Source organism: Cavia porcellus, unplaced genomic scaffold, assembly GCF_034190915.1.
Source record: "Cavia porcellus strain 051 isolate PalLab524CR breed Dunkin Hartley unplaced genomic scaffold, mCavPor4.1 scaffold_7, whole genome shotgun sequence".
NCBI lineage: Eukaryota > Metazoa > Chordata > Mammalia > Rodentia > Caviidae > Cavia > Cavia porcellus.
Window position 1 is genome coordinate 20,751,640 of NW_026947490.1, and position 72,089 is coordinate 20,823,728.

Consider the following 72,089-nt stretch of genomic DNA (forward strand, 5'->3'; position numbering starts at 1 on the left):
AGAGAGACAGAGAGAAATTCATCAAAGTGGAAACTGTTGGATGGAAAGATGGAGCCCTGAGTCCTGAGATGTTTTCATTGCTTAGTTTGACTGTTGCAGGCATGCGTGTCTCTTACTAAGCTATGGTCAGCAGTGGGACTTCGCTCCTTCCTTGCCCTTGAACTTGTCATTCCCTCTGTGTGGAACACTCTCCCCCAGGGGTCTGCATGGCTCACTGATCACTTCCCTCAGACCCTGCTCCCATTGAGGGCAGCTTGGAGACGCCTGTCCTGATCCCTCATACGGAGATCTGGTTCTTCGATTTCTCACCTTTTCCTGCTTTCTTTACTCAGTGGCTCTTGTCAACACCTGATTTCCCCTTCTAGATATCTCTATTTGATCAGTTTTCTTCCCTCTGGGACAAACGCTCAGTGAGCACAGGGCGCTGTCTGATTGTTTTGGATCCAAGGGTCTGGAACAACCTCAGATACCATAGAAGAATAGCGATGGCTCTGAGAGCCCTGTGTGCCCAGGGGTTTGTTTGCAGTTTCTGGGGGGATGCGTGAGCATAATGCTTCATACCCCAGGTGTGATTTTATTGGAGTCACTCTGACTCTGTTGTTGACATCAATAATCAAAATATAGTGGCCTGACAGGTTTTGTTGCTGATGTCCTAAATCCTGAGCAGGGCAGGCTGAGCAGGGATCACTGGGAGATCAATTCCAGCTTGGGCTACATGGATAGTTCAAAGGTAGCCTGAACTGCATAGTGAGCCCATGTGTCGATGAAAAAAAGAAATGTGGCCAGTGATTATTAACTTGTAACAGAGAAAAATGGAGCTTTTCTTCCTCCTTATTTAATACCCATGCACTGCAAGTTTCCTGTTCCTCAGGCTTCTGATCCTCTTTTGTGTTCTCTCCCCTCCTGCTCCAAACAGAAACCTCTGTCATCTCAGACTCCCAGTTTATCAGCAGACCCAGTGAGTATTTAGGGGTCCACCCTCTGGTATATCCTCCCAGGGACTGTCCCCTCTCACCTGTAAGCAGGAGCCCCTGCCAAGGAACAAACCCTCTGTGGAACGTGGCTGTGTGGGACTCCATGGTCTCTGCTGCCTGCTTTGTCCTCCGTCTGTGGAGAAGAGCTTTGGCTCAAACATAGACTCCCAAGCAGGCTGCTCAGGAGGGTCATCTCTACTGTGCTGTCTCCCTCTGAGCTGAGCCTCCTCCCAGGGAAAGGGCAGGCTTCAGAGTCATGTGATGTGGGGGTGGACTCCATGTCTAGAAAGCCTGGATCCCTCTTTCCCATTGGGTCCATCCTTCCCTGTATATTCCCCATTTTCTGTATGAAATTACATTACCACAGACCACACTTTGGGTCCAAGACTCTTGGGGACTCTGTCACCCTAGACAAGAACTGGTTCAACTCCTTAATGGCCTCTGCACTGTCCTGACTTTGAGGATATCTACAGCCTCGAAATTCCCTGGTGTTCCCAAATCCAGAGCTCTGTTTCCCTGTGATACACAGAAATCCAGTTGAGCATCAGTCCTCCCCTGGATTTTTGTGCATTCTGGGAAGGTAGAATGTACTGCCTGGAGAGAGATGACAGAGTTAATCTCTCAGGGATAGAAAGGGGCCAGCTGAGTGATGAATGGTGAGTGGTGAGGGGGACTTACCCTGTGTCTCTGGTGTCACCAGGCGGTCTCTGATCAATGTTTCAGGAGGAGCTGAAGTTCTGGGTGGGCAGGGATGGAAATGACCTGCATGTCCTGTGAAGGAAGAAGTGTGGTGGGATAAGTGGCTGTGGGCAACACGGTGTCAGTGGCAGATTTCTGGGACAGTGCCCCTCTCAACAAATCTGTGCTGCAGTGTGATCTGTATCCTCCCTGAGTGAGTTGCTAGCTCTCTGTCCTCTGGCCTGCTCAGTCACCTGTGCTCACACCTTCTCTGACCCCAAGGGTGCTGCCAGGAATGAGGGGACATGCTGAGACTCTTGACATAAATGGATCCTCAGAGTTCCAGAAAGGAATGGTTGGAACAAACCAGATATGTTGGAGGGACCCAGAAGTGCCCTTGGGGCTATGGATGGCAATCAGCCTGCATCTGCTCCCAAGCCTAAGCTAATTTCACTTTCCAAGAATGGTTTGCCTGAGTGTGAACTGTGTATGCTGATGTCTCCCCCTGGAGATCATGAGGGACTCGTTGCCAGTGTTAGGGACTGTGGCAGGGATGTTGACCATGCTCTAACTGGCTCTCACTGAATGTTAAATAACTCCTCCCTCTATTAAACTATTTTGATATACTTGTCAGAGATCATGTGAGCAATTGTCAGGGATTATTCTCACAATCTACCCAGATAATTTGTGAATCTTCATGCAAGTCCCATGTCATTTTATTACTGTAGCACTGCAGTGAGTTCTTATGTTGTTTTCTATGTAAGAGTCATAGATACCTCTGAGTCACATTTTTGTTGAAATCCATAGAAAGATCGATTCATTTCTAAAGTAGTGAGGTCACTGTATACGCCTGGTCTGGAACTCCTGGTGTCAGGTAATTGACCCCCCCACCCCCCCCACACACACTCCATTAGGCTTCAGGACATCAGTGAGTCTGAGCCAGGCTGGGTTTTGCCCTCCAGGGCCATTTGGCAGTGTCTGTTGACAGCTGTGATTGTCACACCTGAGGGAGGGAATGCTCCTTGTCTTACTGGGCAGAATCCCCTGATGTCGCTAAACACGCCACAAAGCACAGGTAACCCCACAAGTTTGAGAAGCCCCAAATGTCAGTGGAAACTGAAGAGTGCCCTGCACCCTTCCCTGCCTACCTAGAAGCTTCCCTCACCTGGCTTCTTCCCATTCTTCCCTTAGCCCAGCTACCTCATCCCCTCTCCCTCATTTGACTTGCATTCTCTGCACCTGCCCTTTGTCCAAGCCCAGCTTCACCTCTCCCCTCCCCTGGCCCTTTTGTACCTCTGGAAGGACGCGTCCACTAGAGGGCTCAATGCTGTGCCCTAAGCTCCTGTGACCCTGGCCTTCCCAGAGACAAAGGCAGCTGCCCCGCCCCATTCCTCACAAAGTCTCCAGGGTGAAGCCTTTGGGTCAGTTGCTAGGGAGCCAGGTTGGAAGCTCCCTGGAGGAGGCTGTGGCATGGACTGGTGGCACAGGACCAATGCCAGGGTGTGCATTGCTGTGGGAGTGTAGGCTCTTGATATATTGGGTTGACTGCTAAGGGCCAGAAGTCCTCTTGTGACCACCAGGGACAATGACTGGGCGTTTCTGTCTTGAAAGGCTTTCTCCTAGGATGTGTCTGTGTGCCCCGGCAGGGCTGTTGTGGATTCATCTAGACTGGACCTTCTGTGGATTCCTCCATGCATGGGGTCCTCTGTCACGTGGACAAATCAGGAGTAATGGGGCAGTCGCTGGGGCAGGTCTCCTTATGGCCTGTGGGGCAACTCTGCAACACATGGTCCACACTCAGAAAAGGACTTCCCTGAATGTGAGCTTCGCTTGCACTCAGGAGGTAGAGATGCAGCCTGATTACCATCCCTTACCCCAGAAACCCTCCCAGGGACCTCTCATGTCTTGCCTACTTCTTCCTGCATGTCTGAGGACCCTGGCTTGTCAGGGGTGCTTATGTAGCCTGCACACTTTTGCAATGACCCATAAATTAAGGGGATGGGGTGACCACAGTAGAGTGAGAAAGGAAGTGGGGAGAGTACATCCAGGGAGGACATAGACAGGCCCAACGTATAGTTCAGTCCATGCACATAGAGATTGAAGGTGTCCCTGAAACCTTACCCTACAGATGGCATTGCCCCCAGTCACATCGTCTACCACCTCAGTCCTTCCTGTCTCTAAATCCTTGGACCTGAAGGTTTATATTTTAAGTATAGATTAGTAGTTGAGTATTTAAGGAGGATGTGTTTTTATTTATTTTGTTTCTTGTTTGTCCTTTTGAGACAGCATTTCTCTATGCAGTTCAGGCTGGCCAGGGGCCTGCAGTGATCCTCCTACTTCAGCCTCCTAAATGGGGGATGATGGGATGCACCATCTCACCTTGCCACCTTGTATATGTTTCTGTACATCTTCCTCAAATATTTTTATTGGGTGGTAATGGAGATTGAACTCAGAGCTTTTGCACTGAGTTACATCCCCAGCCCATTCTCAATTTTGAGGTATCGTTGCCTCATGTTTCTTAGACTCAGCTCAAAGTTGAGGTCCTCCTGTCCTGGCCTTCTACATGGTTGAGATTACAGGTGTGTGTCACCTGGCATTGCAGAGACTGTAAAACATCACTGCAAATGATAGATGACCAACATGTGCTGTCTTAAACATTTTAAGAATATAAATAAATGCCCCTAATTATAGTCATTTTACAACAATTGCTGCAATACCCAGAATTTCTCATATCTGAACTGGAAGTCTAGCTATTAATGAGTAACTCCTCATTCCTTTTCATCCAGCACCTGGTAGCCTGTAGGCTACTGAATTTGCCTCTGGGAATTGTCCTATTCTAGGTATTTCATATAAATTAAACTATATAAACAGGTGCCATTGTCGTTCTTGCTTCTTTTCAGGTTTCCCCACGTTGGAGCTGGCATTGGAACTTTGTTTTTCATGGCTAACATTCAAGTGCATTTATGCACCGCACTTATTTAGGTTTTCATCCATTTGGCACACTTAGGGTGTTTCCCCAAGTTGCCTGTGGCAAAGGCTGCTGTGGACCGTGTTACCATGCAGGAAACTATTTGAATCCCTGTTGCATTCTCCCTGAACACCCTGGTGAGCTGCTGACCACATGACCTGACAGCTAGGCTCTGTTTTCTACAGTGGCTACTATTCCTTTAAGGAATGTGTGAGGCTTCCAGTTCCTGAGGTTTCTCTAACACTCTTTGTTTAACTTTGTGGTAAACCATTACAGTAGTGAATGGTAGATGTGGAGCTGTTTTCATTTGCATTCCCTTAACGAGTCATTATATTGAGCATCTTTTTTTAAATTTTTATTTTGAAAAGAAAAAAACCAAATGAGAAAAAAGGAAAATAGGGTCATTCAAGACAAAAGCATGGACATAGTACATGAATTAAAACCACTATACATGGTGATCTACAATGGTTACCATGATGTCTCTTGTTATCTTCAGTAGAACCGTATATATCATCAGGCACAATAAAATTGAGCATAGCAGTACAGAACAACGCCAGTAAAAAGCAAACATTCGAGACATTATAGGGCTTCAAAAGAGAGTAATACTCAAACCAAAATTGGTATCATAGTGAATCTCATTGTCTTCAGAGTAATTGCCTATACTGTCAGACTTGAAACTATCAAACATAACAGATTCGAATAAAATCAGTCAGGACAAGAGAGCGATCAAACAAAACAGATTCAAATAAAAACAGTCAAAACAGGACAGTGAAAGCAATGCAGGGCTTCAAATTAATAGGAAATAAAAATGGTTAACATAGTATATCTTGCTATCTTTGGAATAGCTGTCAATGCCATCAAATCTAGTACAAACAGATAAACTGGAACAGAATATAACCAAACTAAACAGAGTGATGAAAACAATGTGGGTTTCAAATCCTGACACAAGATTAACAATGGCCACTGCCTCATTTTTAGACAATTCCTCCCCTTTCACTTTCACAGGGTACCTTGTACATTTTGTATCCCACTAATTCCTTTAGTTTTTAAATTATGGATGCCTCCTGCTATTTCAGTGGTTTTCAACCTTTTTACCCCTGAGCTTGATCTCAAGTTGTATCCATTTACCTACAAAAGCCTCAAGGGTTTCCTTCCTTATAGCTGAGTAGCTTTCCATTGTATAAAAATGTTATGTCTTTCTAATCAATCTGCAGCTGAAGGGTGAGCTACCCCCACTTTTTTCTGGTGCCCTGTCACATAGAGCATTCTTTTCTCATCTTTGACTTTCAATCTATACACCCTCTTTCAGGTTAAATATATTTCTTATATAGAGCATCTTGATGGACCCTCACTCCTGATCCACTCTGCCCGTTTTTCTTTTTATTAGTGTATCGAGGCCATCTATGTTAGTGATTATGGCTAACGTTCTCTGCCTCATCTCAGTCATGCTATTGTTCTCTGTTGGTTGTCTACTTTTCCACTTCATTCCACTGTCTGCCCAGTTCAGTGAGCCCCCGTTACCACTGTTCCTGAAACCATGGTCTTTCTCTCTCTCTCTAGAAGGTCATTAAGTATTTTTTGTAGGATTGGATTGATGGTCATGAGCTCCCCTAATTCCTCTTTTTCATGGAAGCATCTTGTTTCTCCATTAACTTTGAGAGACAGTTTTTCAGGGTATGTCATTCTGGGTTGAAGGTTATTTTCTTTAAGGGCTTGGAATACTTCCCTCCAAGCTCTTCTTGATTTGATTGATTGTGTTTAGAAGTCTGTCATGATTCTGATGGGCTTTCCTTTATAGGTGATCTGGGTCTTTACCCTGAGAACTTTTAATATTGTGTTTTTGTGTTGAATTTCTGGGATCTTGATTATTATATGTCTGAGTGTAGAACTATTTTGGTTGTAGCTGGCTGGAGTTTGGAATGCCTCATATATCTGAAGATCATTTCCTTTAATGCTTGGAATGTTTTCTTTAACTATTTCTGTAAATAGCTTTCGTATTCCATTTGTGTAAACCCTGCTTCTTCATTCACATTTTTTATTCTTAAGTTATAGATCCTCTTGTAATTTGCTAGCTTTTGTATTGTTCCTTCCTGGTTCATTGTTATTTTTAAGAGACTTTTCCCTTTGAGATCACAAGTTGCAAATCTGTCGTCAAGGTTTGATAGTGAATCTTCAGTTTCTTTCAAGCAGTTTTGCCAGCTTTCAATGGAGTTTTTAATTTCCTAGTAGTCTCTGAATCTGTTTCATGAATTCCAGATTTTTAAAAATATTTTTCACCTAAGGTTTCCCTCCTTTTTCTTTGCTCCCCATTCTTCCATCTGTGTCTTCTTGAGAGATAGCTAGCATCTCTTTTATTACTTTTCTTATATATCTTCTTTTACTTGTATTAGTATTTCTGTTTTGAGTTGTTCTATAATGTCATGAACATATTTCTTTATGTCAGATGCTTCTTTTTCAGAAACTGCAGGTGTGCGGCTCCCGATCTCATCTGTGTTCACCTCTCCTGGGTCAGTACTGCTTGGGTTGGAGACCGGAGACTGCCATTTGTTTCTTCCTCTTGTCATGTTTCTGGTTTCTTCCAGGCAAGTGCATAGTGGGGTCTCCACCCTTCCTGTATTCGTTATAAACAGTCTGATGTGTGCTGGCTAGGGATTGCTGCTTTCCCTAATCTGCTGGTCACTACTGTAGTAGAAGCAGGGGCAGCGCAGGCTGGACCCTCCCTTCTGAACTGGTTAACCACAAAGAGTCTTCACCACCTTAGTTTGTGCCCCACGGGTGGGATTGTTTAAGGATAGCTTTAGGGAAACCTTGGCCTTCGCTATTGGATCATGCACGGGGCAAAATTCATTCCAAGCAATTTCCACCAATTTTCTCTGTGCTATGAGTGGCTGAATAAATCTGGCTACAGTTCTGGTCCCAGGATTTTCCTTCCATACTCCAAAATGGCATCTGGCCAATTTCCCACTCCCACAGGAGGACTGAGTCCTCCACCCTCGCTGTCAGCCAGTGTGGTTCTCAAGACTGCTGCTCCCCTCTTCGACTGTGTCTTCCCACTGAGGCCTCCAGGCTTGCCAACCTCCAGCTTCACTGTGACTGTGCATCTCTCGATTCCAGTGGCACTTTGCACATATGGGACCTCGTCTGGTGAAACTGCATCTGGCTACCATCTTCTGTTTAATTTTTTCTTGTCTTCTCTCTCTGGGCTTCAATTCTTACTTTAGTTTCTTCCCCTTTAGTCAAGGGGATGCATTTCTTTCCTTCTGATCTTCTCCAGAATGCTATATTCCAGCTTCTGTGATGTTTCTCTCAGAGAGGTTTTTTACTTTGCTGCTTACCATTCCACCATCTCTCCAAAATCCCAGCACAATGTTCTAAATTTTTCTGGGAAGGTACTCAGAAGATTAATAGGTGGGTTAAATGGACCCTCTGGTCCTAGATTTAGGAGGAATCTCCACACTGGTTTGCACAGTTATTGTACCAGCCTAAGATGTTACCAACAGTGGAAAAGGGTTCCTTTTTTCTCAATGTCCCCTGTGCATTTGTGATTGCTTAATTTCTTGATAACAGTCATTCTTTTGGGATGAGTTGGAATCTCAGTGATTCTTGAATTTGTATCTCCCCAATGAACAGTGAATACTTTTTTTCAGATATTTATTTGCTGTTTGTATTTCTTCATCTGAGAAGTACATATTTATGTGAAGTGCCCATTTGTAGTGGGTCTTCAAATCCTGGAGGACTGATTTTTTTTGAGTTCTTTATGTATTCTCAATAGTATTCCTTTGACTGAGGTAGAGCTGGAAACATTTTTGTCCAGTTTGTGGGTTTTCTTTTTCTTTTTTTGATGATGGTTTCTATTGATGTACAGAAGCTTTTGAATGGGGTAGCTCCGAGCTGTTGCTTCTTTGTGATAACTCCCTTATTGGGTTTTGTTCATAAAGTCTTTGCCTACACAAACATCATTGAGTTTTGCCCACTGTATCTTCCATCAGATTTCGAGCTTCTCTTTTTAATGTTAAAGTCTTTGATCCATTCTGATTTTAGCTTAGTACATGGTGAAAGATACAGATCCAGTTTGGCATATGTAGAGACCCTGATGTGTGTTGTCTAGGGATTGCTGCTTTCCCTAATCTGTATATGTAGAGACAGTTTGTCCAGCACCACTATCTGAAGAAGCTTTCTTCCAGTGAATGTGTTTGAAACCTTTGTAAAAGATAAGGTGGCTGGACCAGCTCGGAGGGTCCTGTACCACCCCGCACAGGTCTCGCCATTACCTGCAGGGCTTGGCAGACTCTGGAGTTCTGGGCCTGCCAGTGCCATCCATTCCAGAGGCTGGGCGCCCTGGGTGAGTGTCCCTGAACCATCCTGAGCCCAGCAATTTTGGGACCCTCACTTGGCCCCAGACAGGGAATTGCGCAGCTTCCTGTTGCAGTGGACCATCCCTGCCGTGGCAGGTCTCACCACTCCCTGCCAGGCTTGGCACACTGCGGAGTTCTAATCCTGTCAGCGCCATCCATTCCAGAGACTGGGTGGCCTGAAGTGAGTGTCCCCGCACCGTCCCTTGAGCCCAGCTAGTTTGGGATCCTCTCTCAGCCTGGACAGGGATCTTTGAGGCTTCTTGTTGCACTGGCCCAGTGTGGCGGGTCTTGAGCTGGCCTGCCTCACCACCAGTGACCCTCTCTCAATCCGGGGAACTGGGCAGCCAAAGTCCCAGGAGCTGAGGGTATAGAAGAGGATTCCCAACAGGCCCTCAGGAAGCCAAGTTTCAAGTGGAATAACACTTGAAACACAGAAATAAATGAAAATGACAAAAAGAAAGACCAAATGACAATCTCAGATCTCTAGCACATCCCAAGAAACCTTAGGAGCTATGTACATAGAAGAAAATATATGCCATATACCTGCAATATCGGAAATAATAGCAACTGAAATAAAGAAGCAACTCCGGGAAGCTTTAAATGAATTGAAACTAGAAATAATATCCCAGGTAAAAGAAGAAATGATAAAAGATATGAAGCAGATGCTGAACATATCTAAAGAAGGCACAGTTAACAACAAAACAAAAAGGTAGAATACCAACAGAAGCCCCTTCCTTTGTCTGGAGGAGGAGGGATCCCAGGTTCCTGAGGCACCTCGGCCTGTGCCCAGCCGCGCCTAGCCATCGGTGTGCAGAGCAGGAGCTGCGCGGATCCGGAGCGCCTGCAGAAGCCCCTTCCTTTGTCTGGAGGAGGAGGGATCCCAGGTTCCTGAGGCACCTCGGCCTGTGCCCAGCCGCGCCTAGCCATCGGTGTGCAGAGGAGGAGCTGCGCGGATCCGGAGTGCCAGCAGAAGCCCCTTCCTTTGTCTGGAGGAGGAGGGATCCCAGGTTTCTGAGGCACCTCGGCCTGTGCCCAGCCGCGCCTAGCCATTGGTGTGCAGAGGAGGAGCTGTGCGGATCCGGAGCACCTGCAGAAGCCCCTTCCTTTGTCTGAAGGAGGAGGGATCCCAGGTTCCTGAGGCACCTCAGCCTGTGCCCAGCCGCGCATAGCCATCGGCGTGCAGAGGAGGAGTTGGGCGGATCCAGAGTGTCTGCAGAAGCCCCTTCCTTTGTCTGGAGGAGTGAATATTTCTGCAAGCAGGGAGGGATCCCAGGTTTCTGAGACACTGTGGCCTGTGGTGAGTACCCTAACCTGGCTGTGATCCAAGAGCTGTGGATCTACCAAGGGGCAGGTGGGCGCACAGTGTCCCTGAGGCCCAGCTTGTCTGGAAACGCGGAGTTCTGAACAAGCAGAGGAGGGCCATTGGTTTTGCAGGCCCAATGGCCTGGGGTAGAGTGGTGCCAGACTCTCAGTAGCTGCAAACATAGAAGGGGATTTTCAACAGATCCTGAGGAGGCTTTCAAATAACACTTGAAACACAGAAATATAGGAAAATGACAAAACGAAAGACCAAATTACAACCTCAAACCTCCAGCCCATCTCAGGAAACCCTAGGAGGAATGTATTTAGAAGAAAATATATCCCATCCTCCTCATATATCAGACACAATAGCTACTGAAGTTGACAAGCAACTCCAGGAAGCTTTAAAGAAATTCAAACACGAAATAATATCCCAGATAAAAGAAGAAATGATAAAAGAAATGAAAGAGATTCTAAATATATCTAAAGAAAACACAGATAAAAAATTGGAGGAACTAAACAAAAAGATAGAATCCCTAGATGAGCAATATAAGAAACAAACAGAATACATAATGCAGATGCACAGAGATATACAGGAAATAAAAAACTCCACTGAAAGTTGTAAAAACTGCCTTAATGAAAGTGAAGATAGAATTTCAGACCTTGAAGACAGGATTGCAGCTAGTGAACAGGAAAGGAAAGATCTTTTAAAAATAACAAGGAATCAGGAAACAACAATTCAACAACTGCAAGATGATGCAAAGAAGAATAACATAAGAATGATAGGGATTAATGAAAAAGAAGGAGACAACATAAAGGATATCAAGAGGATATTTAGAAAAGCAATAGCTGAAAACTTCCCAAGCATGAGATCAGAAACTGACATCAGGATCAGTGAAGCATATAGAACTCCAAATAGTCATAACCAAAATAAAACTACACCCAGACATATAATAATCACCATCCCAGAAATCCAACACAAGAATAGATTATTAAAAGCTGTCAGAGAGAAAAGACAGATCACTTATAAAGGAAAACCTATCAGAATCACAGCAGACTTCTCATCACAAACAATAAAGTCAAGAAGAGCATGGAGTGAAGTATTCCAGATCCTAAAGCAAAATGATTTCCAACCTAGACTGATATATCCTGCAAAACTATCATTTAAAATAGATGGTGAAATATGATACTTCCATGACAAAGAACAGCTGAAGAACTTCATGAACACCAAACCAACCCTGCAAAAAATATTGAAAGACAGTTTAGATACACAAAGGAAAAAAACCACTAAGCAAAGCAAATAATTAAAGAGAACAGAAAGATAAAGATGCAACAGCAGAGAGATAAGATTCCTACAATTAACCAACATTTAACAGTAATAACCATTAATGTAAATGGTCTCAATGCACCAATCAAAAGAAACTGACTAGCAGAATGGATCAAGAAACAAAATCCAACCATATGCTGTTTACAGGAAACCCATCTAACCCAGAAGGATACTCACAGACTGAAAGTCAAAGGATGGAAAACAATTCTTCATGCAGCAGGAATCCAAAAAAAGGCAGGAGTAGCCATTCTGTTTGCAGACAACGTGAACTTTAAACCAACAATGACCATAAAGGATAAAGAAGGTCACTACATACTCGTAAGGGGAAAACTCCAAGAGGAAGAGATAACTATCTTAAATATATACGCACCAAACTCCAGAGCGCCCAGTTATATAAAACAATTATTAACAGAAATGAAAACTCAAATTATCAGTAACACATTTGTAACAGGAGTCCTTAATACGCCATTGACACCAAGGGACAGATCGACCAGACAGAAAATGAGTAAAGAAATAACAGAACTGAATCATACCTGTGAACAAATGGGTTTGATAGACATATACAGAATGTTCCACCCAACAACATCAGAATACACATTCTTCTCAGCAGTACATGGATCATTCTCTAAAATAGACCATATATTAGCTCACAGAACATATTTAAACAAGTGCAAAAGAGCTGAAATCATCCCTTGCATGTTATCGGATCACAGCACTCTGAAATTAGAAATTAACGATAAAAGATACTGCAAAAATCCCACAAACACCTGGAAACTGAATAACACACTCTTGAGTAATCAGTGGGCCACAGAAGAAATTAAAGAAGAAATCAAACAATACCTAAAAGAAAATGAAAATGCAGATACAACTTAACGGAATCTGTGGGATGCAATGAAAGCCGTCCTGAGAGGAAAATTTATTGCACTGAGTTCCCACATCAGGAAAACAGAACGAATACAAATAAATAACTTGATGCTACACCTCAAACAGCTAGAAAAAGAAGAGCAAGTCAAGCCCAAAGCCAAAAGAAGAGAGGAAATTATAAAAATCAGAGCAGAAATCAATGCAATAGAGACTAAGAAAACAATCCAAAGGATCAACAAATCAAAGAATTGGTTCTTTGAAAGAATAAATAAAATCGATAAGTCCCTAGCCAACCTTATTAAAAAAAGGGAAGAAAAAGCTCAAATTCATGCAATAAGAAATGAAAAAGGAGAAGTCACTACAGACCCAATAGAAATACAGAAGATCATCAACACCTATTTCGAAAACCTCTACTCTCAAAAGTTTGATAACACAGAAGAAATAGACAGATTCTTAGAAGCATATGAAGTGCCAAAGCTAGATCAAGAGGATGTAAAATTGTTGAATAACCCAATCTCGGTTACTGAAATTGAAAATGTCATTAAGTCCTTACCCACCAAGAAGAGCCCAGGTCCAGATGGATTCACTGCAGAATTCTACAAGAAATACAAAGAAGACCTAATGCCGACACTCCTCAAACTATTCAATGAAATTGAAAGGGAAGCAATCCCTCCTAAGTCATTCCTGGAAGCAAATATCACTCTAGTACCAAAACCTGAGAAAGACCCAACTAAAAAAGAGAACTATAGACCGATCTCCCTAATGAACACAGATGCAAAAATCCTCAATAAAATATTGGCAAATAGGATCCAGCAAATCATCAAGAAGATTATACACCATGACCAATTGGGATTCATCCCAGGAATGCAAGGATGGTTCAACATACGCAAATCAATAAATGTAATCCACCATATCAATAAAGCCAAAAATAAGAATCACATGATCATTTCTATAGATGCAGAAAAAGCCTTCGATAAGGTCCAACATTTATTCATGATAAAAACTCTACAGAAAATTGGAATAGATGGTCTTTACCTCAATATAATAAAGGCCATTTATGACAAACCAACAGCCAGCATCATACTAAATGGCCAAAAATTGAAAGCCTTTACTTTAAAATCAGGCACAAGACAAGGATGTCCTTTATCACCACTCCTATTTAATATAGTACTGGAAGTACTAGCCAGAGCAATTAGGCAAGAAAGAGAAATAAAAGGGGTAAAGATAGGAAAAGAAGAAGTTAAGTTGTCATTGTTTGCAGATGACATGATACTCTACATAGAAGACCCCTTAAGCTCCATTGACAGACTCTTAGATACAATAAATAAATTCAGTAATGTGGCTGGATACAAAATCAATACTCAGAAATCAATAGCATTCCTATACACAAACAACAAAACCACAGGGAGGGAAATAAGGGAAACTGGACTATTCACATTAGCAAGCAAAAAAATCAAATATTTAGGAATTACTCTTACGAAAGAAGTGAAAGACTTATACAGTGAAAACTATAATACACTGAAAAAGGAAATTGAAGATGATCTCAGAAAATGGAAAGACATCCCTTGCTTATGGATAGGAAGAACAAACATTGTGAAGATGGCCATTCTCCCAAAACTCGTATACAGATTCAATGCAATCCCAATAGAAATACCATCAACATACCTTATAGATCTAGAGAAATCACTCCTAAATTTCATCTGGAACCAGAAGAGACCTAGAATCGCAAAAGCAATTCTAAGCAGCAAAGACAAAGCAGGAGGCATCACAATCCCTGACTTGAAATTATATTACAAAGCAACAGTAGTAAAATCAACATGGTATTGGAATCAAAACAGAGCTGAAGATCAATGGAATAGATTAGAAGATACAACCACAACTACAAACACACTCAACCACCTTATCTTTGATAAAGGAGCCAAGCAGGTTCACTGGAAGTACGACAGTCTCTTTAATAAATGGTGGTGGAAAAACTGGCTCTCCATTTGCCGAAAACTAAACCTAGACCCATGTCTATCACCATGTACTAAATTAAAATCTAAATGGGTCAAAGATCTGAATATTAAAACAGAAACGCTAAATCTATTGGAAGACAAATTGGGTAGAAACCTTGGAGACATAGGAGTAGGTAGAGAATTCATGAACAGGACTCAAACTGCACGGGAAATACTTCCCAGAATCAATAACTGGGACCACTGCTTATTAAAAAGTTTTTGCATGTCAAAAGAAATCTCCAGCATAGTGAAAAGAAAACCCACAAACTGGGAAAAGATTTTAGTGAACTCTCTCTCAGACAAGGGACTCTTGTCTAAAACATATAAAGAATTAAAAAAACTCAGACCTCCAAAATTCAAAGATCCAATCCAAAAATGGGCATCTGAGATGAATACGCAATTCTCAGATGAAGAAATGCAAATGGAAAATAAATACATGAAAAAATGCTCATCATCATTGGTCATTAGAGAAATGCAAAGTAAAACCACACTGAGATACCATCTCACTCCTGAAAGAATTGCCAGGATCAAGAAAACCAACAACAACAAATGCTGGAGAGGCTGTGGGAAAAAAGGAACTCTCCTGCACTGTTGGTGGGAGTGTAGACTGGTACAGCCTTTGTGGAGATCTGTCTGGAGATTTCTCAAAAAGTTGGGATTGGAAATCCCATTTATTCCAGCTATTCCACTTCTAGGCATATTCCCAGAAGAACTGAAAGCATCATACCACAGGGATATATGTGCACCTATGTTTATAGCAGCACAATTTGTAATCGCCAGATCTTGGAAACAACCCAAGGGTCCATCAACTGAGGAATGGATAAAAAAGTTGTGGTATTTCTATACAATGGAGTATTATTCAGCTATAAAGAAGGATTGCATTGAGATATTTATCGATAAATGGGCGCAGCTTGAGACCATACTCATAAGTGAAATAAATCAATCTCGCATGTATGAATACCGAATAGTTTCCCTAATGTAAGTAATGATTGAAATATATAAAAATATGTGATAATCATGATTCCCCATTATGTGGCCTTGAAGCCTTATAAAATTTTCACTTATTAATTAGAAAGGCTTTATTCTGGGCTTTTTGATATGGAAATATTTGAAGCTATAGTATATGAAGTTTTATCCAAATATTTTAAGGAAAAAGACAGACACTATGGTAACTACTATTCTTTAAAAAAATTATTTAGCTATTTCTTATGTTTATTTTAATTAAGGGAAAAATTTAAAAAATTAAGATATATAATAGTAACTCTTTTCGATCTCCTATTAACTTGTTTTGAAGTCCTGTAATACTCCCAAGATCTTGTTTTGACTGATTAGACTCTGTTCCATTCTGTGCGATAGTAGCAAGTCTGAGGGTATAGGCAACTAATTTGAAGGCAATAAGATTCACAAAGATGCCCATTCTGGTTTGACTATTGTCTCCTTTGGAAGTCCTGTAATGTTCACAATGCCTAAGTTTTATTGGTCTTGTTCTCTACTGTTTTGTCCAACTTCATAATATCTAATGAGATAGACAATTCTTTTTAAGGAAACAAGAGACAACGTTGATAACCATTGTTGATAACCTTGTACTCTGTTCTACACCATGTGCTATGTCTATCCTTGGTTTTGACTTACAGCTTTGTGTTGCCATATTTGACTTTATTCTCTCCCCCCCCCCAAAAAAAGTAATAAGAACTAAGGAGTAATAAAATCCAAAATGTATAAATTTTGTTGTAAAAAAGAGAGGGAGGAAAAAAAAAGAGCTCTAACGGATATAACAGCAAGTGTGTTTAGGTGTGTTAAATAGCTGACTATATTAATGTTTTTGGATCATTGAACACAGCTGTTTGCAGTCTCTCTGTTTGAATGTCTACTTTGTATTCTTTGATGCTGTGATTTGCACAACTATTTCCAAGATGATAATATGTAATCTATTAACAGGTGATTTCTTACTGTTATGTTTTTTTTTGTAGTTCTGTATTATGTGTAACCTTACACTGCTTTGTTTTGTTTTGTGTTTTTCTCTTTTTCCTCTTAAATAAAAAAAAAGGTAGAATCCCTGGATGAACAATATAAGAAACAAACAATACATAAAGCAGATGCAAAGAGACATACAGGAAATCAAAAATTCCATTGAAAGCTGTAAAAACCACCGCAATAAAAGTGAAGATAGAATTTCAGACCTCAAAGATGAGATTGCAGCTAGTGAACAGGAAAGGAAAGATCTTTTAAAAATAAAAAGAATCAGGAAATAACAATTCAACATCTGCAGATAATGCAAAGAAATACAACCTAAGTTGATAGGGATAAATGAAAAAGAAGGGGACAACATAAAGAATGTCAAGAGGGTATTTAGAGAAGTAATGGCTGAAAATTTCCCAAACATGAGATCAGAAACCAACATCAGGATCAGTGAAGCATTTAGAACTCCAAATACTCATAACCAAAATAAAACTACACCCAGGTATATAATCATCACCAACTGAGAAATCCAACAAAAGAACAGAATATTAAAATCTTTTAGAGAGAAAAGACAGGTCACCTATAAAGAAAACCTATCAGAATCACAGCAGACTTCTCAGCAAAAAGAAGTCAAGAAGAGCACGGAGTAAAGTATTTCAGATCCTAAAGGAAAACGATTTTCAATCTAGACTGATGTACCCTGCAAAACTGTCCTCCAAAATGGATGGAAAAATAAGATACTTCCATTACAAAGAAAAGCTAAAGAACTTCATGATCACCAAGTCAACCCTGCAAAGAGTACTGAAGGATAGTTTAGATACACTTAGGAAAAACCACTAAGCAAAGCAGACAAACAGAATGGAATGATAGAGATGCAACAGCAGCAAGATAACATGTCAACAATAAACCAACATGTAACAGTTATAACCATTAATGTAAATGGACTCAATGCATCAATTAAAAGAAGCAGACTGGTAGAATGGATCCAGAAACAACATAATATGCTGTCTACAAGAAACACATCTAACCCAAGAGGATACTCACAGATTGAAAGTCAAAGGATGGAAAACAATACTTCATGCAACAGGAACCCAAAAAAAGCAGGTGTAGCCATTCTGTTTGCAGACACTGTGAACTTTAAACCGATAGTGATAAGAAGAGAAGGTCACTACATACTCATTAGGGGAAAACTTCAAGAGGAAGAGATAACTATCTTAAATATATATGCACCAAATTCCAGAGCATCCAGTTATTCAAGACAAGTATTAACAGAAATGAAAAATTATCAGTAACACAACTGTAATGGGAGACCTTAACACACCACTGACACCAAGGGACAGATCAACCAGACAGAAATGAGCAAAGAAAAAACAGAACTGAATCATACCTGTGAATAAATGGACTTGATAGACATATACAGAGTGTTCCATCCAACAACATCAGAATACACATTCTTCTCAGCAGTACTTGGGACATTCTCTAAAATAGACTATATATTAGCTCACAGAAAATATTTAAATAAATGCAAAAGAGTTGAAATTATCCCTTGCATGTTATTGGATCATAGCGCTTTGAAATTAGAAATTAATGATAAAAGATACTGCAAAAATCCCACAAACACATGCAAACTGAACAACACATTCTTGAGAAATCAGTGGGTAACAGCAAAAATTAAAGAAGAAATTAAACAATACCTACAAGAAAATGAAAATATAGGTACAACTTACCAGAATCTGTGGGATGCAATGAAAGCCATCCTGAGAGGAAAATTTATTGCACTGAGTTTCCATATCAGGAAAACAGAATGAATCCAAATAAATAACCTAATGCTACACCTGAAGCAGCTAGAGAAAGAAGAGCAAGTCAAGCCCAAAGCCAAAAGAAGAGAGGAAATTATGAAAAATCAGAGCAGAGATCAACACAATAGAGACTAGGAAAAAAATCCAAAAATCAATGAATCAAAAAGTGGGTTCTTTGAAAGAATAAATAAAATTGATAAGCTCCTAGCCAAGCTTATTAAAAAAGAGGAAGAAAAAGCTCAAATTCATGCAATAAGAAATGAAAAATGTGAAATCACTACAGACACTGTAGAAATACAGAAGATCATCAACACCTATTTTGAAAACCTCTACTCTCATAGGTTTAATAATACAGAAGAAATAGACAGATTCCTAGAAACATATGAAGTACCAAAGCTCGATCAAGAAGATGTAAACCTGCTGAATAACCCAATCTCTGTTAATGAAATTGAAAATGTAAGTCCTTACCTATAAAGAAGAGCCCAGACCTAGACAGATTCACTGCAGAATTCTATAAGAAATACAAAGCAGACCTAATGCCGACACTCCTCAGAACCTTCAATAAAATTGAAAGGGAAGCAGTCCTTCCTAAGTCATTGCAGGAAGCAAATATTACTCTAGTATCAAAACCTGAGGAAGACCCAACTAAAAAAAGGAACTATAGACCAATCTCCCTAATGAACACGGATGCAAAAATCCTTGATCCGGCCCACAGATCAAGGCCATGGTCCTCGCCTGGATAGGGGACGGGAATGGGGGGCTGGGCAAGAGAAAAGAGAGATGGAGACAAGGCAGGATTCCATTCAAGTCTCATTTATTCTTAAAATGGCTACAACTTATATAGGGTGGAGGCAGGCCAATGGGGCAGGAAGAGGGCACGGAGTGTTATCTGATCTGTCATTGTCACATCCGGATATATGACATAAGCAGCAGAGGATTATGGGTAATGTAGGCAGACATGAGGATCATGGGAAATGTAGGTGGACGCAGCAGAGGCCCATAGGATGGTGAGATAAGGTGGCAGCAGTGAGATATGCCACTCCCTATATCTCCTCCTTTTTTATTATATTTTTTAGGAGTATGGTAGGCCCTGTGAGGACAGCACCTGTCTTGGGTCAAGGACTCTTCATATGTACCCAATCGAGCCTTACCCGTCATGGGCCTGCAGGACAGCAGTTGGTCCTGTGCCTGTCTTAGGTGGTCGATGGCATAACATATGTGTCCTAGTTGCCCGTCTCTGGCTGCCTGTCCAGTGCCTCAGGGCATTGGGGCCACATCATTATGTGGACCAGCGGTGGATGTTCTTTCCTGATAAGTTTGTTGTTCTGCCATCTCCAATTGATGGTAGTGTACCTGAATGGGCTTTGCCATAAACGCGTCAATCCTGTTATTAAGGAGTGTCCCGATCCTCTGGAAAATACAAGGGCCTACAGTAAGGAGTAGCAGTAAAGCAGCCAGGGGTCCCAAGAGGGGGGCAATGTAAGGGAAGAGACCCCCCCACATGGAAGAGAAGGTCATTTCTCTGAGGTGCTCCTTTTCTCTCTCTTTGAGGTGCTCTATTAGTTTAGTCATGGACTCTCTGACAACTCCTGAGTGGTCGGCATAAAAACAGCATTCTTCTTTGAGAGCAGCACATAAGCCACCCTCCTTCATAAGTAGGAGGTCTAGTCCTCTTCTGTTTCGCAGGACTACCTCAGATAAAGACATCAGAGATGCTTGTAAAGCCATTACAGATGTTTCTATCTCTTTTAAATCTTGATCTACTGCTGCCTGTAATTGAGCTAGATGCTGATTTCCCAACACTAGAACTGTAGTCTCTCTTCCTATTCCCGTTGTGACTCCTAACCCTAGTAATACAGCTAAGGTGAGTGTTGCAGGTTCTCTCTTGTACATATAGCCAGTCTGCGATGCCTGGAGATAGTAGTCTCCTGGGTGGAATGTTATGCAAGGAAGAACCTGTACAAGAACACAAAAATCTTCAGACTTGTTAAAAACAGTGGTTGCTATACAGGGTGAGGGGCCGAAATTGCAGGCCCAAGATGTTCCTGGGAGTGGAATGAGATAATTATTTGGCTTGAGCTCTGAATGAAGCTGGGCACAGAGTCGTGCTGCCAGTGCTGGTAGATGGCTGGAGTCCCCAAGATGGTTCCCTCTACCTGAGACGTCAGGGAGAGTCAGCTTGTGGTTATTGCCCCAGTCACAGGCAGATGAGCTAGAAGAACTGTTAAAGGTTAAATTGGGGGCCTTTCCTTCATAATATGGGGGAGGAGCAGCCAAGCATAACCAACAGGATTGGGTGAGATCAGGTTGGGTATGATTTAAAGACATGTATGCCCCTTTAATCAAACTGAATAGGTTAGAATGTGAATATTGAGGGGCAGGTATGTGATCTACCTGATTGGGGGGTCGGGCCTTGAGAAACGCTTATGGTTGGGTAACTTACTGTGGTTGTTTGAACAGCAGTAACATGATCTGTATTAGACTGATTGAATTTTGGATTTGCATTGTATTTTGGATTTAGAGCAAGATTTGGGCCTCTGGGTGTGGATGAAACCTGTAGGGGAACCTTTTTTTAATGAGAATAAGATTTCCCCTATCTTTGCCTGACTCATATACTCGAAGTCCCCAGGTGCGTCCTGTCAGCCAGCCAGGGTCCTCAGGAGTGGTGACAGTGACATTTAGAGCCTGACAGGGTCTTTGATTGCCAGTGGGTAGTCATCTAGGCTGCACCCCGGCAGTCCCCATGTCAGGTTAAGGTGTTTATTGGGGAAGGCGGGTTGCCATCCTCTTGCAACTGTTTTGCAGCCCCAACGAGCACAAAAATATTCTCCCGGGGAATTACAATATGATCTTCCCCCTATTGCTGCAGGACAAAGGTAGAATTGACATTGGGACATTGGAGCCCTGGAACGAGCCAACAGGGTGTGGGCGCAAACCATGGACTTCCTGATCTTACCCAAGTCCAAACCGTCTCTTGGTCATTCTAGCGGCTAAGCTCCCATTTCCAGGGTTGATGGGGGTTGCTATCTGTTAGATGTAGTTGTGTCAAAAGTCCAGCGATGGTTTATAAGGTTTTGAGAGGTTGCACCATCTGGAAGAGAACACAGGGGATTGTACCTCAGGAGAGGATGTTATTCCTGGGTGTCACATAGGGTCCTCGATGAAGGGCTGTCTACCTGTTTTATAAGCCACTTGGGGAACCATCTAGCTCCTTTTTCCTGTTTGGAGTAAAAATGCACACAGAGCCTTGTCCCCAGATGAGGACTGGGTCAGGACCATTCCATGTGTTGGTTAGGGGATCTCTCCATAGCACAGATGCAAATTGTGTTGCTGTCTGTGTGTGCCAGAAATGAGATGCCGCTGAGCAGCCTGAGGCATCCAGGGATAGAAAATTTAAAATAAAAAGAGCATGTGAGAGAATATTTTTAGGAGACCCTCGGGTTGGGTATCAGGTTTCTCCTTTTATTTTATTATATTGGATTTGAGGGAGTGATGTGCACGTTCAACAATACGTTGTCCTTGAGGATTGTAAGGTATACCCATGGTGTGGAGAATATTAAGGCACTTACAAAATTTGGTGAAGGAGGTACTAGTATAGCCTGGGCTGTTGTCAGTCTTGAGCTGTTGGGGACATCCAAGAACCGAGAGAGCTGATAGCATATGGGCTGTAATATGTTTAGTAGCCTCTCCAGTCTGGAGTGTGGCAAAGATGAAACTGCTGTATGTATCAACAATTACATGTATATATTTTAAGTTGCCAAATTCATTAAAATGAGTGACATCCATCTGCCACAAGGCATTGGGGATTAAACCTCTTGGGTTGACTCCCAGGTGTTGAACAGGCAAATGAACAGCACAAGAGGGGCAATTTTTTACAATTTGTCTGGCTTGTTCCCGAGTAATGTTGTGCAGGAGGTAAAGGGTTTGAGCATTGAGGTGGTGTAACTGATGAGTCCATTGTGCCTCAGATATCTCAGAGTCCTCTGTGGGCTCAAAATGGGTCATGAATACGTGTGTCCATGTGGCAATATCAGCCAAATGATTTTCCTGAGCAAGGGGACCCGGGAGGCCAGAATGAGCTCTTAAATGACCAATGAAAAACTTATGACTGTGAAGCTGAATCATGTCCTGTAATTGCCTGAACAGGTTTGCATTTGGGGAGGCATGGATTATGGTTGAAACAGTTTCTAATAATGGAACAGACTGAGCGAGATAGGCACTATCAGTAAACAAATTGAAGGGTTGGTCAAGTTAAGTGGTAAAAACTGTAGTTCTGCCAACTGCGCGGATGATGTATCTGTCTGGAGGGTAAAAACACTGTTTTGTGCTACGTAAGTAGCCCTTCCGTAGGAGGAACCATCAGTGAATAACACTGGGGCATCGGGAAGAGGTTGTAAGGCTGTAATCTTGGGGAATACGAACAGGTGATGGTTAGCAAAATCAGTCAACTTATTTGGAAGGTAATAGTTATCAATGGTCCCTGAGAAGGAGGCTATAGCAATAGGCCATGCCTCAGTGGTCTGGGGTAGCCAGTCCACTTGATCTTTGGTGAAAGATTGAATGATGACATCTGGTTCCTTCCCAAAGTAACATTTTCCTAGCCTTCTGCCTTGAATTATCAGGTCAGAGACTGCTTGGTAGTAAGGCAATAATACTCTCTTTGGGGAGACTAGTAGATGAAGACACATAAGAGGAGCTTGTTGCCAAAATACTGCTGTGGGAGAGAGTTTTGTATTAAAAATGAGATATTGTAGTGGCCTATTATAATCTATGAAAGAGAAAGTTTGTTGAGCGATAGACTCTTCTACTGTATGGCGTGTTTTTCTAGCACTGGGTGTAAGCTCTTGGGGGGAAGTTGGGTCAATGTCTCCTCAGAGAACCTCATAAAGGGGTTGTAGATCATGTTTGGTCAATTTCAAATAGGGTAAAAGCCAATTAATATCACCTAGAAGCTTTTGAAAAATCATTAGTGTCTTAAGGCCATCAAGCCTTAGTTGAGGCTTTGGAGAAAACACCTGAGTGCCTTGCAACTGAAAACTCAAATATGTATATGGGTCAGTAAGCTGGACCTTGTCAGGGGCTATTTGAAGCCCAGCCTTTTGTAAGGCAACTTGTAGTGCCTGGTAACACTGTAAAGTCTGATCTTGACTCTCTCCCACCAAGAGGATATCATCCATATAATGGGATATATATATATATATATATATATATATATATATATATATATTGCCAATGATCTCTAACTGGCTGTATTGCGGCAGTGACAAAAGACTGACATAGCATGGGGGAGTTAGCCATCCCTTGTGGTAAGACTCTCCATTGAAATCTTTGCATAAGGGCTCTAAAATTAATTGCCGGGAGACTGAAGGCAAAATGCTTTTGGTCATTTGGATGTAAGGGAACAGAAAAAAAGCAACCTTTAAGATCTATGACAATTTTTAAAAATCCCAGGAGAATGGCACTGGGTGAAGGGAGGCCTGGCTGTAGGGGTCCCTTTAAGACCATGGTTTTATTTATTGCCCTAAGGTCTTCTTGCAGCCTCCATTTCCCCGACTTTTTTCAAATAAAAAACATAGGTGTGTTCCAAGGGGAATCACCAGGGACAATGTGGCCTGCATCTAACTGGTCCTGCACCAGCTGCTGTGCAGCTGTAAGCTTTTCAGATGTAAGGGGCCATTGATCGACCCAAACAGGTTTGTCTGACAACCAGGTAATCTCTTTTGCATGGGCCGCAGGAGTGTCAATGACCTCTATTGAAAATGGCATTGGCCTGTTTTAGAGGGGTTTGGGGCTGGGGAGATAGGAACTTTAATGCCTGAGCCCTGTTTATCTAAACCTTGATTAGGAAGGAATCCCTGAGTGAGCATTTGTTTGGTGACTATAGAATTAGGGCTGCCCATCATCATTCCCATTTGAGTTAGCAAATCTCTGCCCCACAAGTTAAGGGGTAGCCCTTCCACAATATAGGGCTGTATGTGTCCTTGATTGTCTTTTTATCTTTCCAGGTAAGTAGATTGGCACTACGTTGTGGATTTTTAGATTGTCCAATCCCTTGCAAATGCATCATAGTGGTTTCTAAGGGCTATGTGGGAGGCCAGTCCTTCTTTCTAATGACTGTTACATCAGCACCTATATCTATGAGTCCTCAGAAACTTTTCCCATTGAGCAACAAAGCCATAAGAGGTTTATCTTTGGAAATGAATTGAGCCCAATATATATCTGAAGACCCAAGGGAAGAATTTCCCCTACAGAAGCCACAGCTGCGTCAGGAGTTTGAACTAAAGGCAATAGCACCAATTGAGCAATACGTTGCCTTTGACTAATGGAAATCAGGCCAGAGACAGAGGATGCCATGACAACAATTTCTCCAGTATAGTTGTTATCTATGACTTCTGGAACAACTTGTAACCATTTCAATATTGTGCTGCCACGTCCAAGAACTAATCCACAAGTCCTTGGGAAGGGAGCCAAAAACTGCGGGAGGCAGATAATGCAGCCTCACCCTGAGCAAGCATCTCTGCAATCTGGGGATCTGCATGACGTTGTGTCAGGAGCTCAGAGATTAAAGTCCAATATGAAAAAGCAGTTACTGGAACCTTTTCTAGGCCAAAACCCCCATAGTAATCTTTGAGAGCATCTCCCACTCTTTTCCACCGATTTGAATCGATGGTGACCTCTAGAGGGAACCATGGACACACTGAAAGTATAAACTGAAAGTACTGTAGAAAGTCTTTAGTCTTAACCTTGATCCCTCTAATCTTGCCTTCCTGAGGCCACTGACGAACAATTCGTGTTCACTAAGTGCTTGCCCCATGCTGATAGAGAGATAAGATCCATTCACCTACCGTGATTCAGGTGAGACGTAAGGTGGCCGTCTGCATGAATCACAGGGACGAAGCCCTTGAATCAGTCACACTGGCCAGCGCTTTACTCCCGTGAATGGTCCTGCATCGTTACCCTTCATGCCAGGTCGAGCCCCCACGTGGGCGCCACTTCAGCCGGCCCGTGGATCAAGGCCGTGGTCCTCGCCTGGAGAGGGGATGGGGATGGAGGGCTGGGCAAGAAAAAGAGAGATGGAGACAAGGTGGGATTCCATTCCAATCTCATTTATTCTTAAAATGGCTATAACTTATATAGGGTGGAGGCGGGCCAATGGGGCAGGAAGAGGGCATGGAGTGTTATCTGATAGGTCATCGTTACATACAGATATATGACGCAAGCAGGAGAGGATTATGGGTAATGAAGGCAGACATGAGGATCATGGGAAATGTAGGTGGATGCGGCAGAGGCCCACAGGATGGTGACATAAGGTGGCAGCAGTGAGATATGCTGCTCCCTACAAATCCTCAATAAAATATTGGCAAATAGGATGCAGCAAATCATCAAGAAGATTATACACCAAGTGGGATTCATCCCAGGCTTCCAGGGTGGTTCAACATACATAAATCAATAAATGTAATCCACCATATCAATAAAGCCAAAAGTAAGAATCACATGATCATTTTTATAGATGGAGAAAAAACTTTTGATAAGTTTCAACATTCATTCATGATAAGAACTTTACAGAAAATTGGAATAGATGGTCTTTGCCTCAATATAATAAAGGCCATCTATAACAAACCAACGGCCAGCATCATACTAAATGGCCAAAAATTGAAAGGCCTTACTTTAAAATCAGGCACAAAACAAGTATGTCCTTTATCACCACTCCTATTTAATATAATACTGGAAATACTAACCAGAGCAATTAGGCAAGAGAGAGAAATAAAAGGGGTAAAGAGAGGAAAAGAAGAAGTTAAATTATCATTGTTTGCAGATGACATGATACTCTACATAAGACCCCCAAAACTCCTTTGAAAGATGTTTAGATATAATAAATAAATTCAGTAATGTAGCTGGATATAAATTAATACTAAAAAATAAATAGCATTTCTATACACTAACAACAAAATCACAGAGAGAGAAATAAGAGAAGCCATACCCTTCACACTAACAACCAAAAAGATGAAATATTTAGGAATTAGTCTTATGAAACAAGTGAAAGACCTATACAGGGAAAATTATAATACACTGAAAAAAGAAACTGATGATGCTCTCAGCAAATGGAAAGACATCCCTTGCTCGTGGATAGGAAGAAAAAGATTGTGAAAATAGACATTCTCCCAAAACTCTTATACAGATTCAATGCAATCCCAGCAAAAATACCATCAACATACCTCATAGATCTAGAGAAATCACTCCTAAAATTCATCTGGAGTGAGAAGAGTCCTAGAATAGCAACAACAGTTCTAAGCAACAAAGGCAAGGCAGGAGGCATCACAATCCCTGACTTGAAGTTATACTACAAAGCAACCGTAGTAAAGTCAACATGGTGCTGGAATCAGAACAGAGCTGAAGATCAATGGAATAGATTAGAAGATACAACCACAACTACAAACACACTCAACCACCTTATCTTTGATAAAGGGGCCAAACATGTTCAGTGGAAGAACGACAGTCTCTTTAATGAATGGTGCTGGAAAAACTGGCTCTCCACATGTCAAAACTAAAACTAGACTCATGCCTATCAATGTGTACTAAATTAAAATCTAAATGGATCAAAGATCTAAATATTAAAATAAAAACACTAAGTCTATTGGAAGACAAATTGGATAGAAACATTGAAGACATAGGTTTAGGTAAAGAATTCATGAACAGGACTCAAACCGCATGGGAAATACTTCCCAGTGTCAATAACTGGGATCGCCTCTTTTTAAAAAGTTTCTGCACGTTAAAAGAAATCTCCAGCACAACGAAAAGAAAACCCATAAACTGGGAAAAAAATCTTAGTGAACTGCCCCTCAGACAAAGGACTTCTGTCTAAAACATATAAAGAATTTTAAAAAATCAGACACCCAAAATTCAAAGACCCAATCCAAAAATGGGCATCTGAGATGAATAAACAATTTTCAGATGAAGAAATACAAATGGCAAATAAATACATGAAAAAATGTTCACCATCACTGGTCATTAGAGAAATTCAAATTAAAACTACACTGAGATTTCATCTCACTCCTGAAAGAATGGCCAAGATCAAAAAAACCAACAACAACAATTGCTGGAGAGGCTGTGGGGAAAAAGCAACTCTCCTGCACTGTTGGTGGGAGTGTAGACTGGTGCAACCACTGTCGAGGTCAGTCTGGAGATTTCTCAGAAAGCTGGGACTGGAAACACCATTTGACCCAGCTATTCCACATCTAGGCCTATTCCCAGAAGAACTGAAAGTATCATACCATAGTGATACATGTGCAAACATGTTTATAGCAGCACAATTTGTAATAGCCAGATCTTGGAAACAACCTAAGTGTCCATCAACTGAGGAATGGATAAAAAAGTTGTGGTATTTTTATACAATAGAGTACTACTCAGCTGTAAGGAATGATCACATTGAGATATTTATAAATAAATGGACACAACTTGAGACCATACTCATAAGTGAAATAAATCAAACTCACATGTATAAATACTGAATAGTTTCCCTAGTATAAGAAATGATAAGAATGCATAAAAGTGTGTGGTAATCATGATACTCAATCATATTGGTTTGAATCCATATAATGTTATCACTCATTAATTGCAATGGTTTTAACCTGGGTTGTTCGATTTTAGTATCGGTGATAGTACAAATAACTATTCTGAAGAAAACAACACATCATAAAAGCTAGTGCTGATTTAATATCATCTTGTTTTGAAGTCTCATCAAGCTGTTGTACATGTTTCCACTAGTTTTAACATGTGGTATCTTACTATATTTTACTATATGTGATAGTATAAACAAAATTTTTTATAGGCAAAGAGATAACATAGAAACCGTTGTTCGTTTTCTGTTAACTGGTTCTAAATACCCTGTAACTTCTTCATTCTCTTGAATAGCTTCAGACTGTCTTGATAAGCTTGATGCTATAGTATATGAAGTTATTCTCGAATAATACAAGGAAGAAGGCACTATGGTGACTATTATTATGTTAGATTATCTGGGGGTGAAACACAATGATGCTTAAATTGTTCAGTTCTGAACTGTGTTGTTCTAATACAATGTCCTCCACCCTTTTTAAAGTAATCTATTTTTCTCTTACATTTTTTTCAATTAAGGGAAAACTAAATTAAAAAATAGTGGGATATATTATAGTAACTTTTTTGTTTTCCTGTTAACCTGATACGAACCCCAGTATTGCTCTTCCTATCTTTTTCTGTCAGATTTTAGTATATTCTATTTTGCTTGATAGTATCAAATTTGAGGGTATAGGCAACAACTTTGAAGGCAATAAGATTCACTGTGATGCCCATTATGGTTTGACTATTATCTTCTTTTGAAATCCTGTAAGGTCTCCAGTGTAGGTTTTATTGGTCTTGTTCTGTACTGCTTTGATCAATTCTATTATACTTGATGATATAGGCAACTCATTTTAAAAATATCAAGAGGCACAACGGTAACCACTTTTGATCACCTGGTATTCTATTTTTGCATCATGTACTATGCCCATCCTTCTGTTCTAACTGACTCTGTTTTGTTTAGTCACGTTAGGTTTTATTCTTTTCAAAAAAAGTAGTAAGAACTGTGGGAGTAAAAAAACCCAAAAAGTGTAATTGTTATTAATAAGAGAGGAAAGGAAGGTGGTCTAAGGGATATAACTGCATGTATGTTTGAGTGTGTAGGATGCAAATCCATATTACTGAGCTTTTGTTGGATCATTGAACAGCACTGTCTGCAATCTCATTGTATGAATGTACACTTTATATGCTTTAATTTTATAATTTGGACAACTGTTTCTAAGATGACAATATGTAACCTATTAACTAGTGATATCTTACTTTATTTTTTTCTTGAAATTATGTATTATTTTTACCCTTTTACTGCTTTGTTTTTATATTTCCTTTCTTTTTTTCTCTTTAAATAAAAAAATTTTAAAAAAAGAAAATAGACTGAAACCAATCAAAGCCAAGAATAAAAGCATTACTGGGCTTCACGACAAGATGACAGGAAATCCACAATGGTTGTGATAATGCTTTGTTTTCTTCAGAGTAACTGTCCGTGACATCACATGTAACGAAATCAATTCTTGTAAACTTTGCAGGAGAAGTTCTAGGCATGTATAAGCCTATCCATGTAAATCTACCCATTCTGTATTAGAGGGAAAAACAAAACAAAACAAAACAAATTACAAGAAAGAGAAAAAACAAAAGCGAAAAATAAATAACAGTAACACAGCATCCAAAACAATAGTGATATTGGTTGTCAAAGCAAGGTGACAGGTACATAACTAAGGTTGATATTTTGCATAGTTTTCTTCAAAAGACTTACCCAGATTACCATGCAAAATTGACCTAATCCTATGACTGTTAACTGTTTTGTTCGAAGAGCTAATACCATTAGTAGTACAACCATCTTAAGAACTTTAAGTGTATATATACAAATTTATAGTTTTTCTTTTCCCTTCCTTTTTCTTTTTCCCTACCTCACTCAGTTTTTCCCTTTTTGTACCCTTTCACGATATTTACTGAAGATTTTGTGTTGTATTTACTAAACTTCCCTCTTAACACTGTGTTCATTGTGTCCCATAAATTCCGGTATGTTGTATTGTTGTCATCACTCAAATGTGAACACTAATTTCTTCTTTAATTCGATCTGAGACCTCTTGGTTGTTCAGTAGGGTGCTGTTTCCTTTACATGTGTTTATGAAGTTCTTGGAGTTTCCTGGGGCCACTATATTTTGAAAATCCGTGTAACCACAAGGTGAACCCAAAGAATATCACACCTTGGGTATAAAGGGTTATGCTCACCCATCCCCACCAGAAACTGCAACAAAACCCTGGGCGTGCAGGGCTCTCAGAGATCCCTTGGTCACAGGTACCTGAGGCTATCCTAGAGCCTGGGCTTGAGCAAATCAGAGGGAGTAAAACGGATCAAAATGGAAATCTTGAAGGGAATGTTAGGTGTAGACAGAGCCACTGTGGGGCGGGGGTTGGAGAAAGCAGGAAAAGGTGAGCAACTGAAGAACCAGATTTCTATGGGAAGGGTTAGGGAAGGCATCTCCTCAGGCTGCCCTGAACGTGCCCAGGGTATGAGGGCAGTGAGTGGTGAGCTATGCAGATCCCTGGGGGAGAGTGTTCCAAACACAGGGAATGACAAGTTCAGGGGCAAGGAAGGAGTGAAGTCCCACTGCTGACCTCAGCCTAGTAAGAGACACACACATGCTTGCAGCAGTCACACTAAGAAATGAAAACATCTCAGAACTCAGGACTTCATCTCTCCATTCCGTGTAGTTTCCAGTATTGATGAATTTCTTGGTCTGTCTCTTTCAGTCTCTCTTTTGATCTTCTGGAGCCCACCCCCAGCTGACCAACAGACTATTGAATCAGTGCCTTTTGATGCTGTTGCAGGGGCAGATGTTCTTCTACTTGTCCACAATTTGCCAGAGAACATTATAGATGGTACAAAGGGAAAATAACTACTCCTGGCAGTGTGATTGTAGCACATGGTATGCACATAGCAGTCGAAAGAAAATATGCCCAAATGGATCTGTGCTGATCCAGAACCTCACCCAACAGGACACAGGGTTCTCCACCCACAAGTCACAGAGGTAAACATGGAGACTGAAGATGTACCTGGACAGTTCCGTGTACACAGTGAGTTATTCTCCATGACCTCTGCATGTGGGATGGGGGGAATTCTACTCAATACACACAAAACTCTCAGTCCAGGATTGCGACCCACCCTGCCACATTACATCCCCATGTTCAGCTTTGAGCGTGAATGCAGTATGCATACAGTGGAGATGACCTACAATGCAGTGGAATTCTTTACTTGAATCCCTCTGGCACAAGGAAGGACTGTTGGATGGAGTAACTTGACCCAGGGAGAGCCTCTCAGTCCAGCTCCCAAGTAGCTTCCTATTTACATGACCCCGGGAGTGACTCTGAGGAACTCCTGGTCAGAACTCTGGTCCAAGCTCGTCACTCCAAGTGCTTCTGGGAAGCTTGTGCTCAGGGTGAGATTTTGACTCACTGTTTAGGGTTGAGGAGGAGCGATAGTTCACTTGTGGTCTGAATCTCATAGTTTCCCAGGGCTGGTCGGTAAAGCAGCCAGTGCACAACCCCAAGAGACACATCTCAGTAAGGGGACCTGGGCAGTTCTCTCTCCTGACATGTGGCTTAGATAGCACAGATGGACAGGTGCCTTAAGCCATAATTGACTCATGAGAACCCATAAGAAGTTCAGTGTGCCCAATGGGAAGTATAGTGGAGAATGAGACTCCTGGAAGGTCCCTGTTCACTGGGAACTGTTCCAATTTATTGCGTAGAGGCAAGTAATACATGCTGTTCATTGAGGCAACTACTCTATGCCAATGGTAGATAGTTGGGAGTATTGTAATTTACCAAAAACCTAATGAACAGTTACCATTTCCTGTGCATCCTATATCAGGGAGACAAAGACACAACAAAATGCAGTTGTTGTACCAGGGTCACACACGTCATGGATAGAAGCTCAGAGATATTACCCACCTGTCTCTAAACACAGCTGTGTCTTCTCTACCCTGGAAGATTTATTAGATGCTTGTGAACCATACTCCAGTTATTGAATCATGTTTTTAAATCTTAATTCTTACCAGCTCACAAAGAGAGTCTGCTTGGACCAATGAGATCAAATGTAGAATTAACAAATTTTTACTCTACAATTAAACCACTCACTTCAAAGCAATGTTTTAGGGCTCCACGTTCAGGAGACAAGCCCACAGCCTCCCTAACTAGACTTAAAGTTCTATCTTCTTGATAAATTGACGATCACTTCTCTGTGGTAAAAAAGACATAGCTTTATTCCCTCAGTCCCCAGAAGACCATGCACCGAACATGACCAGGAGGCATCGCCACGTCAATACATTTTTTGGCAAATGCGGGACAGAATAAGCAGTGAATAAATGAGCTAGACCCTTTCAGAAATGGAGACTTGCACACAGCACCCTGAAATGCTCTAGCCACAGTAATTGCCTGTTCTTGGAGACTGAGGTACCCTTTTACTCCTTCTTATCACCTGCTCCTAAGGCGACTCCAGGAGTCACCTCATACAATGATGCTGGAGCTGCTGGGCTGTGGAAGCCTTGCAGGAGTGCTCTGATTGGTTCTGAGACAGCCCACGGTCTCTTGGTCTCTGGTGTCTGTGAAGTCACTGAAACTGCACTGCTCCCTGCCATGGGCATTTCCAGGTCTCTCATCTCTTTCCCTATTATCTATTAAGAAATTCCAGTTCCTTGGTGCACAGTGGGGTGATCATAGCCAAAGATAAGGTTCTGCACATGTCGTGCTCCTGTCTCAGGGAGCCCCAGATACGGAGGGTCCTTTGCTAGGGGTGCAGAACTGGGGAACCACTTTGGACCAGGGTCTCAGACAGCTCACCCTGTGCGGGGCCAAACCACATCTCTGAGAGGCCGGAGGCAAGAGCTTGAAGTACAACTCGATGCTGTTCAAGCACCACAGAATCCACATGGGGGACAAACTCGATGAAAGTGACCACCACAGCCACGATTAAGCCACAGCACAGCCCGGACAGCAAGAGGCTCCTACAAGCCTGGTGATTATGGTGACTCCTTCACTCGGAGTTTCATCTTCATGGAGTACCTGTAATCCATACCAGGCAGAAGCTCCAGGAGTTCCAGGACTGTGGCCAGGCTTCCTGTGGCCGGTCGTGCCAGTACCCCTGTGGACCCACAATGGCCCAGAAGCCCTGCACCTGTGCAGCCAGGGGCAAGGCCTCTGCACTACCACGAGCAGCCATGGCTCCAAAGGGAACTCTGGATGGGAAAACAAGGACAGCAGCAGCAACAGCAACAAAAGCTGAGGAATTTGAAATGAGAAGTGTCTTTCCAGGGGTGGTGTCCATTGTCTGTAATCCCCCGTTCTCGAGGCTGAGCCAGGAGAATTGTAAATTCAAGCTTCCACTGCAGCTAAGCAGGATCCTGTCTCAAAATAGAAAATCATAAGGAGCCGGGGATGTAGTTTAGTGCAAACACCAGGAGTTCAATCTCTAGTACCAAAAGAACACCACCAAATAAAACAAATACAAAAAACAGTTTGAGGAAATGCATATGTACTCAAACTAACTTAAACATTAAAGAAAGTGGGTATTAATGCATCACATGGTGATCTATTAATGTGCACAGCTTTTACATATCAAATAAATCTAATTTAAGGTTTAAAAAAGAAAGAAAAAGAGAAAGAACCAAATTTGCTGAGACCTTATCTTGGACTTGCAGAAATGTGAAATACATATCCATCCATTTTGGGGCTGAGGAAGCTCAGTGGTAGAGTCCTTGCCTAGCATGTGTAAGAAAGATGCTGGGTTTGATCCTCAGCACTGGAAAATTAAGTCACACAGTCTGTAGTCCTTTATGATGTCTGCAGAGGACACTGGTAATAGTCTTTCTGTTACATTGCAATGAATTGGCATGTTTGGCTTCTTTGAGAGCAGAAACAGCTCCATGTGGTGCTGTGGGACGTGGGATTCTAAAAGGGCGCCTAAGCCCTGGAACCAAGTATGTGGTATCAGCTCATGTCTACCATTACGTTAGCTTGTGCTGCAATCAGGATCTTAGAAGATATAATACAGGCTATAAATCAAATTAATCAAGATGGAGATTAATATATTATGTAATATAATAGGTATGGGATTGCGAGATTATAGGCATGTATTTTTATATGTGTAAGAAAACTGTCATACTTGTTAAAAGCAAGGTTTTACATTTTCTTAAGGTAGGAAGAGAAATATGCTTCAGGGTGACAGCAGGCCACTGAAGCCAGAGAGCGCACAGTGGCCTGCCAAACTGTTCTGTAGCGTGGTTGTCCCACTTTTATTTCCAGCAGCAATTAATAAGAGCACTAGTTAATCCCCACCTCGAAATACTTGCTACTGTCAGCCCTTGAAACTTAGCCACTTGCCATCCATTTCTCCTTGAGTACCTCTCTGTGACTGGCAGGATAGATTACTTATCTCACACCATCACCCTGAATGTTCTTCCAGCTACATGTTGTTTTTCTCAATGTCACCTGTGCTTCAGGCCACAGTTTCGTAAGCATTTCCTAACAGCTGGCTGGAAGCAGAAAGGCAGAAATGGAGGGATGTGGCCGGGAAGAGCTGCTCCTCTCACTGCAGCCAGAATGAGAGAGAATGAAGGAGCCAGAAAGGAAGGGGCCAGGATCACATGTAATGTTCAAAGCCATGCTCCTACTGACCTGGTGTATCCAATTCACACCTCCCCTAGCGAACCCACTCAGCTTCCGAACTTATCTATACACTGATCCACATGAAGTCAGAGCCTTCATGATCCCAGTCACGTTTCCAAAAGCTCCACCCTCTGCTGAACACCTGTGCCTTTGGGGGACATCTTAGGGGAGTGATGGCAAATAGCTTAGAGACCAGTGCCCCACTGCAACCCCAGGCCACTGATGTATTGCAAAGTGCCAACAGTGCAATTAAACCTGAATGCTATGGTTTTAATTTGAGAAAATCACCTCATGTGTTAATATCTTTTGCTTAAAAGAAAAACAGAACCTGTGCTATGTGTTGACCACCGTTTTAGACCTATCTGTAACAGCATTCTTAGGCCAAGCAGGGATTTGTAGGGGACAGATGTACCTAGAGTAGTGGGATTATACTAGAGTGTGTTAGTGAGGGAAATAAGAAAGAATAGAAAAGATTTGAATTTACAGGCCACAGTTGATGCTTCAGTAGGAGAGTGAACCAGCTGTTAGGAAGGTAATGGGGCAGCGGTATGTAGGAAGACTTCTGTGGAAAAACTGGGGAAAGAAGCCCAGTCCTCCCACAGTTTTGAAAGCCTGGTGCAGTTAGGTTACAGGAATGGACAGAATGACACAGCTGAGAGACCTTAGAATCGACGTGGTTTGAGGAGATGCTGTGTTGAATGTGAGGACCACAGAGCAGGGCTGGGAGACTTTGGGGGAGTCAGTCAGAGAAAGGAGTGAGCCGAGGGGAGCCAGTTTACAGGAGTTGTGTAGACTGCATTTGGACATGGCAGCCAGGAGTTCAGGGAAGCAGTAGGAAGTAGATGAAGGAGCCCCCCGCAGGGAGGGCTGTGAAGCCCAGGGCAGGGCAGGGTGGAGGGAGACCTGAAGGGCCTGGCCCTGGCTGTGGTGTGAGGAGGAATATTTAGGTTGCAGGGAGAAGCCCCAGAAAGGAAGGTTTCCTGTGGACTTAGATGATGTGAAAGCATGAAACTACCTCTGAGTTTGAACAAGGGATGCAGACCTATTTTTTTCTGCTTCCCTGGTTTAAGGAATGAGAAACAGGGGATGAGGCAGGAAAAGACATCACACACATTTCAGCTGCTTCCAGGAGTTGAAAATGAGACAATAGGTTAAAGTGGAATAAATGAAAGCTGTTCAGGATAATTAAGAGGGCATAACACGGAACTGGTAAGGAGGGAGACGTGGAAGGGTGCTGGAGACTCCACAGGACCATCTGTGGAGATGCTTGAGAGTGACAGTTGTGTGGCTGCCTCTGCTTCACTAGTCACCTGTGTGGGAGGTGTTTCCGCCCCTCATGAAGAGGCTAAGAAGTCTCTCACTTTAAGTCACCTTCTTTCCCAGAGGAAGACAAGCAGTTCCTTCCAGCAGGTTCCTCCCAGCTGCCCTCACTGTGGCAGTGGAGGTGCAAATGGATTTAGCTAATTCTCTGATCTCTGCATCCATACCTACAGATTTCAAACTGGGCTTCCTTTGACTCCTCAGTGACCCATTTTTTCTTTTATCTGTAAGGAAGACACTGTCTAATGCAGTGTTAACATGAAGCAGCATATCGATGTCTGATATATAGTTTTATTATAAATATAGAGAAAATTTTACATATCATTGGAAGGGGCTTTAGCCAGGCAAATTTAAATAATCCAGCACAGCTTGGAGGAGGGAAAGTGCAAACAGTCAGTGTCAGGGCTAGAAATCCCTGGAAGAGGTACCTGAGTAGGAGAACTCCCAGTGAATTCTATTAGAGGAGACCTGTTAGGCATAGCATGCGATCCAGAAGTGAATATCAAATAAAACCTTCCCCTTACAGCCCCAAAGATGTTTTCTCTGTGTAGTAGCAAATGGCTTCTTGCGAAATACATTTGTCTTCCTTCTCTTTTCCCTTTTTATTCTGAGTCCTGTTGGGACTCATAGATCCCATGGGAGAAAAGGAAAGTTTCAGAGCCCAATCAGAAACCCCAGGGTGGGTAACCCTCATGCGCTTATGGCCTTTTGCGGCCCTCAATCCTAAGGGCATCAGCACCAGGGGAGTTTCCCAGGTTTTAAACAGAGCCATCAGCAGGAGCCTATGGTTCCCTTTAGGGAGCTTTGCAGAGCTCAAACACACCATTGCAGAGGCCAAGGTGCCCTGAGACATTAGGGCTGACAGCTAGAAAATGCACAAGCAACAATAAGGATCAGAAATGCAGCTGGTCTGAAGTGGCTTCAAAGTGAGCCAAGTCCATTTTGGCGTGAATGAGCAAAACCTCTTCTTATTTTTCCTTGGAGTCTTTGACAAAAAAACTTGAGAGGCTCCTGGCCAAGGGGACCTGAGTAGTTTTGGTGGCTTCCTACATACCAGTGTGGTAAGATGAGCTTATACAGCTAATTAAAAATAACCTTTTTTGTAGAAGTAAGCAGTTACAAAATTTAAAATGGTAAAATGTCTCAGAAAAGGGGGAAAATTACATGTCTCCAGTTGTGCATTCTTTACCAATAATTTTAAACACTGAGTGAAGGACAACTCTGTTTTTTTCCTGAGTTTCCAGAAGACTGCATGTCTCAAAGTGAATTGCTCTGTGTAATGGATAAAGAACTGGTGTTCAACTTAACACCAACTGAATTAAGTCAGCATGCTTCTGCGTGTAGATGGCCCACCTGAGGAGAGTTACCAGCAGAAATAGATATGTGGAGAAGAAAAGTGTGGTGTTGTGGGTTCTCCTAAGTGTTACTTTCTGAGCCAGTGGTTCTCCTGGAGGAGCTTATCATGAAATAGCTTCCCCAATATGAGTTCAACCATTACCATCAGAGGAGCTCCAGAGTTTGTTGGTGAGAGTTGCTGAGGTTCACTTTGGGGGAGGTCTGGTTCTTACATGGAGCATGGCTTCCTGGCTTCAGAGGGGAAGATGTGTGGTGTTTAATCTCCAGGAGAAACTTGTCATGCTTGGCTTTCTGGCATGCACTTGACTGTTTTTCTTGGCAGAGGAGCTCAGAACCGCAGTGTCACTGAGGAAGGCTGTAGTGCTTTTCAGGGCAGCCCTGGGCCTTGTTTTGAGTGTGGCATCTCAGCTCCAGAATAGAACCCTCAATCTACCAACACAGCTCATTCACCCTGCTGACATAGACCATTCTAGATTCCAACCTGGACCACTGGGCCTATCCAGCACAGATCTGTGACACAGACTGGCATTGAATAACTTTCTCCAGGGCTCTAGACTTCCAGTTAGACTCGTGGGAGGCATTGTCATGGGCTCCAGGTCTTCAGCTGGTGGCATGCAGGACTTCGCTGTAGAATCCAGGCCCTTGCCTGAATATTCTTGGTCTTTAGTGTTGTGGACACATTTCCTGCACTTTTTTGTGTTTAATTCTGGGTGACTGTCATAAATAATATTATCAATACAGTGTCCTGACTCTTTACTCTCCTCTCAGTCCGTCACTACAACACTCCAAACCCTCAGAGGTATTAAAGATTTATGTGCACTTTTGCACTTCCCATTCGGAGTTACCTGTGAGGCTTTGCAAGTCATTTCCCCAGATGTTTTTAGTGAATTCTCTCGAGACAGGCTTGTCAAAGTGCTTAGGTGGTATTCTAGCAAAACAGCAAGATGTTTTAGACCCCGTGCCAGGAGATAAAGCATAGAATTTCCAAGGACACTACTGGTTGCTTATCTGACTTTCTTGAGCATGGTAGGTTCACATGAAAATTTGCAGACAAAGGCAAAGCCATTATTGATTTTACTTTCTACCTCCCCCACCATCCTTTTTCTGTTTTTTTCCTGGCACATACAATTAAGTAGAAAAGAAATAACCCTCAAATGATGGCAAGTTCAATTACACTCTGATAGGATAGAAGTGGGATGGAAGGAAATGAGTATACTCTGATTAAAAAACTTTAAAACAAACCTAGACTGGGAGAAGAGAGTAGCAGGGAACTTCTGACAACTGTCTCCCAAAATTAGCTTTGCCATCTTTCAATGACAAAGAAGTAGGGTTTCCAACAGACTCCCCGATGTACCTTTTTATTTATTGACATTGGAGGAAGGCCTTGCAGCCTGGAGGTGCTGCATGTGGGATGACAGAGTAGGGGGCTGATTTTCTTTTTCCTCCAAGTGTAAAGAAATCTCCAGGAAGGCCATGGAGTAGGTCAGCAGTGCTGTGACAGGATAGGTTGCATCACTTGTTTTTCACTTCTGAATAAACTATTTCTGATACTGTAGAGACCAGGGAGTGTGAAGTTGATTGCTTTGGTTGCAGGTTATTGAAGTTCAGGGAAGAATATGCAATTTAATCCACCTGTAACGTAAAAGTAGCCTCTATTAAATTACTATCATAGAACTTCATTGTGGCTGTCACCTCAATGTCCAAACATTTAGCTTTGGAAAAGGGCTGATCTCTGCTTGCTGACATGGTGCTGAATGGTCCTTTGAAGGGATAAATTATGGTGATGCTGTGATACAGTGGAATATGATAATAGCAGTGAGGAGGAACAAACCACAGACATATGCAACATGGGCAAATCTCATAAAACAACACTAACTGAAAGAACACAGGTGCCTACAAGGGTGTGCTGTTAGGATCAAGGTCATGATTATTAGTAGACACTACGAAGATTCTTTTTTGTGGGTAGACATATAGTGTCTTGATTGGGGTGATGTTTTCATGCGTGTGTTCATCTTGTGAAAGTTCACACCCTGTAACCTCATTCTTAGGTGAACATTTTTTTAGTATATGTGTATATTGCACTGAAAGCTTCAGTTGAAAAAAATCCTATAAAATTGTTATAAAATAAAGTAACCAGGTCCCGTAGAATATAACATTTCCTTTGACAGTAACAGCAGGATCAAACTTTAGGTAGATAAAGGAGGAGGAAGTGGTGACTTTCTTGTTTGGGGCATGGTACTAGCTGTTTTACGAGTTATTGCATGTCAGCACTTCAATTTCCTTGTGAACAAACCTGTAGACTAAAGAGATGATGTTATGTGTCAAGGGTCAAAGAATTACTGGTCTTCACTGCTAAGCGTTACACACAGCCAAGGTGGGGATAGTTCCAATGTTGCTGTGAAGTGGACTCATGGAAGAGATTAACCAATCATTTTAGTGCTCTATTGAGGAATTTAGGCCCAACTTCAACTTGTATCTGTGTCTTCAGAAACAACCCATTCTCCCCAGGAAAATTTCCACGAGAAAATGAGCCAGTGAGCCTGGCTGTGATTACCTTGTCAGGGGAGTTATCAGAGAGGCCCGGACCTGGGGAAGCAAAAGCAGAGTTACTACACCATGGAAGTGCAAAGCTGATTTAAGGCCTTATGATTTAGCTGCAGGAGATAGCAGATTGTGGCTGTACTTGCTTCCCTTAGAATCTGTGGCCCAGACTGAGGGCATTAGACACAGATGAGTGGTGGGGAGTAGAGACACGGGAGACCTCCAGTCACCTCTGATCATTTCTACTGGTTTGCAAGGCCTAGATCCCCTTCCCCACCATGTGTTTCTTAGCAACATGCTTTAATGGCAAGAAGGGGCAGTGAGGGCCCATAGCACCAGAGCACCCAGGAACAGAGGAAAGTTACAGTGAGGAAGTGCCCGCATCCATCATAGAGACAAAGGAGAAGGAGTAATGTGAAGAAATGGCTCCTGGAGCCTGCCTAGCTCAGGGGAGTGAGCTTCTCTCCTGGCTGTGTCTCAGGGGACTCTTTTGACTAGGAAGGTTTTCAGGACTTGTGTCATCTTAGGGCTGGGAAGTGCAGCACAATTGAGACTGGGCAGTGTAGTTGGTGAATCTAGGGTTCTCTGCGAGGGCAGGGCACATGGTCGAACATACTCATTCTGACAGGGTGAGTGGCTTTACTTACTGCGATGGTAGACTTGAGGGTTTGTGCTCTGTGAGATCATACTGGTGGGTTTCCCTAAAAAGATATCAGACAGTGTGACTGCTATTCCCATGTGCAGGGCCTTTGGTCCCTGGCTTAGCAAGGACACTGTCAACAGATAATTCCTTGACACTCCCTGATGTCAATTCATTTTACAGTTGGCGTTGTCTTTCCTCTTAGTCCTCATTCTTCATGCTCACCATAATTCCTGCTTCCTCCCTTCCTGTTTCCAGATGTCTAGTTTTTAGCTCTTTTTTTCCCGTTGCTGGAGTCAAACCCAGGGCAAATGCTGCTGCTGAGCTATATCCCAAACCTTGTGGATTTAGTCTTTGTTGACCCTTCTGTGCCTCCCTTATATATGTGCCTCTCCTATTTTGTTTTGCATAGGAAGAGTTTGTTTCTTCCCCCTTACGTTATTTACTGTTCAAAAGGATTTTGCTTTTTTATATTTTCTCTTGAATTGCCTTGCTCCCTCATCCTGCTACTGTGACCAACAGAGTAAATTACTTACTGGCTGTGGGGGCTGTTCAGGCTGTGGGGGCTGTTCAGGCTGTGGGGGCTGTTCAGGCTGTGGGGGCTGTTCAGGCTGTGGGGGCTGTTCAGGCTGTGGGGGCTGTTCAGGCTGTGGGGGCTCTGTTGGCCCTGTTGGCTCTGTCGGTTTAATTTCTGCAGGTGCTTCAACCTTGGGTTGCTCACTGGAGGGATGGAGAACATAACTGAATCTGTTTCTTGAACCATGGATGAGAAAAACCATAGCCAAGAGACAGTGGAATGGAATACAGGGAGCATGAGGACAGGAGCAGGACGAAGCAATGGAGTTAAGACTGAGCAGCAGGAGTTTAGGAATGTAAAGAGGAAGTCCAGACCCAAGTCGGAGGATAAAAGTGCTGCCCCCCCCCCCAAGCATGACAGAGAACATTGGAGGAAGAAGTGGAAAGGGCATCATACCCGCCAGTCTTTCTGTGAACCATTTTATATGCCAGGACACTCATCAGAATCACCACAGTTAGAATTAAAATCATCATGCCCATGCCGGTCACCAGCGAGGAGCCAGCTGGCTCTGGTGTTACTGCCTTACCTGCCATGGAAAGAAAAGAGAAAAGGCAATGAAAATGAAACTGCTTTCTAGTGGGATGCCTTGAGACACAATTCTTAACATGATGTAGCTCTGTTTATTCCTTTGACAAGTACACGTCTTACGGAATGTGTTGCAGTGAGGTGACTGGCAGGCCTTGTAATGCGCCCCCCTTACTGGTGCTTTATCTTCCCACAATTCTATCCTGGCCTTTGCAGGTGCCTGAAGGCTTTGGAAATGTGAGGAAGGCTGATTGTTATTTCTGTATGTTGTAACTTCCTATTGTTTGTGGTTCCATCTTTTGTCTGGGGTTCTGTTTGTGCTGGCCATGAATATGTGCCTATCAGCTCTCTTGTGGCAAGGGCTTACTTGACAGCAGGCGCAGGTTATTGCGCACTCAGAATTCATCACCTCCTTTTCATAGAGACCATGCTGCCCACCGCGGTTAACAGGGGCATAAAGACGCCCAGGTCTGCAGGACACAGCTTTCCTCTGCTGGGAGACTTTGCATCGAGAATTCTTCATCAGCCTTTCATCAGCCTTGTGCCATCTGTCTGAGATTTAAGTGCCCTGCAGTCCTAAGTTTCCGTTTACACACAGTTTCTGTTTACACAGTTGACTCTCCTGGAGCTCTAAAATCATATCACTTGTCTCATTTTATTTAAATCTCCGCCAGACACTTGTTTGGATGTCAGGGCATCTAGGTCAGGACCTGATACTAGAAAGCTGACGTAGAAGGATCACAAAGTCAAGTCTACCCTGGAAAATTTAGCAACTTAGTAATACTTATCTCCACAAAACAAAACAAAACCACCAAGAACAAAAACACGGCGAGCCAGCTCAGTGTAATGGCCCTGGGTGCAATCCTCAGTACTGCAAATCAGTCAGTTTTATCAAGGAGCTGAAAGACTAGTACCCAACAAAACTATACGATTTTGCTCAAAATATTAGAAAACACATAAATGGGAATTATTAGAAAGTACATAAAATGTTTTTTGGAAACAAGGTCTTGCTATGTAGTTTGGTTTGGACTCCTCTTCAATCCCCTCTGTAAGTGCTGGGACTACAGGTTTGTACCACCGTACCTTACCTATGCTTAGGTATTGGAAGACTTAATGTGATTAAGAGACAGTACTACCCCAAATGATCTATAGATTTAGTGCCAGTCCTGTCGAAAGTTCAGTGAAATTTTCAGATGGTCATCATGGTGCATCCTGTAAATCCAGCACTGTGGGAGGATGAGGCAGGATGATGACAAGTTTAAGCCCAGCACAGGCAATTGAGCAAATTAGTGAGACCCCAAGCACAAAAGGGGGTGGTGGTAGCAGTAGCTGGGAATGTAGCTAGTGTGAAGGCCTCAGTTTCAACCACCAGTAATACAACAACAACAACAAAAAAAAAACCCAGGGACAGGTTTTGCAGAAATAGAAAAATCCATTCTAAAATTCATATGTAATCTTAAGAGCCCCAGAATACCTAATACAATGGAAAATGAAGAATAAAATTGGAGTCACACAGCCTGATTTCAAAATTTAGTACAAAGCTTTGGTATCAAAACAGTATGCTCCTGGCATGAATAAAGATACATAATCAGTGAAACATATAAAAATCTGACAAACGAATGCTCCCATGAATGGCCAAATGATTTTAAACTATTTAAAAATGTTAATTGTCATGTAATAACACGTATGCATGGGGTACAATGTGGCATTGAATATTTTATATAGAATGTGTGACAACCAGATCAGGGCAATTGGCACCCATCACATCAGCCTTTATCATGCTTTGCATTGTGTACATTTAAAACTGTCGTTGCTACTTATTTTGAAATACAGAATTAAGCACTGACAGATATAGTTATCCTGCTGTGCTACAGAATGTTAGAAGTGATTCTTTGTATACAACAGGACTCCAGTGTGCAAAGTATTTTTGATGAGGATGCTCGTATTGTTACATGCAGAAAGAAGGTTTCTTTGACAAAGATGTTGAAAAACCTGAATCTCTATGCACATGAAAGAAGTTGAACCTTTACCTGACATTATATAGTAAAATTAATTCCAAATGGGCCAAATACCTAAATGTAACAGCTAAACTGTAAAATAGTTACCAGCAAATAGATAGAAAACCCCCGTTATGTTGGATTTGGCAATTTCTTGGCTCTGAAAACCAAAGCACACGCAACAACACTAAGAATAAAATAGGTAAGTTGGACCTCTTGAAAATTAAAAGGTTCTGTGTGTGAAAGGATGTTATCCACCTATGACCCAGAAATTCCTCTTCTGGATTTATGTACAAAGAATTTGAAATCATCTTTTGAAGAGGTGACTAAACTCCTATGTTAAACACGGCATTATTTACAAGACCAAGATATGGAAACTCAGTGTCCATCGTGGATGAACGGATAAAGACAACATGGTCTGTGTACACAGAGGAATACTGTTTAGCCTGGAAAGGAAGTCTCTTCTGTGATTTCGGCAGCATAGATAAACCTAGTTTAGTGAAATAATCCAGGAACAGGGAGAGAAATAGTGCATGATCTCACCCATATGTGGAATCTAAAAAACACCAAACTTGAACTAAAGAGGAGAGTGATGGCTTTGAGAGATGGGGCAGCAGGGGAGGAGGCGAATGGGAAGTTGGTCAAAGGGTTCAAAGTTTCAGCTGGACAAGAGGAACGTGTTTTGAGACCTATTGGACAGCGGGACGGTTACAGTATATGATAATGTATATTTCAAAGTACTAACAATATATTTCAAATATCTTACCATACAAATGATAGATAAGAGGGGTGATGGATAATTATCTCAGTTCAACCGTTTTATATCATAAACAAATATCAAACAACCACACTGTAAATATCACACAAATGTTTTTTCTACTACAATCAAGCTTGGTGGCACATGCCTGTCTCCCTAGCACTGGGGAGGCTGCAGCAGAGGATCACTGTGAGTTCAAGGCCAGCCTGGACTACGTAGTGAGACCCTGTCTCAAAATGCAAAATAGTAAAGCAAAACTATTAAAGTTTAACAAAAGCAAAAAGTCCCAAACAATCCATGTAAAAAACAGACTTGAGCAGCCATTTCTCTAAAGAAGATATAAAAATGGCCAGTAAGAATATAAAAAGATGTGGAATATCATTAGTTATTAGGGAGGGGCAAATCAAAACCACCTCACACCCAGTAGGATATCTACCATCAAAACACAAGTCTTTTTGAGGATGTAGAGAAATCGGGACTTGTGTGCATGTGGGTAGGTGGGAATGTGAAATGGGGCAGTCACTGTGGAACTCAGTATAGGGCTTCCTCAAAAGATACTGTTTCTTATTTTGTAATTCCACAGCTCAGTATCGACCTTACTGAAGTCAAGGGTTTGAACAGATATCTGCATATTTTTTCATGGACAGAATTATTAATCAACCAAACATGGAAACAATCCTAAAATCTATTGATGGATGAGTAAGTGACATGAAGTATACCCTATAAAGTGGTATATCCATACAATAGACTATCATGGTCTTAAAAAATAAAAATAAAGGAACAAAATGGATAGAGCCTTGAAGACATTATGCTAAGTGAACTAAATCAGACATGAATGAAGACATATTGCATAATCTCCTTTGTGTGAGAGGCTTAGAATACAAATAAATACAGAAAGAAGGGGGTTACTGGAGGCTGTGCAGTGGTGGAATGGGGTGTTATTGTATATTGGGTATAAAGTGTTAATGTGGTAAGATGAAAAAGTTCCAGAAATGGATAGTGGCAATGTTACATAACAATATGAATGTACCGAATGTCAAGGAACTGTGCATTTCAAAATGGTTAAAATAATAAGTCTTGTGTATATTTTACCACATAGCACAGGAAAGTTAACAGAAAATAGTTTTAAAATAATCTTGTGCAAGGTGACAATCAATGCCACACTTAGGATAAGAAACTCTGTATGGTTGGCTTCCTTGCATGCACGGATTTAAGCAAGTATTGAGGTTTAAAACTCTTCAGAAAAAAGAATGGGCCCACATTGGAAAATGTACAGACATTTTTCTCTTCATTATTCTTTAAAAGTGGAGCACAAGAATAATTTACCTTGCATTTGGTATTGGAAATAGTGTAGCCATGATTTAAAATATAGGAAAACTAAGTATGGTGGCTTATTCTGTAGACCTGGCACTCTGCGGAGCTGAGGCTAGAGAATCACAAGTGTGAGTACAGTCTTCCCAACTTGATAATCTAGAAAGACAGTCTCAAAATAAAAGAAGAAGAAATAGGCTGAGGATATACCTCAGCAGCACAATGCCTGCCTGTCAGGCATGAGATCTTGAGTTTGATTCCCTGTACCAAGGGGAAAAAAAGAGGGGATTAGGGATGTGGCTCAGTAGGAAGGTTCTAGTCTTAATCTCTAGTAGTACAAACAAACAATCAAAAATATGTGGGAGAATTCTCAGAGTCACATGTAAATGCCACCCCACTTTAACATAAGACATGAGAGTATCCACAAATGCTGGTGTCTGTGGGGCTAACTCCCTGTGAAGATTGAGGGGTGACTGTGGAGTCAGACCCAAAGATCATAACCACTTTGTGAGTCTCTTCACTATATTTGTGTCTCAACTGATACATTCCCTGTGGCTTTTATCCATCTTGCACATTATTGGGTGAGAAATTCTCCCCAGAAGAGGTAGGAGAGGAGAAGCCACTCACCAGTCACATATAACCTGATGGTGTCACTCCTGCTGGAATTGACACCATTGGAGACCTCACACTGATAATCCCCGGAATCCTCAACCTTGACAGGCTTGATGGTGATGGAACTGCCTTCTACGTTCGTCGTCATTCTGTCTGAGAGCCTCATATTGTGGCCTTCAAAGAACCATGAGATGGTTATTTCAACGTTTTTAGAGACACAGTTCAGGACCACAGAATCGTCTTCCATGAGAACGGTGTTGCTGGCGTGGATGGTGGGTTTCAACAAATTTGCTGTGGATAGAGGAGAGAATCAACTGAGCATGGGCCTCAGGCCAAGCTGTGCCCTTTCCTTGCATATTTAAACAAGAGCCACCGTGAGCTGTGTACGGTGACTCTGAGGACAGCCCTGACCCTCCACAGAGGTTGCATGCCTTGGCTCAGGTGACAGTAAGGATCGGCTATCCCTCCCTCTGAACCCAGCACACCCAGGGAGACCCATCTGTTTCCATCGACCTCTCTGAGGGATCCACATGAGGAACATGTTATTAGCCAATCTGTCCAAAAATATCATTGGAAGCTTGAATGTTTTTTCCCATTGACTTTTTTTCTTTTAATTTAAGAAAGTCAAAGTGAAAGGTGGGAGGGCACTGTCTCCGCAGAGCAAGCATGGACAGAGGAAAAGAGCAAACAACAAGATAAAAGATTATCCTGAGCAAGGTAGGGTGGGCTATCATCAGGAAAGCCTCAATAGACACCCATTTACATTTTCTTTCTTTGAGACAAGGTCTCACGATGTAGTTCAGTCTGGCCTTGAGCTCACTTTGTCACCCAGGCTGGTCTCCTACTTGCAACAGTGCTCTTGCCTCAGCCTCCCAACTGCTGGGTTTAAAGGCATGAGCCACCATGCTAAGCCTCCCACTGCCTTTTCCACAGTGTTTTGCAAGTTCTTTCTGTAACAGTAAAAGCTAAGTCACCTGTAGCCTGAAGAACATGTCACTTTTAAAGGACTTTGATTTCCTGACCAGTGGATTCAATGCCACAGTGAAGGAAATCAGCAGAGATAAATGGTCACAGTGTTCCCGAAAGACTGGCTTCATTCTCTCTGCAAACTTAGCCCTTTAGCCCTGCCCTTCCCTCCATGCAGGAGTTCACCGGGGAAGCACCACTCTCCACGGTGGATCACCTGCAGGTACATTCTCAGCCTCAGACACCTGGAACATCAGGGCCAGTACCCAGCTCAGAGGCATCTGCCACAGGTGCACTTTTTCATTTCATTGCCTGCTGGGAAGGCTCAGTGCCCATTGGGGACATGATTTAGCAGATTCAGGACAGTTCACCCAGACCTTCTGCACCTGTCCTGTTCCATCCCAGATCGAGTAAGGGCAGAGCCAGTTCCTATATAAGACTGGAACAGAGCTGGAACAGAGCTCTGAGCTGCTGTATTTGTTTAAGAGGGATTTCCTCCTCTGTTTTGGAGAAAAACAGTGCAAAGATGTATCAAAGCCCTGTGAGTTCCTTGTAGCTCACAGAAGAGGTAAAAAAGAGATGACAGAAGGGCTGACTTACTGAGGGAAAGAACGGATGTGACCTTAAAGATGTCCCCCATCCTAGTTTCTGTGTATCTCCAGCCACTCAGTGAGGCTTTGTGGGATTAGAAGAACAGTCTTTCTTTATTTCACACTGAACTCCAGCTCAGCCATGAGGAATTAGGAATCAAGGGGAGGACAGTCTTGAGGATGGGGCCAAATGCCCAGGGAGGATGAATATTTGCTTGTGTCTGGGGACACAGGCTAGGAAGTGACTTCTTTCCCATTATTTGAAAACTACCAAAACACTGCCCTAGGGTTGGTGCTATCACTCAAGAATGCACTTCCCAGTGACTGTAATATCCTTGAGAGCGCTCCTATTAAGGCCAGTGGCAGGGTTAGAGACGAGGCAGGTGTGAGATTCAATGTTATTTGCAGAGTTGTAAGGGACAGAAAGCTCCTAGGTGGATTGCAGGTGACTCTCATTGACAAGCGAGGAACACTGTGCAGGTGGGTTAGAGGCTGTGTGGCAGGAGAGCCTGAGGTTTGTCCTTGGATGGAAATGTAACTCTGGGGCAATATGATGGGGGCATCTGGGCCATTTGGGGTGAACAGAATAAAGCCACATGTGACATCATCAGAGGATTGGGGAAGCTTCTGGTATATAGAAGGCTGAGTGAGTATCCTTGTGAGCCATGTCACAACCTTGGTATGAAAACATCCCAACCAGATGAGGGGGTGCACCTCCATGGCTCAGCACCCACCTAGCATTCATCAGGCCCTGCTTCCATTCCCAGTACTATGTACACAGGAAAAAGTCTAGGTCATATCCCTCTGTGTGGGCTGAATCTGAGTCCTTCCCCTGTTGTTAGATAACAGGTAGAAGAGTGAATCCCTACAAGCAAGTTAAGCCCCTGTCCTCCTGTTGTGGGCTGAAGGTCAGACCAGCCTGGATGGCAGTGTCAGGATTGTTCGGCCAGCCCAAGTGTCCAAGAGAGCACACTGTTTGACCTGAACATCACGGAAATACATTAGAAGATACAACCACAATTACAAACACACTCAACCACCTTGTCTTTGACATAGAAGCCAAACATGTTCACTGGAAGAAAGAAAGCTCATTTATTAAGTGCTGCTGGAAAACCTCGCTTGCCATATGCTGAAAATTAAAACTAAACTTATGTTCATCACCATGCACTCAATTCAAGTCAAAATGGATCAAAGATCTAACTATTAAAACAGAAACACTAAATGTATTGGGAGACAAAGTTATCAGAAAGCTTGAAGACACAGGGGTCAGTAGAGAATTCACCAACAAAAACCACACTGCATATTTCTGGAAATATGTCCAAAAATCAACACCTGGGTCCTTGTCTTATTTAAGATTTGGCATATAGAAAGAAGTCTATAACATAGTGAAAAACAAGTTGGGAAGAAATCTTAGTCAACTGCACCTCAGATAAAGGACTTCTGTCTAGAACATATACAGAGTTTAAAAAATCAGACCCTCCAAATTGAAAAGCCCAATCCAAAAAGGGGCATCTGACATGAAAAACGTTCATCATCATCATAATGAAAATGTTCAGCATCATTGGTCATTAGAGAAATGCAAATTAAAACCACACTGAGATTCTGTCTTACTCCAGATAGAATGGCCAGGATCAAGAAAACAACCAATAACAAATGCCAGAGAGACTGTGGGCAAAAAGGAAGTCTCCTGCACTGTAGGTGGGAGTGCAGAGTGGTGTATCCACTGTGGATGTCAGACTGGAGGTTCCTCAAAAAGCTGGAACTGCAAGTCCCACTTGACTCAGCTATTCCACTTCTGGACATATTCCTAGAAAAAGTGAAAACATCATGCCACAGTGATACAAGTACACCCAGGTTCATAGTAGCACAATTTGTAACAGCCAAATCTTGGAAACAACCTCAATACCTGTCAGTTGAGGAATGGATAAAAAAAGATGTGGTATTTTTATACAGTGGAATACTACTGAGCTATAAAGAAGCATTACACTGAGGCTTTTATAGGTAAATGGATGCAACTTGAGACCACACTCATAAGTTTGAAATAAATCAAACTGACACGTGTAAATACCATGTCATCTTCTTAGTGTAAGAAACTGAGAAAGTACATAAGACAGACAGTCTTCAGTAAGTATAGTGAAAGGGTAAGAAACTGCTCAAAGGGGAACAAAGAACTCAGGGAAAAGGAGCTAAGGAAAGGCAAAAGAAAAAATATAAATTTGCATGTACAAATTTAAGATAGCTAAGATGGTTGTGCTATTAATTCAATTAGTTCTTGGGACAAAACAGTTAACATTCCTAGGATTAGATCAATGTTGCATGTTTACATCTGGTAACCTGAGGAACTCTTCTCAAGATAACTGTGTAAAACAACGTTCGCTATGTTCCCTCTACCTTGTATTGAAAGCCTATATTGTTATTGGTTTGGGCTCTTTGTTACTATTACATCTTTGTCTCTTTGTTTCCTGTTTTTCTCATAATTCGTTATGGTTTTTCCTGTATTACAGAAAGGATAGATGTACTTGTATGGGCATATACATGCGTAGAACTTCTCCTAAAGAGTCTACAAGAAATGATTTTATTACGTGTGATGGTATGGACAATTGCTTTGAAGAACAGGAGACGTTAAGGTAGCCATTGCGGATTTCCTATCGTTTTGTGGTGAAGGACAGTAATGCTTTTATTCTTTGCTTTGATTGTTTTTTAGCCTGTTTTCTATTATTTCATTTCGATACGGATGAAGGTACAGACAGCTATTTTGAAGAGAACAAGAGACATTACGATAGCCACAGTTGATTTTCCTATGTCTGACTTTGAAGGCCTGTAATGCATTCATTCTTTTGTTTTGATTGGTTTTACACTAATTTTGTTTCAATTCATCACGTTTGAAGACATGGACCACTATGTCTAAGAGAACAACAGACATTATGGTATCCACTGCTGATTTCCTGTTGTCTTGTTTTGAAATCGTGTGTTGCTTGCATTGTTTTCTTCTGATCTGCTTTGTTCTGTTCTGTTTTCCTTTGCTTTGCATTGTTTTATCCATACGAAAAATGAAGCCCATTTTCTGGACCTAAGAGAGAGAGTGGGCTGGCCTCTGCCTCTGACCCTGCTTACTGGGTGGTTAGCTGAGACCACTATAGTATACAAGTTACGCACAGGAAACATTCAGGGAGACTGAGTCACTTCATTTAGAGGTCACTGCATTCTCAGTTTCACACTCATAGGATCCTGTTTCATTCCCTGTGACAGTGAATAAAGTGAAACTCCTGATGCCATCAGACAGTTTCAGCCTATCATCATTTTGAAGGATCTGACCATTTATCCACCACAGGAAGGTTGTGTCCTGAGTCTTGGATTCACATGTCAGTGCTATGGCTTCCTCACCCTCCCCAGGGCTAGAGTTGTTGATTGTGATGTAGGGTTTGAGCAAGATCGCTGTGCAGAAAACAGAGAGATGATTGCCTCGTGTGGTACCTTTGGTCTCGGCAAAGGCATTTTCCACCAGAGTGGAGCTGTCTCACCTCTCAGTCAACTTGAGTCCTTAAAGGACCAGAAAAGAGTGCATTTTACAGGCAGGTGCATGAGGACCTGAGCACTCAGAGGACACGAGAACAACTACAGTTTGTCTGCAAAGAGCATAGGCCTTTTCATGTGGGAACCAAGCTGCAGTATTTAGTCATGGATAGACCCCAGGTGCCTCTCCTGTCCTCACTGCCAGCCACCTGGTTTGCCATGTGTCATGTATATGCTGAGCCCTCTAGCTGCACAGCCTTCCACTGCTCAGGTTCAGGTGTTTTCTCTCAGGCTGTGTCTTGCAAGGCTGTGCTTCAGATGAGTCATAATGGGATCTGCCACTGGGCTTAAACTTACAGAAGACCCCACAGCCCGGATGGAGGATGTTTGTGTGCAGAAATCACACACAAGGGGAGCAACACCAAGCCTGGTATTCAGCCCAGGGGTCAGCTTGAGCCCATAATGCAGAGAGATTCTCCCCAGGGGTTTCATGGTGACTGACAGGAACATGAGTCTAATAAATGATCTAGGACATTGGGAAGGGGACAAAGTTTAAAATGCTGAATCAAATTTTTGTTCTTGGTGTTTAATGTCCCTATTGCCACTGTAGGTGGTAGATGAAGACCCTAAGGGCTTTGACAGATTTAGTTAGCAATTTCAGACATTAAATTATGTCTCTGGGGATTTTTCATTTCTGTCCTTGGATCTAATTCCAATTACTTAAAGAAGTATTTCTCTAGGAGAACCATCGCAACTTAGGCCAAGCCCTGAAAACTTTTCGGGTCACATCTGAATAAAATAGTTCCTGAAATCAGTTTGCAACTAGCTGCTCCCTGCTGAGGAGCCCCGTGAGCCTGGTTGGGAGGACAGACCTCATCAGAGGGGAAGTTGGAGGCATCCCTACTGTAACATGAGGAATGATAGCAACTTCCAAGAAGTGGCACATCACTTTAGTAACACTGGAAGTCCACCTTCCCAGTTCCTTTTGGGAATGAGGCAAAGCAGGCAGGAGCCCAAGTAGGCATGTAAAATTTCCTGTCTTTTCTTTTGACCCCAGGAATCACCACTAGGGTTTTATTAAATTCTTCCAGATCAGACCAGACTAACTAAAAATACCATGGCTGATGAATCTACAGGATCTGTTTGTGATGATGGTGTCATGGGGACACAAGTGTGAATGACACTGGTACCAAACTCCTAAAATAGTGCTTGGGAGGCCAATGTCCTTAGCAGGAAGGGGTGTGGAACTATGAAGAGATGTGAGCCCCACATGGGGAGCAGGATGGAGTCAGGAGTCAGATAGGTGGAAATAGCCTGGAGTTTTGGGTTTTGCAGTTCTGTCCCTCTGCCTCTGATCCCCCCAGCTGAGTCAGCATAGACAGAGAATATGCTGGGACTTATCTTGTGGCCTGTGCTACCCACTGGCTCCTCCTATGTAAGGAGCAAGTCCTAGTGCAGGGCTCAGTAGAGGCCCCACCCTAGCAGGGGTCATTGCCTCATGACAGAGCCTTATGGGCCAGCTGCTGTGACTGATTTCTGTGACCTTTTCTTTTGTTCAGGAGGGTGGGTCTAGCCCCAGGTGTTAGTGACAGGAAGCTGGATCATCAGCCATGAGCCTGGGGGAAAGAATGCAGCAATCTGTGTAGTACAGGAGCTGAAGTGACCAGAAGATTTGGACAGAGAAAGAGCTGAGAGAGCCAGAAATGGCCATGGCAGGGAGCAGTGCAGTTTCAGTGACATCACAATCCCCAGAGACCAAGAGACTCATAGCTGCCTCTGAACCAATCAGAGCACTCCTGCAAGGCTTCTCACAGCCCAGCAGTTCCAGCATCATTATGTGAGATGGCTCATGGGGTCGCCTCAGGAGCAGGGGATCACAGGAAGAGAAAAAGTACCTCAGCCTGTGAACAGGACAGGAAGCTACTGTGGCTAGAAACTTTCAGGATGCTGTGTGGAAATCCCAGTCTCTGAAAGTGTCTAGGTTATTCACTGATTGCTTATTTTTCCTCTCATTCATCACAATACTGTTGACTTGGCTGTGAATCTTGGGCATGTTGGTTTCACGATCCAGTGCAGAGAAAGAGAGCAGAGCCATCTCTTTTATACTCCAGGAAAGCGATCCTCAACACGTCAGGAAGATAGGACTCTCTAAGTTTAATGAGGGTGGCTGTGGGTTGGTCTCCTGAGCACAGAGCGCTGAACATTGCATTGAAGCAGGTGATTTAATTCTAGAGTAAAAATTGATTAACTCTATATTTGATATCATTAGTCTAACCAGACTCTGTATGAGCTGGTGATGATTAAGTTTTAAGAAACATGAATCAACAGCTGGAGTCGGGTTCACAGACATCTAAGAAATCTTCCATATTGGAGATCACAAGGCTGTGTTTTTGGGCATAGATAGGTAATGCCTCTGAGATGCTATCCCTGGTGTGTGTGACCTTGGTCCAGAAAATGTATTTTGTTGTGCATTCGTCTGTCAGTTATAGGATGCACAGGAAATGGTATCTGGTTTGCACGTTGTGGGTAAATTAATCTGAAATAGTCACATTTATGTGTCATTGGCATACAGTAGTTGCTGATTAGGCATGTATTACTCGTAGAATGAATTGGAGCAGTTCAAATTGGAAAGGGAAATTGAGAAGTCTCATTCTCCTGTGTTCTTGCCCTTAGGAACACTGAGCTTCCTGTGGATTCTCACAAGTCAGTCAAGTTAGTTAATGGCTTCAGGCACCTGCGTACCTGTGCTATCTATGCCAAGTCTTAGAGAAAGGAAGGCCCAGGTACCCATACGTGGGACTTGTGTTTGTGCACTTTCTGCTCTAGACACCAACTGTAGAGAAGTATGAGATTCAGACAGCCACTGAATTACTGCCTGCCATCATTCCTAAACAGTGGGTCACACTACCTCTGAGCCCAAGATCCACGGGATCACCCTGGTGATGGTCTTGGGACAGAGATCTGAAGCAAGGGATTGAAGTGTCCTTCAGGTCAAACCCTGCATGAGATCCTCAAAGTCACATAAAAAGGAAGTGACTTTGAGGATAGATTGAGAGGCTCTCCTTGGGTCAAGTTATTCCACCCAATTCTCCTTGCTTCTGCAAAGTGGATTCAGGTAAAGATTGCAGCCTATTAAAGGTCATCTCCTCTGTATGCCTCCTGCACTATGGGATCAAAGCCCAGCATGGGGATGCAGTGTTGTAGGGTTGGGGCACCACCCAGGACTGACAGTTTTCTGTGTGTATGAAGTGAAATTAACCCCATCCCACATCCAAGGTCAGGGAGAACAACTCACAGGTTATACGGATCTCTGCAGACAGCTCAGCATACAAACCATTTTGCGACATGATTCGTACGGTGTAGATTACTAGGTCGCCTCGGTTGACATTCTGGATCAGCAGGGATCCATTGGGGTACATTGTCTCTCGACCACTGTATGAGTCCCCTGTATTGAACTCATTAGTTTCTCTGGTATATGTCATAATCAATGTGGCAGGCGAAATCGATCCCCCACTGTACCAACTATACTCTGTAGGTTCCACTGTCACATTGTAGAGTCGTAGAAGAACATTTCCCCCTATATTAATATCACCAGGCAGTATTTCAATAGCTGGTTGGGCAGTGGTAGTGGGGCTCCAGAAGGTCAAAAGTGATGCTAGAAGAGAGAGACAGAGAGAAATTCATCAAAGTGGAAACTGTTGGATGGAAAGATGGAGCCCTGAGTCCTGAGATGTTTTCATTGCTTAGTTTGACTGTTGCAGGCATGCGTGTCTCTTACTAAGCTATGGTCAGCAGTGGGACTTCGCTCCTTCCTTGCCCTTGAACTTGTCATTCCCTCTGTGTGGAACACTCTCCCCCAGGGGTCTGCATGGCTCACTGATCACTTCCCTCAGACCCTGCTCCCATTGAGGGCAGCTTGGAGACGCCTGTCCTGATCCCTCATACAGAGATCTGGTTCTTCGATTTCTCACCTTTTCCTGCTTTCTTCACTCAGTGGCTCTTGTCAACACCTGATTTCCCCTTCTAGATGTCTCTATTTGATCAGTTTTCTTCCCTCTGGGACAAACGCTCAGTGAGCACAGGGCGCTGTCTGATTGTTTTGGATCCAAGGGTCTGGAACAACCTCAGATACCATAGAAGAATAGCGATGGCTCTGAGAGCCCTGTGTGCCCAGGGGTTTGTTTGCAGTTTCGGGGGGGGGGGGGGTGCGTGAGCACAATGCTTCATACCCCAGGTGTGATTTTATTGGAGTCACTCTGACTCTGTTGTTGACATCAATAATCAAAATATAGTGGCCTGACAGGTTTTGTTGCTGATGTCCTAAATCCTGAGCAGGGCAGGCTGAGCAGGGATCACTGGGAGATCAATTCCAGCTTGGGCTACATGGATAGTTCAAAGGTAGCCTGAACTGCATAGTGAGCCCATGTGTCGATGAAAAAAAGAAATGTGGCCAGTGATTATTAACTTGTAACAGAGAAAAATGGAGCTTTGCTTCCTCCTTATTTAATACCCATGCACTGCAAGTTTCCTGTTCCTCAGGCTTCTGATCCTCTTTTGTGTTCTCTCCCCTCCTGCTCCAAACAGAAACCTCTGTCATCTCAGACTCCCAGTTTATCAGCAGACCCAGTGAGTATTTAGGGGTCCACCCTCTGGTATATCCTCCCAGGGACTGTCCCCTCTCACCTGTAAAAAGGAGCCCCTGCCAGGGAACAAACCCTCTGTGGAACGTGGCTGTGTGGGACTCCATGGTCTCTGCTGCCTGCTTTGTCCTCTGTCTGTGGAGAAGAGCTTTGGCTCAAACATAGACTCCCAAGCAGGCTGCTCAGGAGGGTCATCTCTACTGTGCTGTCTCCCTCTGAGCTGAGCCTCCTCCCAGGGAAAGGGCAGGCTTCAGAGTCATGTGATGTGGGGGTGGACTCCATGTCTAGAAAGCCTGGTTCCCTCTTTCCCATTGGGTCCATCCTTCCCTGTATATTCCCCATTTTCTGTACGAAATTACATTACCACGGACCACACTTTGGGTCCAAGACTCTTGGGGACTCTGTCACCCAAGACGAGAACTGGTTCAACTCCTTACTGGCCTCTGCACTGTCCTGACTTTGAGGATATCTACAGCCTCGAAATTCCCTGGTGTTCCCAAATCCAGAGCTGTGTTTCCCTATGATACACAGAAATCCAGTTGAGCATCAGTCCTCCCCTGGATTTTTGTGCATTCTGGGAAGGTAGAATGTACTGCCTGGAGAGAGATGACAGAGATATCTCTACGGGACAGAAAGGGACCAGCTGAGTGATGAATGGTGAGTGGTGAGGGGGACTTACCCTGTGTCTCTGGTGTCACCAGGTGGTCTCTGATCAAAGTTTCAGGAGGAGCTGAAGTTCTGGGTGGGCAGGGATGGAAATGACCTGCATGTCCTGTGAAGGAAGAAGTCTGGTGGGATAAGTGGCTGTGGGCAACATGGTGTCAGTGGCAGATTTCTCGCAAAGTGCTCCTCTCGACAAGTCTGTGCTGCAGTGTGATCTGTATCCTCCCTGAGTGAGTTGCTAGCTCTGTGTCCTCTGGCCTGCTCAGTCACCTGTGCTCACACCTTCTCTGATCCCAAGGGTGCTGCCAGGAATGAGGGGCCATGCTGAGACTCTTGACATAAATGGATCCTCAGAGTTCCAGAAAGGAATGGTTGGAACAAACCAGATATGTTGGAGGGACCCAGAAGTGCCCTTGGGGCTATGGATGGCAATCAGCCTGCATCTGCTCCCAAGCCTAAGCTAATTTCACTTTCCAAGAATGGTTTGCCTGAGTGTGAACTGTGTATGCTGATGTCTCCCCCTGGAGATCATGAGGGACTCATTGCCAGTGTTAGGGACTGTGGCAGGGATGTTGACCATGCTCTAACTGGCTCTCACTGAATGTTAAATAACTCCTCCCTCTATTAAACTATTTTGATATACTTGTCAGAGATCATGTGAGCAATTGTCAGGGATTATTCTCACAATCTACCCAGATAATTTGTGAATCTTCATGCAAGTCCCATGTCATTTTATTACTGTAGCACTGCAGTGAGTTCTTATGTTGTTTTCTATGTAAGAGTCATAGATACCTCTGAGTCACATTTTTGTTGAAATCCATAGAAAGATCGATTCATTTCTAAAGTAGTGAGGTCACTGTATACGCCTGGTCTGGAACTCCTGGTGTCAGGTAATTGACCCCCCACCCCCCACACACACACTCCATTAGGCTTCAGGACATCAGTGAGTCTGAGCCAGGCTGGGTTTTGCCCTCCAGGGCCATTTGGCAGTGTCTGTTGACAGCTGTGATTGTCACACCTGAGGGAGGGAATGCTCCTTGTCTTACTGGGCAGAATCCCCTGATGTTGCTAAACATGCCACAAAGCACAGGTAACCGCACAAGTTTGAGCAGCCCCAAATGTCAGTGGAAACTGAAGAGTGCCCTGCACCCTTCCCTGCCTACCTAGAAGCTTCCCTCACCTGGCTTCTTCCCATTCTTCCCTTAGCCCAGCTACCTCATCCCCTCTCCCTCATTTGACTTGCATTCTCTGCACCTGCCCTTTGTCCAAGCCCAGCTTCACCTCTCCCCTCCCCTGGCCCTTTTGTACCTCTGGAAGGACGCGTCCACTAGAGGGCTCAATGCTGTGCCCTAAGCTCCTGTGACCCTGGCCTTCCCAGAGACAAAGGCAGCTGCCCCGCCCCATTCCTCACAAAGTCTCCAGGGTGAAGCCTTTGGGTCAGTTGCTAGGGAGCCAGGTTGGAAGCTCCCTGGAGGAGGCTGTGGCATGGACTGGTGGCACAGGACCAATGCCAGGGTGTGCATTGCTGTGGGAGTGTAGGCTCTTGATATATTGGGTTGACTGCTAAGGGCCAGAAGTCCTCTTGTGACCACCAGGGACAATGACTGGGCGTTTCTGTCTTGAAAGGCTTTCTCCTAGGATGTGTCTGTGTGCCCCGGCAGGGCTGTTGTGGATTCATCTAGACTGGACCTTCTGTGGATTCCTCCATGCATGGGGTCCTCTGTCACGTGGACAAATCAGGAGTAATGGGGCAGTCGCTGGGGCAGGTCTCCTTATGGCCTGTGGGGCAACTCTGCAACACATGGTCCACACTCAGAAAAGGACTTCCCTGAATGTGAGCTTCGCTTGCACTCAGGAGGTAGAGATGCAGCCTGATTACCATCCCTTACCCCAGAAACCCTCCCAGGGACCTCTCATGTCTTGCCTACTTCTTCCTGCATGTCTGAGGACCCTGGCTTGTCAGGGGTGCTTATGTAGCCTGCACACTTTTGCAATGACCCATAAATTAAGGGGATGGGGTGACCACAGTAGAGTGAGAAAGGAAGTGGGGAGAGTACATCCAGGGAGGACATAGACAGGCCCAACGTATAGTTCAGTCCATGCACATAGAGATTGAAGGTGTCCCTGAAACCTTACCCTACAGATGGCATTGCCCCCAGTCACATCGTCTACCACCTCAGTCCTTCCTGTCTCTAAATCCTTGGACCTGAAGGTTTATATTTTAAGTATAGATTAGTAGTTGAGTATTTAAGGAGGATGTGTTTTTATTTATTTTGTTTCTTGTTTGTCCTTTTGAGACAGCATTTCTCTATGCAGTTCAGGCTGGCCAGGGGCCTGCAGTGATCCTCCTACTTCAGCCTCCTAAATGGGGGATGATGGGATGCACCATCTCACCTTGCCACCTTGTATATGTTTCTGTACATCTTCCTCAAATATTTTTATTGGGTGGTAATGGAGATTGAACTCAGAGCTTTTGCACTGAGTTACATCCCCAGCCCATTCTCAATTTTGAGGTATCGTTGCCTCATGTTTCTTAGACTCAGCTCAAAGTTGAGGTCCTCCTGTCCTGGCCTTCTACATGGTTGAGATTACAGGTGTGTGTCACCTGGCATTGCAGAGACTGTAAAACATCACTGCAAATGATAGATGACCAACATGTGCTGTCTTAAACATTTTAAGAATATAAATAAATGCCCCTAATTATAGTCATTTTACAACAATTGCTGCAATACCCAGAATTTCTCATATCTGAACTGGAAGTCTAGCTATTAATGAGTAACTCCTCATTCCTTTTCATCCAGCACCTGGTAGCCTGTAGGCTACTGAATTTGCCTCTGGGAATTGTCCTATTCTAGGTATTTCATATAAATTAAACTATATAAACAGGTGCCATTGTCGTTCTTGCTTCTTTTCAGGTTTCCCCACGTTGGAGCTGGCATTGGAACTTTGTTTTTCATGGCTAACATTCAAGTGCATTTATGCACCGCACTTATTTAGGTTTTCATCCATTTGGCACACTTAGGGTGTTTCCCCAAGTTGCCTGTGGCAAAGGCTGCTGTGGACCGTGTTACCATGCAGGAAACTATTTGAATCCCTGTTGCATTCTCCCTGAACACCCTGGTGAGCTGCTGACCACATGACCTGACAGCTAGGCTCTGTTTTCTACAGTGGCTACTATTCCTTTAAGGAATGTGTGAGGCTTCCAGTTCCTGAGGTTTCTCTAACACTCTTTGTTTAACTTTGTGGTAAACCATTACAGTAGTGAATGGTAGATGTGGAGCTGTTTTCATTTGCATTCCCTTAACGAGTCATTATATTGAGCATCTTTTTTTAAATTTTTATTTTGAAAAGAAAAAAACCAAATGAGAAAAAAGGAAAATAGGGTCATTCAAGACAAAAGCATGGACATAGTACATGAATTAAAACCACTATACATGGTGATCTACAATGGTTACCATGATGTCTCTTGTTATCTTCAGTAGAACCGTATATATCATCAGGCACAATAAAATTGAGCATAGCAGTACAGAACAACGCCAGTAAAAAGCAAACATTCGAGACATTATAGGGCTTCAAAAGAGAGTAATACTCAAACCAAAATTGGTATCATAGTGAATCTCATTGTCTTCAGAGTAATTGCCTATACTGTCAGACTTGAAACTATCAAACATAACAGATTCGAATAAAATCAGTCAGGACAAGAGAGCGATCAAACAAAACAGATTCAAATAAAAACAGTCAAAACAGGACAGTGAAAGCAATGCAGGGCTTCAAATTAATAGGAAATAAAAATGGTTAACATAGTATATCTTGCTATCTTTGGAATAGCTGTCAATGCCATCAAATCTAGTACAAACAGATAAACTGGAACAGAATATAACCAAACTAAACAGAGTGATGAAAACAATGTGGGTTTCAAATCCTGACACAAGATTAACAATGGCCACTGCCTCATTTTTAGACAATTCCTCCCCTTTCACTTTCACAGGGTACCTTGTACATTTTGTATCCCACTAATTCCTTTAGTTTTTAAATTATGGATGCCTCCTGCTATTTCAGTGGTTTTCAACCTTTTTACCCCTGAGCTTGATCTCAAGTTGTATCCATTTACCTACAAAAGCCTCAAGGGTTTCCTTCCTTATAGCTGAGTAGCTTTCCATTGTATAAAAATGTTATGTCTTTCTAATCAATCTGCAGCTGAAGGGTGAGCTACCCCCACTTTTTTCTGGTGCCCTGTCACATAGAGCATTCTTTTCTCATCTTTGACTTTCAATCTATACACCCTCTTTCAGGTTAAATATATTTCTTATATAGAGCATCTTGATGGACCCTCACTCCTGATCCACTCTGCCCGTTTTTCTTTTTATTAGTGTATCGAGGCCATCTATGTTAGTGATTATGGCTAACGTTCTCTGCCTCATCTCAGTCATGCTATTGTTCTCTGTTGGTTGTCTACTTTTCCACTTCATTCCACTGTCTGCCCAGTTCAGTGAGCCCCCGTTACCACTGTTCCTGAAACCATGGTCTTTCTCTCTCTCTCTAGAAGGTCATTAAGTATTTTTTGTAGGATTGGATTGATGGTCATGAGCTCCCCTAATTCCTCTTTTTCATGGAAGCATCTTGTTTCTCCATTAACTTTGAGAGACAGTTTTTCAGGGTATGTCATTCTGGGTTGAAGGTTATTTTCTTTAAGGGCTTGGAATACTTCCCTCCAAGCTCTTCTTGATTTGATTGATTGTGTTTAGAAGTCTGTCATGATTCTGATGGGCTTTCCTTTATAGGTGATCTGGGTCTTTACCCTGAGAACTTTTAATATTGTGTTTTTGTGTTGAATTTCTGGGATCTTGATTATTATATGTCTGAGTGTAGAACTATTTTGGTTGTAGCTGGCTGGAGTTTGGAATGCCTCATATATCTGAAGATCATTTCCTTTAATGCTTGGAATGTTTTCTTTAACTATTTCTGTAAATAGCTTTCGTATTCCATTTGTGTAAACCCTGCTTCTTCATTCACATTTTTTATTCTTAAGTTATAGATCCTCTTGTAATTTGCTAGCTTTTGTATTGTTCCTTCCTGGTTCATTGTTATTTTTAAGAGACTTTTCCCTTTGAGATCACAAGTTGCAAATCTGTCGTCAAGGTTTGATAGTGAATCTTCAGTTTCTTTCAAGCAGTTTTGCCAGCTTTCAATGGAGTTTTTAATTTCCTAGTAGTCTCTGAATCTGTTTCATGAATTCCAGATTTTTAAAAATATTTTTCACCTAAGGTTTCCCTCCTTTTTCTTTGCTCCCCATTCTTCCATCTGTGTCTTCTTGAGAGATAGCTAGCATCTCTTTTATTACTTTTCTTATATATCTTCTTTTACTTGTATTAGTATTTCTGTTTTGAGTTGTTCTATAATGTCATGAACATATTTCTTTATGTCAGATGCTTCTTTTTCAGAAACTGCAGGTGTGCGGCTCCCGATCTCATCTGTGTTCACCTCTCCTGGGTCAGTACTGCTTGGGTTGGAGACCGGAGACTGCCATTTGTTTCTTCCTCTTGTCATGTTTCTGGTTTCTTCCAGGCAAGTGCATAGTGGGGTCTCCACCCTTCCTGTATTCGTTATAAACAGTCTGATGTGTGCTGGCTAGGGATTGCTGCTTTCCCTAATCTGCTGGTCACTACTGTAGTAGAAGCAGGGGCAGCGCAGGCTGGACCCTCCCTTCTGAACTGGTTAACCACAAAGAGTCTTCACCACCTTAGTTTGTGCCCCACGGGTGGGATTGTTTAAGGATAGCTTTAGGGAAACCTTGGCCTTCGCTATTGGATCATGCACGGGGCAAAATTCATTCCAAGCAATTTCCACCAATTTTCTCTGTGCTATGAGTGGCTGAATAAATCTGGCTACAGTTCTGGTCCCAGGATTTTCCTTCCATACTCCAAAATGGCATCTGGCCAATTTCCCACTCCCACAGGAGGACTGAGTCCTCCACCCTCGCTGTCAGCCAGTGTGGTTCTCAAGACTGCTGCTCCCCTCTTCGACTGTGTCTTCCCACTGAGGCCTCCAGGCTTGCCAACCTCCAGCTTCACTGTGACTGTGCATCTCTCGATTCCAGTGGCACTTTGCACATATGGGACCTCGTCTGGTGAAACTGCATCTGGCTACCATCTTCTGTTTAATTTTTTCTTGTCTTCTCTCTCTGGGCTTCAATTCTTACTTTAGTTTCTTCCCCTTTAGTCAAGGGGATGCATTTCTTTCCTTCTGATCTTCTCCAGAATGCTATATTCCAGCTTCTGTGATGTTTCTCTCAGAGAGGTTTTTTACTTTGCTGCTTACCATTCCACCATCTCTCCAAAATCCCAGCACAATGTTCTAAATTTTTCTGGGAAGGTACTCAGAAGATTAATAGGTGGGTTAAATGGACCCTCTGGTCCTAGATTTAGGAGGAATCTCCACACTGGTTTGCACAGTTATTGTACCAGCCTAAGATGTTACCAACAGTGGAAAAGGGTTCCTTTTTTCTCAATGTCCCCTGTGCATTTGTGATTGCTTAATTTCTTGATAACAGTCATTCTTTTGGGATGAGTTGGAATCTCAGTGATTCTTGAATTTGTATCTCCCCAATGAACAGTGAATACTTTTTTTCAGATATTTATTTGCTGTTTGTATTTCTTCATCTGAGAAGTACATATTTATGTGAAGTGCCCATTTGTAGTGGGTCTTCAAATCCTGGAGGACTGATTTTTTTTGAGTTCTTTATGTATTCTCAATAGTATTCCTTTGACTGAGGTAGAGCTGGAAACATTTTTGTCCAGTTTGTGGGTTTTCTTTTTCTTTTTTTGATGATGGTTTCTATTGATGTACAGAAGCTTTTGAATGGGGTAGCTCCGAGCTGTTGCTTCTTTGTGATAACTCCCTTATTGGGTTTTGTTCATAAAGTCTTTGCCTACACAAACATCATTGAGTTTTGCCCACTGTATCTTCCATCAGATTTCGAGCTTCTCTTTTTAATGTTAAAGTCTTTGATCCATTCTGATTTTAGCTTAGTACATGGTGAAAGATACAGATCCAGTTTGGCATATGTAGAGACCCTGATGTGTGTTGTCTAGGGATTGCTGCTTTCCCTAATCTGTATATGTAGAGACAGTTTGTCCAGCACCACTATCTGAAGAAGCTTTCTTCCAGTGAATGTGTTTGAAACCTTTGTAAAAGATAAGGTGGCTGGACCAGCTCGGAGGGTCCTGTACCACCCCGCACAGGTCTCGCCATTACCTGCAGGGCTTGGCAGACTCTGGAGTTCTGGGCCTGCCAGTGCCATCCATTCCAGAGGCTGGGCGCCCTGGGTGAGTGTCCCTGAACCATCCTGAGCCCAGCAATTTTGGGACCCTCACTTGGCCCCAGACAGGGAATTGCGCAGCTTCCTGTTGCAGTGGACCATCCCTGCCGTGGCAGGTCTCACCACTCCCTGCCAGGCTTGGCACACTGCGGAGTTCTAATCCTGTCAGCGCCATCCATTCCAGAGACTGGGTGGCCTGAAGTGAGTGTCCCCGCACCGTCCCTTGAGCCCAGCTAGTTTGGGATCCTCTCTCAGCCTGGACAGGGATCTTTGAGGCTTCTTGTTGCACTGGCCCAGTGTGGCGGGTCTTGAGCTGGCCTGCCTCACCACCAGTGACCCTCTCTCAATCCGGGGAACTGGGCAGCCAAAGTCCCAGGAGCTGAGGGTATAGAAGAGGATTCCCAACAGGCCCTCAGGAAGCCAAGTTTCAAGTGGAATAACACTTGAAACACAGAAATAAATGAAAATGACAAAAAGAAAGACCAAATGACAATCTCAGATCTCTAGCACATCCCAAGAAACCTTAGGAGCTATGTACATAGAAGAAAATATATGCCATATACCTGCAATATCGGAAATAATAGCAACTGAAATAAAGAAGCAACTCCGGGAAGCTTTAAATGAATTGAAACTAGAAATAATATCCCAGGTAAAAGAAGAAATGATAAAAGATATGAAGCAGATGCTGAACATATCTAAAGAAGGCACAGTTAACAACAAAACAAAAAGGTAGAATACCAACAGAAGCCCCTTCCTTTGTCTGGAGGAGGAGGGATCCCAGGTTCCTGAGGCACCTCGGCCTGTGCCCAGCCGCGCCTAGCCATCGGTGTGCAGAGCAGGAGCTGCGCGGATCCGGAGCGCCTGCAGAAGCCCCTTCCTTTGTCTGGAGGAGGAGGGATCCCAGGTTCCTGAGGCACCTCGGCCTGTGCCCAGCCGCGCCTAGCCATCGGTGTGCAGAGGAGGAGCTGCGCGGATCCGGAGTGCCAGCAGAAGCCCCTTCCTTTGTCTGGAGGAGGAGGGATCCCAGGTTTCTGAGGCACCTCGGCCTGTGCCCAGCCGCGCCTAGCCATTGGTGTGCAGAGGAGGAGCTGTGCGGATCCGGAGCACCTGCAGAAGCCCCTTCCTTTGTCTGAAGGAGGAGGGATCCCAGGTTCCTGAGGCACCTCAGCCTGTGCCCAGCCGCGCATAGCCATCGGCGTGCAGAGGAGGAGTTGGGCGGATCCAGAGTGTCTGCAGAAGCCCCTTCCTTTGTCTGGAGGAGTGAATATTTCTGCAAGCAGGGAGGGATCCCAGGTTTCTGAGACACTGTGGCCTGTGGTGAGTACCCTAACCTGGCTGTGATCCAAGAGCTGTGGATCTACCAAGGGGCAGGTGGGCGCACAGTGTCCCTGAGGCCCAGCTTGTCTGGAAACGCGGAGTTCTGAACAAGCAGAGGAGGGCCATTGGTTTTGCAGGCCCAATGGCCTGGGGTAGAGTGGTGCCAGACTCTCAGTAGCTGCAAACATAGAAGGGGATTTTCAACAGATCCTGAGGAGGCTTTCAAATAACACTTGAAACACAGAAATATAGGAAAATGACAAAACGAAAGACCAAATTACAACCTCAAACCTCCAGCCCATCTCAGGAAACCCTAGGAGGAATGTATTTAGAAGAAAATATATCCCATCCTCCTCATATATCAGACACAATAGCTACTGAAGTTGACAAGCAACTCCAGGAAGCTTTAAAGAAATTCAAACACGAAATAATATCCCAGATAAAAGAAGAAATGATAAAAGAAATGAAAGAGATTCTAAATATATCTAAAGAAAACACAGATAAAAAATTGGAGGAACTAAACAAAAAGATAGAATCCCTAGATGAGCAATATAAGAAACAAACAGAATACATAATGCAGATGCACAGAGATATACAGGAAATAAAAAACTCCACTGAAAGTTGTAAAAACTGCCTTAATGAAAGTGAAGATAGAATTTCAGACCTTGAAGACAGGATTGCAGCTAGTGAACAGGAAAGGAAAGATCTTTTAAAAATAACAAGGAATCAGGAAACAACAATTCAACAACTGCAAGATGATGCAAAGAAGAATAACATAAGAATGATAGGGATTAATGAAAAAGAAGGAGACAACATAAAGGATATCAAGAGGATATTTAGAAAAGCAATAGCTGAAAACTTCCCAAGCATGAGATCAGAAACTGACATCAGGATCAGTGAAGCATATAGAACTCCAAATAGTCATAACCAAAATAAAACTACACCCAGACATATAATAATCACCATCCCAGAAATCCAACACAAGAATAGATTATTAAAAGCTGTCAGAGAGAAAAGACAGATCACTTATAAAGGAAAACCTATCAGAATCACAGCAGACTTCTCATCACAAACAATAAAGTCAAGAAGAGCATGGAGTGAAGTATTCCAGATCCTAAAGCAAAATGATTTCCAACCTAGACTGATATATCCTGCAAAACTATCATTTAAAATAGATGGTGAAATATGATACTTCCATGACAAAGAACAGCTGAAGAACTTCATGAACACCAAACCAACCCTGCAAAAAATATTGAAAGACAGTTTAGATACACAAAGGAAAAAAACCACTAAGCAAAGCAAATAATTAAAGAGAACAGAAAGATAAAGATGCAACAGCAGAGAGATAAGATTCCTACAATTAACCAACATTTAACAGTAATAACCATTAATGTAAATGGTCTCAATGCACCAATCAAAAGAAACTGACTAGCAGAATGGATCAAGAAACAAAATCCAACCATATGCTGTTTACAGGAAACCCATCTAACCCAGAAGGATACTCACAGACTGAAAGTCAAAGGATGGAAAACAATTCTTCATGCAGCAGGAATCCAAAAAAAGGCAGGAGTAGCCATTCTGTTTGCAGACAACGTGAACTTTAAACCAACAATGACCATAAAGGATAAAGAAGGTCACTACATACTCGTAAGGGGAAAACTCCAAGAGGAAGAGATAACTATCTTAAATATATACGCACCAAACTCCAGAGCGCCCAGTTATATAAAACAATTATTAACAGAAATGAAAACTCAAATTATCAGTAACACATTTGTAACAGGAGTCCTTAATACGCCATTGACACCAAGGGACAGATCGACCAGACAGAAAATGAGTAAAGAAATAACAGAACTGAATCATACCTGTGAACAAATGGGTTTGATAGACATATACAGAATGTTCCACCCAACAACATCAGAATACACATTCTTCTCAGCAGTACATGGATCATTCTCTAAAATAGACCATATATTAGCTCACAGAACATATTTAAACAAGTGCAAAAGAGCTGAAATCATCCCTTGCATGTTATCGGATCACAGCACTCTGAAATTAGAAATTAACGATAAAAGATACTGCAAAAATCCCACAAACACCTGGAAACTGAATAACACACTCTTGAGTAATCAGTGGGCCACAGAAGAAATTAAAGAAGAAATCAAACAATACCTAAAAGAAAATGAAAATGCAGATACAACTTAACGGAATCTGTGGGATGCAATGAAAGCCGTCCTGAGAGGAAAATTTATTGCACTGAGTTCCCACATCAGGAAAACAGAACGAATACAAATAAATAACTTGATGCTACACCTCAAACAGCTAGAAAAAGAAGAGCAAGTCAAGCCCAAAGCCAAAAGAAGAGAGGAAATTATAAAAATCAGAGCAGAAATCAATGCAATAGAGACTAAGAAAACAATCCAAAGGATCAACAAATCAAAGAATTGGTTCTTTGAAAGAATAAATAAAATCGATAAGTCCCTAGCCAACCTTATTAAAAAAAGGGAAGAAAAAGCTCAAATTCATGCAATAAGAAATGAAAAAGGAGAAGTCACTACAGACCCAATAGAAATACAGAAGATCATCAACACCTATTTCGAAAACCTCTACTCTCAAAAGTTTGATAACACAGAAGAAATAGACAGATTCTTAGAAGCATATGAAGTGCCAAAGCTAGATCAAGAGGATGTAAAATTGTTGAATAACCCAATCTCGGTTACTGAAATTGAAAATGTCATTAAGTCCTTACCCACCAAGAAGAGCCCAGGTCCAGATGGATTCACTGCAGAATTCTACAAGAAATACAAAGAAGACCTAATGCCGACACTCCTCAAACTATTCAATGAAATTGAAAGGGAAGCAATCCCTCCTAAGTCATTCCTGGAAGCAAATATCACTCTAGTACCAAAACCTGAGAAAGACCCAACTAAAAAAGAGAACTATAGACCGATCTCCCTAATGAACACAGATGCAAAAATCCTCAATAAAATATTGGCAAATAGGATCCAGCAAATCATCAAGAAGATTATACACCATGACCAATTGGGATTCATCCCAGGAATGCAAGGATGGTTCAACATACGCAAATCAATAAATGTAATCCACCATATCAATAAAGCCAAAAATAAGAATCACATGATCATTTCTATAGATGCAGAAAAAGCCTTCGATAAGGTCCAACATTTATTCATGATAAAAACTCTACAGAAAATTGGAATAGATGGTCTTTACCTCAATATAATAAAGGCCATTTATGACAAACCAACAGCCAGCATCATACTAAATGGCCAAAAATTGAAAGCCTTTACTTTAAAATCAGGCACAAGACAAGGATGTCCTTTATCACCACTCCTATTTAATATAGTACTGGAAGTACTAGCCAGAGCAATTAGGCAAGAAAGAGAAATAAAAGGGGTAAAGATAGGAAAAGAAGAAGTTAAGTTGTCATTGTTTGCAGATGACATGATACTCTACATAGAAGACCCCTTAAGCTCCATTGACAGACTCTTAGATACAATAAATAAATTCAGTAATGTGGCTGGATACAAAATCAATACTCAGAAATCAATAGCATTCCTATACACAAACAACAAAACCACAGGGAGGGAAATAAGGGAAACTGGACTATTCACATTAGCAAGCAAAAAAATCAAATATTTAGGAATTACTCTTACGAAAGAAGTGAAAGACTTATACAGTGAAAACTATAATACACTGAAAAAGGAAATTGAAGATGATCTCAGAAAATGGAAAGACATCCCTTGCTTATGGATAGGAAGAACAAACATTGTGAAGATGGCCATTCTCCCAAAACTCGTATACAGATTCAATGCAATCCCAATAGAAATACCATCAACATACCTTATAGATCTAGAGAAATCACTCCTAAATTTCATCTGGAACCAGAAGAGACCTAGAATCGCAAAAGCAATTCTAAGCAGCAAAGACAAAGCAGGAGGCATCACAATCCCTGACTTGAAATTATATTACAAAGCAACAGTAGTAAAATCAACATGGTATTGGAATCAAAACAGAGCTGAAGATCAATGGAATAGATTAGAAGATACAACCACAACTACAAACACACTCAACCACCTTATCTTTGATAAAGGAGCCAAGCAGGTTCACTGGAAGTACGACAGTCTCTTTAATAAATGGTGGTGGAAAAACTGGCTCTCCATTTGCCGAAAACTAAACCTAGACCCATGTCTATCACCATGTACTAAATTAAAATCTAAATGGGTCAAAGATCTGAATATTAAAACAGAAACGCTAAATCTATTGGAAGACAAATTGGGTAGAAACCTTGGAGACATAGGAGTAGGTAGAGAATTCATGAACAGGACTCAAACTGCACGGGAAATACTTCCCAGAATCAATAACTGGGACCACTGCTTATTAAAAAGTTTTTGCATGTCAAAAGAAATCTCCAGCATAGTGAAAAGAAAACCCACAAACTGGGAAAAGATTTTAGTGAACTCTCTCTCAGACAAGGGACTCTTGTCTAAAACATATAAAGAATTAAAAAAACTCAGACCTCCAAAATTCAAAGATCCAATCCAAAAATGGGCATCTGAGATGAATACGCAATTCTCAGATGAAGAAATGCAAATGGAAAATAAATACATGAAAAAATGCTCATCATCATTGGTCATTAGAGAAATGCAAAGTAAAACCACACTGAGATACCATCTCACTCCTGAAAGAATTGCCAGGATCAAGAAAACCAACAACAACAAATGCTGGAGAGGCTGTGGGAAAAAAGGAACTCTCCTGCACTGTTGGTGGGAGTGTAGACTGGTACAGCCTTTGTGGAGATCTGTCTGGAGATTTCTCAAAAAGTTGGGATTGGAAATCCCATTTATTCCAGCTATTCCACTTCTAGGCATATTCCCAGAAGAACTGAAAGCATCATACCACAGGGATATATGTGCACCTATGTTTATAGCAGCACAATTTGTAATCGCCAGATCTTGGAAACAACCCAAGGGTCCATCAACTGAGGAATGGATAAAAAAGTTGTGGTATTTCTATACAATGGAGTATTATTCAGCTATAAAGAAGGATTGCATTGAGATATTTATCGATAAATGGGCGCAGCTTGAGACCATACTCATAAGTGAAATAAATCAATCTCGCATGTATGAATACCGAATAGTTTCCCTAATGTAAGTAATGATTGAAATATATAAAAATATGTGATAATCATGATTCCCCATTATGTGGCCTTGAAGCCTTATAAAATTTTCACTTATTAATTAGAAAGGCTTTATTCTGGGCTTTTTGATATGGAAATATTTGAAGCTATAGTATATGAAGTTTTATCCAAATATTTTAAGGAAAAAGACAGACACTATGGTAACTACTATTCTTTAAAAAAATTATTTAGCTATTTCTTATGTTTATTTTAATTAAGGGAAAAATTTAAAAAATTAAGATATATAATAGTAACTCTTTTCGATCTCCTATTAACTTGTTTTGAAGTCCTGTAATACTCCCAAGATCTTGTTTTGACTGATTAGACTCTGTTCCATTCTGTGCGATAGTAGCAAGTCTGAGGGTATAGGCAACTAATTTGAAGGCAATAAGATTCACAAAGATGCCCATTCTGGTTTGACTATTGTCTCCTTTGGAAGTCCTGTAATGTTCACAATGCCTAAGTTTTATTGGTCTTGTTCTCTACTGTTTTGTCCAACTTCATAATATCTAATGAGATAGACAATTCTTTTTAAGGAAACAAGAGACAACGTTGATAACCATTGTTGATAACCTTGTACTCTGTTCTACACCATGTGCTATGTCTATCCTTGGTTTTGACTTACAGCTTTGTGTTGCCATATTTGACTTTATTCTCTCCCCCCCCCAAAAAAAGTAATAAGAACTAAGGAGTAATAAAATCCAAAATGTATAAATTTTGTTGTAAAAAAGAGAGGGAGGAAAAAAAAAGAGCTCTAACGGATATAACAGCAAGTGTGTTTAGGTGTGTTAAATAGCTGACTATATTAATGTTTTTGGATCATTGAACACAGCTGTTTGCAGTCTCTCTGTTTGAATGTCTACTTTGTATTCTTTGATGCTGTGATTTGCACAACTATTTCCAAGATGATAATATGTAATCTATTAACAGGTGATTTCTTACTGTTATGTTTTTTTTTTGTAGTTCTGTATTATGTGTAACCTTACACTGCTTTGTTTTGTTTTGTGTTTTTCTCTTTTTCCTCTTAAATAAAAAAAAAGGTAGAATCCCTGGATGAACAATATAAGAAACAAACAATACATAAAGCAGATGCAAAGAGACATACAGGAAATCAAAAATTCCATTGAAAGCTGTAAAAACCACCGCAATAAAAGTGAAGATAGAATTTCAGACCTCAAAGATGAGATTGCAGCTAGTGAACAGGAAAGGAAAGATCTTTTAAAAATAAAAAGAATCAGGAAATAACAATTCAACATCTGCAGATAATGCAAAGAAATACAACCTAAGTTGATAGGGATAAATGAAAAAGAAGGGGACAACATAAAGAATGTCAAGAGGGTATTTAGAGAAGTAATGGCTGAAAATTTCCCAAACATGAGATCAGAAACCAACATCAGGATCAGTGAAGCATTTAGAACTCCAAATACTCATAACCAAAATAAAACTACACCCAGGTATATAATCATCACCAACTGAGAAATCCAACAAAAGAACAGAATATTAAAATCTTTTAGAGAGAAAAGACAGGTCACCTATAAAGAAAACCTATCAGAATCACAGCAGACTTCTCAGCAAAAAGAAGTCAAGAAGAGCACGGAGTAAAGTATTTCAGATCCTAAAGGAAAACGATTTTCAATCTAGACTGATGTACCCTGCAAAACTGTCCTCCAAAATGGATGGAAAAATAAGATACTTCCATTACAAAGAAAAGCTAAAGAACTTCATGATCACCAAGTCAACCCTGCAAAGAGTACTGAAGGATAGTTTAGATACACTTAGGA

General features: G+C 42.3%; 2 protein-coding genes across 9 annotated transcripts in view; both read right to left on the bottom strand.

The window, feature by feature from the left end:
- The window catches only part of Speradb (sperad-b), a 19,484-nt gene extending 16,369 nt beyond the window's left edge, over positions 1-3,115 (bottom strand). For 2 of the 4 annotated variants that reach the window (XM_063252069.1, XM_063252067.1), the window contains exons 1-3: positions 2,946-3,115; positions 1,653-1,745; positions 1,016-1,107 (exon numbers count right to left, since the gene is read on the bottom strand). In XM_063252069.1, the coding sequence (XP_063108139.1) occupies positions 1,016-1,079 (64 nt within the window). In that variant the 5' untranslated portion in view covers positions 1,080-1,107; positions 1,653-1,745; positions 2,946-3,115. 4 annotated transcript variants of the gene reach the window in all.
- Positions 3,116-38,490: 35,375 nt separating this feature from the next.
- Positions 38,491-57,957, bottom strand: LOC134476858 (carcinoembryonic antigen-related cell adhesion molecule 21-like). 5 transcript variants are annotated; one of them, XM_063252831.1, is made up of 10 exons: positions 57,788-57,957; positions 56,496-56,588; positions 55,860-55,951; positions 54,472-54,831; positions 46,123-46,398; positions 41,302-41,431; positions 40,865-41,048; positions 40,336-40,389; positions 39,702-39,733; positions 38,491-38,779 (listed from the first exon to the last, which is right to left on the bottom strand). In XM_063252831.1, exons 3-8 carry the CDS (start codon positions 55,921-55,923, stop codon positions 40,372-40,374), a joined length of 1,032 nt encoding a protein of 343 aa, XP_063108901.1. In that variant the 5' UTR covers positions 55,924-55,951; positions 56,496-56,588; positions 57,788-57,957; the 3' UTR covers positions 38,491-38,779; positions 39,702-39,733; positions 40,336-40,371. The 5 variants fall into 5 exon arrangements, with proteins under 5 accessions (XP_063108901.1, XP_063108903.1, XP_063108902.1 ...); XM_063252833.1 differs by having other exon boundaries at positions 38,498-38,779; positions 46,123-46,281; XM_063252832.1 differs by lacking the exon at positions 57,788-57,957 and adding an exon at positions 57,272-57,752 and having other exon boundaries at positions 38,498-38,779.
- Between the last annotated feature and the right edge of the window lie 14,132 nt (positions 57,958-72,089).

Excerpts from the sequence above, each read along its gene's own strand:
- LOC134476858 (XM_063252831.1), bottom strand. The coding sequence starts at position 55,923 with ATGGAGTCCCACACAGCCACGTTCCACAGAGGGTTTGTTCCCTGGCAG. Across the intron at positions 54,832-55,859 it reads GCAGGGGCTCCTTTTTACAG|CATCACTTTTGACCTTCTGG; the intron begins GTGAGAGGGGAC and ends TCTCTCTTCTAG. Across the intron at positions 46,399-54,471 it reads TGCAGAGATCCGTATAACCT|CAAATTTGTTGAAACCCACC; the intron begins GTGAGTTGTTCT and ends CTCTATCCACAG.